Here is a 72,089-nt window from a genome sequence, read left to right as displayed (position 1 = left end):
CATGTATACAAGAGTTTACATGTTGTTATAGGACAAGATGGATTCCTTGACGAAATTACTAAGTAAGGCCTTGGACGGTTTAGCTTCAAAATGAACCAATCTTCATGATATCCATAAACAAATGGCAAAATCTATTACTATCATGAATTCACAAAAGGCCACCATCAAGGATGTAAAAGCCAAGTTAGTTGCCTCACAAGATACTAGCATTCCCATTACCAAAAGCAAGATCATGCCCTTGTAGGGATGGTTGGTTTATCCACCAAACTTGCTAATTGTGAGGGTGTGTTGCAACAAACTCAAGCCATAGTTGAGTCATAAGAAGACCATTGAGGAGTTACTGACACATGTGGCTAAGCTTTCCATTCCTCTTTTTGCTCATATGATTCCTTCTGGCATGTCTTTCTAGGATGATCTTGATCATCTACAACCACAAGCTAAAATGTATGATGCTTTTTCTACTAAGCTGGAGTGTTTATGTTACAAATTTGTCTCGCATTCTTTGCCTTAGCAGAAAAGAAGATAAAGTCAAGTTAGAATTCTACCCAATATCGTTTTTTGATCCCAAGGGGGGAGAGCAAATATGCAATGGAAAGGTTATGGCAACTAATCTTGCAATGTTTGGAAAAAAGTACCATCGTTTTTGTTCGTTGATCAAAAAACACCCTTAATGCTTTTACAATCAATTGATTGTTGGATTGTGGTTTGGATGATTATTCCAAGTGCTTGTGATTGATGGTAAATGCATGGCATGGGTCTATGATGACAAGTTGCCATTGGAGGGTCAGGTGGAGCTCTGGACACCCCTTGCCTAGTTCGACTAGAGTTGAAGACTACTGTGAGCCCAACATCTGTGGCATTGGAAGATCCTATTCTAGATAATGGATGGAAATTATGGTGCCATGTGATTTGGACCAAGTACTTCTACCGGGCAGAAGGGATATAATTTCTCCTATATGGGAAAGAAACAAAGATTAACTGAAAAAAATGTCCAAAGCACCTTAAATGCTAATGCTCCAACTGCCACAACATTGAACATATCCACGTCAATCATCCTAACAAGACTCAAAGAGAACTTGAACTTAAAAGGAATGAAATTGTACAAGCTCCAGTGATCCACAATATACCAGATACTTAGGAAAAACCTACAAGATATTCATGAGATGTAACTACAATAAACTTTTCTCTTGTAATCCAGACTCGAATATATCTAATACAATAACTAGTTGTCTTAAAAGATCGTATGCTTATAAGTGATCAGAGTGTCGCAACGAATGTGTGATAGGTCCTACCCCACAGGTTTCGGAACGAAATCCCCAATTATTTCGAGATGAGGACATCTCGATTTCTCTAAGGGGGAGAGGATGTAATATCCTATCCCGCCCCTTCGTATGGGAACCCCCTCCCTTAGTAATTAAAATAGTTCAAATTTTTTTATTTTCCCCCTGTCGTCGCCGAATAGGTGGCGAGGAGGGAGGAAGAAAAGACGACGTGATGATGCCAACAAAGGAGAGGCAGTGATGATGACGATGGAGGGGAGGAAGAACATGACAATGACCATGAGGAAGGCGACGAAGCCGATGCTAACGAAGACAATGATGCCACCCCCTGGGCATAACGCCCATGAACTCCCCGCTACTATGCCTGATGACAAATGGTGGGTGGAGAAGACACCACGACCACCACTCTACTCCCTCCCCATGATCTCTTTCCCACCCCTCTGTAAGGAAAAAGAGAGAAGGAAAGGCCTTGACGGGCTGGACATGCTAAATGAGAGGAAGGGGAAGGGCTTTGATGCTACATAGGTAAAGAGAGAGAGAGAGGGGGAGAAGAAAGAGAGAGAGAGAGAGAGAGAGAGAACCTTCCAAGAAGTTTCTTTTTCTCTTCCCCTCCTTAGAGGGTGGCCACACGCATTTTCTCTTTTCCTTTTCCTCAAGCTCATCCCCTAACCTGCAAGTCGATTTTCCCCAATTGCTCCTCTTCTTGAGCAAGTGGCTACCAAAGTCTTGTGTGAATCGCATCTAAAGGAGACAAAGATCGAGGATGGCCCCCAAGCGAAAATGGTCGTGCGCAGATGGCAATCCCTTAACAAGCAATGAAGCCTTGAGCGAGGGCATCACTACCAATCCAACTATGATACCAGTCGTAAGTAATGAATTTTCAAATTAATAAGATACTTGCTTTGATTCCCACGTGAGATACGTCAGACTCTGTACTATGCCATGCTAGAACAAGTCATTGAAAATAATAGATCACATCTCAAATAGTCGAAGATGAAATTTATGAAGTGCTTGTATCAAGGGAAGTTAATTACACCTAGTTGCTATGCGACAAATCCATGCATATCATAAGGAGCATATATAAGATTCTAAAGTATTAAGCATCAATAAGACTTCAATTAGTCTTTACTTGGAACAATATTGTTCAAGGTGCACAAGGTTACCTTAAGGGTTATGCACATAGATAGTACATGCACGGGAGAGATTAAACAAAACATACATCAATGGTACATGAAAGGATCTTGCATTAAAAGTCTTGCATCTGCCCTATGAAGATTTCGCATTGAATAACGATTAAAGAGTTTGCCTTGTGCTGCCAAACCATGAGTTGCTTGCAACTCGCACAATAATTCAGGGATTATTTTACATCGAAAGAAAGTCTAGCATCGTTACAAATTTGTCTCGCATTCTTTGCCTTAGCGAAAAGGAAGATAAAGTCAAGTTAAAATTCTACCTAGTATCGCTTTTTGATCCCAAGGGGGGAGAGCAAATATGTGATGGAAAGGTTATGGCAACTAATCTTGCAATGTTTGGAAAAGAGTACCATTGTTTTTGTTGTTTGATCGAAAAACACCCTAAATTCTTTTACAATCAGCTGATTGTTGGATTGTGGTTTGGATGATTGTTCCAAATGCTTGTGATTGATGGTAAATGCATGGCACGGGTATGTGATGACAAGTTGCCACGGGAATAAAGGAATATTTTCTTGGAAAATGATATTGGACTATAAATGCCTTGTTTGTGCTTGATTCTTAAATGAATTAATTAAGGAAAGAATATTTTGCACGGGTGGATCATCTCCAAGATTGCACCGCGGATTAACCCAAGAGGGCACTGCTCCATTCACGAGTCAAAGGTCGAGTGGTGAAAAGGCCAACCACGGAAATTGTGTTTCACTCCTAAGTGGCTTGTGGGTCAGGTGGAGCTCTAGACACCCCTTGCCTAATCTAGAAGAGAGTTGAAGACTACCGTGAGCCCAATGTATGTGGCATTGGAAGATCCTATTCTAGATAATGGATGGAAAGTATACTGCCATGTGATATGGACCAAGTACTTCTGCTAAGTAGAAGGGATATCTAATTTCTCTTGTATGGGCAAGAAACAAAGATTAACTGGAAAATAAGTTAAGGAACTTGTTTGTCAAAAGGATTGTGCTTTGTATTCATGTTTGTGCTGTAAATTATGCGAATCAAACCATGTTCCTTAAAAGGCTTAATTAAGGAAGCTAATTTTAAATGTCAAACATAAATGTGATAAGACCTAATTAGATAACTAAAGAATGCTTGCTGAGGGAAGTGGGTGGGCAGAACCCTCGACGGGTCTATCCTATGGCAAGGTGGTTCCAGAGAACTGGGAGGCTTCTCACAAGGTTTTGTCGTTGTTCAACCTTTAGGTATTGTTAGGTTAGAACCGATTCATGTTGTTTTAGGGGACCAAGTGTAGCATGGATCCTCTTTGGCTTGGGTATCTCCACGTAAAGTGGGATGACCAGGACCCGCACCGATGCTAGAATGTTGTCAGGAGACCTTGACCACTAGGGACCCAAGTTTCAGGTGATCCTAGTGGGTTCAACCGTGAACATTCCATTGCAAGGCAGACTCAAGAAACCCTAAGGGACAAACCATGTAACATTCCATGGGAGTGCTGGGTGGCATCGCTTGGAATCGTGTCTCGATGGACTACTAAAAACGTGTTTGGACAGCCAACACCTTACAGTTGGTATCAGAGAAAAACTTTGTAAAGATATATAATTGATTAAATGGTTTGTAGACATATTCTAAATAGAGTAACCTAAGTTATATGGCTTGATTGTTAGGCACCTTCTGCACCCACAAATACTGGCATGCAAGAGAAGAAATTCCTTCTCAAGCAAATTAAGGAGCCTGAGATTGGTGAAGAGGGGATAGATGTCGCAACGGAGGCAGAGATATGGATTGAGTCGATGAATGATTATGTCTCTGCCGTGGGAACTGCTTTTGCCAATCAAGCAATGATAGCCAAACTTAAGTTAGTTGGACAGGTTTGGATATGGTGGAAGCAATGGTGCAAGGATCAAGGTATTTCTGAAGCCGATGTCACTTGGGCTTAGTTGAAAGATGTTGTACTCGAATTATACCTTCAGCTAACCTACCAGACCTTGAGGATGAATGAATTCTTCAAGCTAGAGTAGCTGGAATTGACCTTGGAAGCCTATTACTCAAATTTTGTAACCCTACTAAAATACGCGCCACCTATGGATATTGTGCAGCAAGTATCCAAGTTTTACCATGGCCTGAACACTCCTTTGAACCACCGTCTTGAAGCAATGCGTCCAACAGACTTGCAAGATGCATTACTTCAAGAAAAGCCAATTGTCCAAGAACTTAAACTGGGCAATTGTGACAAAGATGATTCCCGAGATCAAGACAAGAGATGCACACGTGTGGAGAGATAGGCCATATCCATAGGAGATGTCCCTACTGTCAATGCTTCCGTTGCAATGAGCTAGGGCATGTCCAAGCAAACTGCCCTGACTTAAGTCATGGGAAGATATTGAGCCTCCAAGAAAACAAGGCTACACAGGTGCAGTCTTCATATATAGAGGAATCAGATGACGATGAAGACCTAGAACCTACTACACCTCTTCAGGATGATTTGAAATCCTAGAAATTTTATCGATATGTAATACAACTTGTATTGGAATAAACTATAGTTAACCCGAGTAATATGAGTTGCATCAATTTTTAGCTTAGAACTTACAAGTGATCAGAGATACTTTTGCAAGTATGACAGTTATAACTTACACTGAATTTCTCTTAAGTCGTTTCTTCTCAACTAATATAGATTGGGTCTTACCGGAATGTCAAATCTTGGAAGTATTCTTTAGTATTACAAGCAAAAGCAATTGTCCATGGAGCTCAATCCCAAACTAAGAAGAGGACAATCTGGGAACAGAGTTTTCGAGATAAAGAACCACTTCGATCCACTAAAAGGATCCTAGGGAAATTTGGTCTAAAGAAGAAAATCATGCCAAAGATAACCAAGAATCTTATGACCACAAGTGATAAAGCTCCACGTTGTTTTTATTGCAGTGAATTAGGTCATTTCAAAAGGGAATGTCCAAAGCACCCTAAACGTTGATGCTCCGAGTGCCACAACATTGGATATATCCATGTCAATCGTCCCAACATGACTCAAAGAGAGCTTGAAATATACCAGATACTTAGGAAAAACCTACAAGATATTCATGAGATGTAACTGCAATAAACTTTTCTCTTGTAATCTAGACTCGAATATATCTAATACAATAAATGGTTGTTTTAAAAGACCGTATGCTTATAAGTGATCAAAGTGTCGCAACGAATGAGTGATGGGTCCTACCCCATAGGTTCCCGAACGAAATCCCTAGTTCCTCCGAGATGAGGACATCTCGGGTTCTCTAAGGGGAAGAGGATGTAATATCCCATCCCGCCTCTTCTTATGGGAATCCCCCCCCTTAGTAATTAAAAATAGTTCAATTTTTTTATTTTCCCCCTGTCATCGCCAAATAGGTGCCAAGGGGGGAGGAAGAAAAGATGATGTGACGACGCCAACAAAGGAGAGGGAGTGATGATGACAATGGCAGGGAGGAAAAACGTGACGAAGACCATGAGGAAGGTGACGACGCGGATGCTAACGAAGACAATGATGCCACCCACATGGGCATAACACCCATGAACTCCCCGCCGCCATGCCTGATGACAATTGGTGGGTGGGGAAGACACCACCACCACCACTCTACTCCCTCCCCATGATCTCTTTCCCCCCCCCCCCCCACCCCCCTCCATAATAACACTCTTTTCCCTATTATAACCCCCCCCCTCCCCTTGTAAGGAAAAAAAAGAGAAGGAAAGGCCTTGACAGGCTGGACACCTTGACAGAGAGGAAGAGGAAGGGCCTCGATGCTACATAGGCAAAGAGAGAGAGAGAGAGGGTGAGAGAGAGAGAGAGAGAGAGAGAGAGAACCTTCCAAGAAGGTTCTTCTTCTCTTCCCCTCCTTAGAGGGTGACCACGCGAAAGGAGACAAAGATCGAGGATGGCCCCCAAGCAGAAATGGTCGCATGCAGATGGCAATCCCTCAACAAGCAACAAAGCCTTGGGCGAGGGCATCACTACCGATCCAACTACGATACTGGTCGTAAGTAACAAATTTTGAAATAAATAAAATGCTTGCTTTGATTCTTGTGTGAGATACGTTAGACTCCATACTATGCTGTGCTAGAATAGGTCATTGAAAAGGATAAATCACATCTCAAATATTCGAAGATTAAGTTTGTGAACTGCTTGTATCAAGGGAAGTTAATTGCACCTAGTTGTTGTGCGACAAATCCATGCACAGCATAAGCAGCATATAAGATTCTAAAGTATTAAGCATTGATAAGACTTCAGTTAATCTTTACTTAGGACAATATTGTTCAAGGTTCACAAGGTTATCTTAAGGTTTATGCACATAGATAGTACATGCACGAGAGAGATTAAACGAAACATACATCAATGGTACATGAAAGGATTGCATTAAAAGTCTTGCATCTGTCCTATGAAGGTTTCACATGAATAACGATTAAAGAGTTTACCTTGTGCTGCCAAACCATGAGTTGATTACAACTCGCACAATAATTCAGGGATTCTTTTACATCGAAAGAAAGTCTAGCATCGTCGTTACAAATTTGTCTCGCATTCTTTGCCTTAGCGAAAAGGAAGATAAAGTCAAGTTAAAATTCTACCTAGTATCACTTTTTGATCCCAAAGGGGGAGAGAAAATTTGTGATGGAAAGGTTATCGCAACTAATCTCGCAATGTTTGGAAAAGAGTACCATCATTTTTGTTGGTTGATTGAAAAACACCCTAAATGCTTTTACAATCAACTGATTGTTGGATTGTGGTTTGGATGATTATTCCAAGTGCTTGTGATTGATGGTAAATGCATGGCACGGGTATGTGATGACAAGTTGCCATGGGAATAAAGGAATGTTTTCTTGGAAAATGATATTGGACTATAAATGCCTTGTTTGTGCTTGATTCTTAAATGAATTAATTAAGGAAAGGATATTTTGCACGGGTGGATCATCTCCAAGATTGCACCATGGATTAACCCAAGAGGGCACTGCTCCATTCACGGGTCAAAGGTCGAGTGGTGAAAAGGCCAACCACAGAAATTGTGTTTCACTCCTAAGTGGCTTGTGGATCAGGTGAAGCTCTGGACACCTGTTGCCTAGTTCGGAATGGAGTTGAAAACTACTGTGAGCCCAACGTCTGTGTGGCATTGGAAGATCCTATTCTAGATAATGGATGGAAATTATGGTTCCATGTGATTTGGACTAGGTACTTCTGCTAGGCAAAATGGATATATAATTTCTCCTGTATGGGCAGTAAACAAAGATTAACTGGAAAATAAGTTAAGGAACTTGTTTGTCAAAAGGGTTGCTTGCTCTGTATTTGTGTTTGTGTCATAAATTATATGAACGAATCGTGTTCCTTAAAAGGCTTAATTAAGGAAGCTGATTTTAAATGTCACACATAAATGCGATAGGACCTAATTAGATAACTAAAGAATACCTATTGAGGGAAGTGGGTGGGCCGAACCCCCGACGGGTCTGTCCTATGGCAAGGTGGTCCCAGAGAATTGGGAGGCTTCTCACAAGGTTTTGTCGTTGTTCAACCTTTAGGTATTGTTAGGTTAGAACTGATTCATGCTGTTTAAGGGGACTGGAATGGGACTATGCCCTATGGGCAGAGAGGTTGAACGGTGCATCCCTCTCGTTTTCCATTCTCTTTGAACCAAGTGCGGCATGGATCTACTTTGGCTTGGGTATCTTTGTGTAAAGTAGGTTGTCTAGGACCCAATGCTGGAATGCTGTTAGGAGACCTTGACCATTGGGGATCCAAGTTTCATGTCGATCCTAGTGAGTGCAGTCGTGAATGTTACGTTGCAAGGCGGACTCAAGAAACCCTAGGCAACAAAGCTCGTAACATTCCATGGGAGTGTGGGGTGACATCACTTAAAATCGTCTCTTGATGGACCACTAAAAACGTGTCTGGACACCTTACAAAATAAGCTCAAATGATGAGGTACACAACACAAGCCAACAAAAGATGCACAACCATTTTTTTGAAATGATATTGTTTGCTTACAAATTGAAAAGCAAAGACTTTAATCCATTGAAAATCATCCAAAAATTAAGTTCACACGTAGATATTATTATTCATTCAGAATTGTTCACAAGATTAATGAAAATGCATTTTGATTAGGTATTCTTCTCACTGGAAAATATATAATTCTTCTCACCTAGATATTATGGTTCATTTAAAATTGTTCACAAGGTTAATGAGAATGCATTTTGATTAGGTATTATTTTCATTGGCAAATACATATTTATTTTTATATTAGTTTGTTAAAATCATTGAAGGGAATACCTCCAGTTACTCCTGTAGTTACAAACCTATCTTTGTGAGAGCCTAATACTGAAATTTTAGTTCCTAAAGTAGTTCTTAATCATGACCATAGTACTACCCAAATAAGAAATTAATACCATAGGTATTTGGTTTAGAATAGAAAACCTTCAGTGGAAGAATCAAAATGGATATAGAAATTAGCGCTAACTCCACAATCTGACAATCTAATTAATGCCTACTACTCACAATCACATAAAGTATCCCACGGGCACAAATTTGTCGCATAAGGCAATATTCCATGTAAAATCCATGGAATTTTATAGTACAAATTTGTTGCAGGAGTTAACACATATATCACAGGTAAAATCAAAATTATAAAATTTTCATCACATTTTACTGTAATTATTGTGAGCGTACGATCCATAACTTATTGCGCAAGGCATGCACGTGCGATACTAGTCACATTATGTCACCCGGCAAATAGATTGAACGATACTAATGTGCGTTGTGTTGTGGTAAGCAGATAATTAGATGGAGTAAGCATAATTATTATTTTTGGAGTGTGTAATTTTGTGCGTGAAATTTATGTGCTCTCTAGCATGGAAAAATATTACCAAAAGCATCATATTTTATATGTGCCTATTAGTGCAAGGACTTTGCATATGCACATGTGCAATCGATTTATTTTTTATGTATTTATTATAAAATAAAAATACGCTTTTTTAAACCTTTTAGAATAGAGTATGTTTTGATTTATTTGAACCAAAAGCAAGTCATGCAAAGTGAGAAAAAGTGAGGAACACAAAAATGATGCTTTTAATGTATTTTTGGATACAAAAGCTTACTTTAATATTATAAATATATGCATGGGGGAGGTGCTCACCCATGCATGGGGGAAGATTGTACCACATCTTGTTTCATGCAAGTTCTTAGTATTCTCTTCTCTCATGCAATTTATTCTCTCTTTATTTTATTCTCAATTATGTTCTACTCTATGGTGAAGGCAAGCAACATAGAGACTTTTGTGCGGAGTTAGAAAGGCTAGACAGACTTATGATTTCCAAGTCTTAACCAATTGCCCTTAATTTATGCAGGCACTTCATTTTAATTGGTCCAATCCAACTAAAACTAAATAGAAAGCTCATTTCCATAACCTCACATAGTTGTTGGTCTTTCTACCTATTCTGGGATACTTTACAATTTGCACAAGAGCAAGCTTGGCTCTTGGACTACATCATAATATGACTATATTAGTTGCATATTGAAAATAATAGTGACTAAATGAATACAGCATGACATGAAAGAAGTAATTTCTTCCAAAATAATTTTGGTGCATTACACTTCCATTATGCTTTCACTTGACTTACATCCTTCTTCATTGCTTGCACATAACAATGGGTAATATTGTACAGGCTCACTTTGTCATGCAATTAGTTATTTGCAAAGGTCTAGGTTATATTAGAGGGAGTTATAGGTGCCCAATATGTGTGGTGCATTGACTAGAAGTGAGATATAGATAATCATATCAAAGATCATGTCATCATGGCCTAATCTATGGGCCATGTATAGCTCCTCAATCACTATTTTATCAAGTAGGAAGTGCTACAAGAGATTGTTGTTTAAGGAAAAATTTCACATCATAACCAGCACCTTGAGAAAAATGGGTGTTATATATATTGGATCACACTTAGAAGTTTTGATAGCATCCCCTTTATTCAATATTCATCATCAATGGACTTCTAAGTTTGGTGACAGAAATGTAAATGGCATATTGTTCCCTTTTGAATGGGCTCCGTGCTGAGAAAGTCTTGGGTGAAATTTTCCTTAGTTGTCTCTTTTGAAATGAGTTACCAAAGTTCCTCACATATGTATTCTTGTTCTTTCCATGTCACACTTTTTGCTTCTTTGAAAGCATTTTGATGTCAACTTTCTTTAGACACAAAGAAGAATAAGCAAGGTCTTGTTCCATGAGGCATGTCACAATAGGTTTATTGTCATTTTGAGCCATATATTCTACCATTTTCATGAGTGATTGTCTGATTAGCTTAGGTTTTAGACTTAGTGGTGGTAATGGCCAAGAGTCTCACATGTCATGAACTTTTATATCGGAAAGATTAATTGTACTCTACAACTTAGTTAATGTCTCCTTAATGTATCTACTTTTGTGGAAGAGCTTGAGTCTAGTTCTTTGGTTGAGTGTGCTGAGTTAGTCATAGTCGAGGGCTAGAACTATTTGGGTTCCTCTTGGATCACTAGTCATACTTATCTATTGGTTGAGTGGATCTTGAGGTGTTGGTAGCCACGAGTGACCACTAACAATGTGGATCCTTGACTAGATTGTGTATTACTTTTAACATGTCAATATTCAACCCATTTATGTTTTTCTTTAGCCCAATTTGAAGTTCTGAAAGTGATTAGATATTTTAATATGCCTTTGGGCATGCAATGTGCAGGGTTTGAGCTCACACACCCCTGTAAATCAACGCACACCCAAACCACCACCCTACAACCCAATTGGCATCTCCATCTAAAGTTCTAATTTAGTTTTGTCACAATCATTACTTTTGTTGTGGATAGCTTCTGCCTATTGCTTGCTTTTGTTGAGGAAACGGATCAGTGCTTTTGACAACATTATAGTACAAAACTTTTGATAATATATATAAGCTACTTTGGATGTGACAATGTAATAATCACTTGCTTTGATAAGCTTACTATTTACAATGATGGCATTTTAACAACATTGCCTATGTTCTTGCTTTCCACAACATTTATAAGTTTTGTTTAACATTGTTTGTAGCTTACATGTCTAATGAATGCTCGTGGTGTTCCATGTATTACTATATGTATTGTGTATATTTCTTGTTATTGCTATGGGTTATGTGTTATGTTGTTTGCATGGTTGCAATGGATTATGGCTTTCATATCTCAATGTGTCCTCATTGCTCCCATCATCCAGCTTCCCTCCAACAACATGTTCTTAGTCCTTCACAAGCATCAACTTTCACAATAGTGATGCTATAGATCCTCGACTTGTTGCACAATGATTCCTTTTAAATCAACAACTCATGATTTGTCCTTTACTGACAATAGCTACCCCAACTAGAAAAAATCATGCCTTTTGCCTTCTTTTGGCTCATAGCCACATATATCACATCACATGGCACTCTTCCACCAAGTGATTTCTCTTCTCTCTAATTGAATCAGTAAATATGGTAGCTTGATGGAAACCCATGTACTAATACGCCTCAAGAAAGGTGCCCCCTCTTGAAATCAATAGCCGCCTCTAGTTACATAAAATCACAACCTCAACACCTTGCCATTTTATGAGGTTATGCATGGCTATTCCATGCTTGTATTAGTGCAACAGATGGAGGAGTAGCCACAAATGGATAAAGAAATGTAGAAGGTGTTGTTTTTTTGTAGGGGAGCAAATCAATGAGAAGGGTAGTTCTAGCTATGAGTGCTTCAAACCATTGCTTTATTCTCTATTTTTGCAAGGCTATATTTGGCTATTCTTGATGAGATCAAAGTGGCCAAAAATGCTCCATCAATACTTTTAATTCATTGATTAGTTGATCACTACTTTCGACATTCTCTCCTTTTGGGTTGAATGTGAATGGAGGTTATTGATCACTACATTTGAAGAGAACATATGTGAATTTTTTGAAGGTAAAGAGTATCATCATCATCTTTGGATGCACACATGCACAACTTGCCAACATTATAGCCAAATGAGAAATCATGACCTTCCCAAAGATGAAGAGCATCATCTTCATTGCAAGGAAACTATCAGCAAATTGGGCACCGAATTGGGTAGGCACTTTTGGTAACAATGTGGGTACCATGACCAATTGAGTATGTAGGCACAATAGGCAACAGGCCATACAACAAACAAACAAACTCCTTAGCAATGGATAGGAGCAAGGCAAGCAATCCAGTTGGAGTGCTATGAGGTAGGGCACCCCAACCTACTTAGTCATAGGCCAACTACATATTTTTTATATTTTTCGACATCCTATTTAGAGGCTTCATCTGTGTGGTCTTCAACACATTCTTTTATGCAGATTTGAGAGATACCATTGGCCAATACACTCATAGCTCATTGTACATACTGTACCTTTTGCATTCAACATTTAGCATATTCTAGTCTTCAACATTCTATTGTATCTTTCTCTCTCTCTTCTCTCTATGTTCAATGGTTCCTTTTAGTTCAGTCATATGCTTCTACATCAGAGCACTTTGGCATGGTATCAAAGTAGTGTTAAGGGGCCAATTGATCATGGACTAACCTTAAGATAAGATTTTGGCATGACACCAAGTTTTCCTTTTTTGTGTTTTAAGTGCAAGTGAGAGGGTTGTGCATCGACATAAGGCTAGAATGAGAGGAGAAGCATGCAGAATGAGGTTTGTTGTCATTTTTACATGCAAGAACAATTGTCAAAGGAGGAGAAAGGATATCTTTTGGGCTTTCTATAGTAGATTTGATGTTTAATTGCCTTTGGTGGTTACAATCATCATGAGATGAGCAAAGGAGAATCTTTGGAAATTGAAGACATCATGGACCATAAGGTCCCTATCCCATCAACTCTTCCACTGGATTGGAAGCTTGATGGAGAAAATTACATTTAGTGCATAATGAGAGAGGCCATTTGAGTCCTATGATTTTGTAGAGCTTGTGATTGAAGCAATTGCACATCCAAGGGTTAAAGGCTCGTCCGCACTTTGGAGAAGATCAAGGCACATTGGAACAACTTGAATGCCTACATTTTCCCATGCATGACAAGTGTGATTCAATTCTCAACAAAGCTTCTCAACTTGCTACTGAGCCCATGGAGATTGTTTCCATAAATTTGTGTGGACCTATTAGAAATGAGTCCCTTAAGGGAAGTCTTTATTTCATGCTAATTCTTTACGATGACTTGGGCTATTTTCTAGGGTTGAAGTAAAAAATCTTCTCTCATTTCCAAGACTACTGATATTTGAGGATAATCTTCTGGGTGGAAGCTAAAGATAGTGAGATCTGACAAAGGTGGAGAGTTTGCCTCCAATGAGATAGCTTATTTTTGTGCAAAGAGTGATGGATTAATCAAGAATTTGCTAACACTAACACTCCTCAAGAAAATGGTGTTTTGTACCAAACAAACGAGATGGTCTGGACAATGATGACTGGACAATGATGGAGCATTGGCAAGCACTACATTGTTTGTGGGCCAACGTAGCCATCCATATCTCAAATCAATCACCCTCCTTAATTATTCTAGGTATGAGTCCATTCAAGGCTTACTTTTCACTAAAGAATGATGTGACTTATTTTGAGTTTTTTGAATGTGATACTATGTTTTCATTATGAGAAACAAATGTGACAAGTTTGAGCCCCCAACTCCAAGAAATAGGTGTTCCTTAGCTATAGTTACCAATCACAAGCCAATCATAGGGGTACCATACCTATGATCCAATCTCCTAAGATGTTTATATGAGTCATGATGTTTAGTTTGTTGCATTTCCAACTAGAGAGGGGGGCGAGGAACACACTATTCTCAGTTATCTTGGTGATAGTTTGGCACTTGAGCCAATGCCTATGTATCCTACTTCTTCTAAGCTCCTACTATTGAGGAGATTTCTTCCCCACTAGATTCCCCATAGATGGATCTTCTAGAGACTTTAGCAAAGGTAGAGTGGCAAGAGCAGTGTCAGCCTCCTTCCTAGTTGGGCACTTCATATGCTCCATGATACAAAGATTGAAGGACTTATCAACGAGAGTGGTAGTGATGGTCCACAATGTTCTCAAAGAAACCAATTGCATTCAAGAGAGCTTGTGTGTGCTAATTACAAGCTGATCACCCATGCTATGCAAAATTAGGAAGCAACATTAATTGAAGAGGATTTATAGGCTAACCATTGGTGGAAGGCCATGGAGTAAGAGCTAGATGCTATTGAGTAGAATGGCACTTGGCAAATTGTGCCTTGGGTTGTTCATAGAAAGATGGTTGGAGTTAAATGGATCCTACTCCCCTCTCTCAATCGCTTGCACATATGTTATAACTACATCTTGATATTTTAGTACTTCAAGTGTGCATACATGAGTGAAACCACATACATTTACCCATCTCTCTCTCTCTCTCTCTCTCTCTCTCTCTCTCTCTCTCTCTCTCTCTCTCTCTCTCTCTCTCTCTCTCTCTCTCTCTCTCTCTCTCTCTCTCTCTCTCTCTCTCTCTCTCTCTCTCTCTCTCTCTCTCTCTCTCTCTCTCTCTCTCTCTCTCTCTCTCTCTCTCATGCTAGGCACCCACAACATGCACTCCTTCCCCTCAATAACACCCTTTCTCTCTCTGTCTTTGTCTCTTTCTCTTTTTCAACCCCAGCTATCTCATTTATCATCTCTCTCTCTCTCTAATAATGCACTAGTAGTTTTCTCTCATTAACTTCTTTACATCACTATATTAAGCTTGCGTACTCATTTTTTATAATATTATCACAATATTAGTGGTTTAATTGTGCATACACAAGCAATATAATACTCACATATACATTCACATCCCTCCCTCTCTCCCTTTTTTGCATGTATTTTATAATTATATCCTAATGTTTTAGTACTTCAATTATGCACACATGAGCGAACCCACATACAGTTACACATTCCTCTTTCTCTTTCTCTTGCTCCCTCTCTTCCTCATCTAATTAGGCTTACATATAAATTGAAGTTATGCATACATTTACAATAGACCCTTGCAAGCAATTACTTCACAATCCTTATAAAATGTACCTCTGTATTGCTTCATTATCTCCATTAGTTATTCCTTTCAAGAATTCTCCATTTTACACTCCAAACTTTAACAATTAAATATTTTAATACATTGATATATTTCACATTGTATTGCATGAACTTACTTTTAAAAAACATTAGATCCACAAATGCATTTGCAAGTTAGTAAATTGTTGTGTGTAAAGCAAATGAACATATTTATTACAAACATTAAATATCAATCCAGCTTCATTGCTAGAGGGTGAAAGGGGTGTTCTCTAACAAACTCCTAAACTCCCTTATGAAAATCTACTAGCTTAGCCAAATAGGGAAGCATGTGTTCCAAGAGGATGGTACCTATGGGATTTCCCTCAAATGTAGGTGGACATATAAAGGAGTTAGGTGGGTTGCATTGCATTTTCTCTATACTTTCATTCACAAATAGTGTCACTTTAGAGCTAAAGTGTGGCCAGTCAATATCATCAAAATATCTTAAAAATTGCACCTTTACCTAACTCCTTCTCCAAAAATGAGTTATCAGAATGGTCTTACATCTGCCTTAATCATACTAAAACATACGTTGTAGTGCTCGCATTTTTTGCTTTGTACAATCACTTCCAATTACTTAGAGTAGCTCACTCAAGTTCTCCTCCTTCATCAAGCTCCATATGAAAATATCAAACAATACAAGTATTTCTTCAAGAAATTTGGCGAGCCCTAATCACAAAATTACCCAATACCTGCCTATTTCTAAGGGCTTGACTGATATTGACCACTTTTGCCTTACACATTTGTGTAGAAGCACCCCATTCACATCAAACATAATAAGCTTCATGGGTTAAGGGCAGCTATAGATGGACATTAGGAAATTATGAGCAAGTGTATGTATTGCTATGAAAAGAGAGCTCTTTTAGAATTTCATATTGTAGAGGTTTAACTAAACATGTTACCTTCACTATTAAATATCTCCCCTCTTTTAGAATTTCATATTGTAGAGGTTTAACTAAACATGTTACCTTCACTATTAAATATCTCCCCTCTTTGGCAAAGCAATACAAGCATACAAGTTGTCTTTGAAAATCTAACGCTATTAATGCAAAGTCTCCACTCCCTATTTGGCAGTTTAAGGTATTGTCCCTTTCTCTTATGTTTTTTTGCGAAAATGACCTCTAAAAAGCCATACCACGTTGCATGACACCTGATAGTCATATCAAGGTATTGGAAGCTTACTGAAAGTCTTTAAAAAAAGCTTTCTATTAGTTTAACAATAATGGATCTCATACCAATCTTTCATTGGGACTCTTATTATATCTCACATCCACTTATTTGTACTTATAGCATTTGTCATGAATTCTAGAGGGATCATTACTCCAGAATTGACATCTATGCGCTTGTATGCTAAGATAAATATCATATATAGTTGTATTTTAATCACAAATTCTAATATTAGCTACCACAATCCATAAAAGGAGCCACACTCCCTTGTGTGCTTCCCACCATTGTTGCACCTCTTGGTACAACAATATACAAGGTAAGTGTCTCCAATGCAAGATTTGGAAAAACTTCCTTTGTCATTCTATTTATACTAATGATACAAATTACACCGATTTGTTGTTTTTCATTGCAATAATAAGACAATTTAAAACAAGTTTTAATATGAAACATCAAGAACATTTAACACATTTGAATCAATATGCAATGGATGAATTTTTTAAAATTTGAAACACTCTCTATACATGTGTTGCTCTCTTGCATGGTTTCTTGCACTAGTGGAATTATGATTTGCTCTTTTTTAGTCATAGAGCCTACAAAATTGTAGTCACAAGTTATGTTCGTAGAATATTTTCACTATAATACACGAAAAGTGTTGGCTACCAACTATAATATATCAAGCCTTTGGGGATTGAAAAAACCAAATGAATTAGTGACAATGAGGATCACGATCTCCACTCGACTTTTCTTGCTCAATAGTAGGAGTTTGCTTGCTTTTTCATTTCCCTTTTTCAACAACCACACTAGTCATATTAGTTTCCTATGAGATTACCACAATCTCTTCAAAAGGACACATAAAAGTGCAACATATTCTAAAGAATACATATGGAATTACTTACCAAGGCTCTAGTTCATTGTATCTCTTGCACTTGGTTTTTCTTTGAGTATTTTTTGTATGCCTTCCCATTGGAGGGGAATTCACATTCAGGTTAGTCAAGAAATAGGGAATCTCTAGTACACCTCCTCGTCCCATTGTTGCTCAATCTGGTGATTCTTATACATGCACTACTTCTCCTCCAAGTCCACCTAGTCTCGCATTTTCCTAGCAAAGTTTGTAGCACCCCCTTTTTTAGTTGCTCGTACATGAACCTACCATTCATAGTTCTATTACATACAAAGAACATGTCGATAAGAAACCATTGCAAATATGCTTCTATAGAAGAATATTAGTTTATGCCTATAAAGTCTTTATGTTGCTAACTTGTATGACTTTTGAGACTCAATATCATCATCTAGTTTGAAATCATTAAAAATGTTACGAAACATGCTAGCTCTATGTTTCCTCTTCATCTGCTATTTGAACTAGAAAAAAAAATCATTGTCCACTTGAATGCTATAGCAGTCTTCCCAAGTCGATAGTAATCTCTTTTTGCCTTCCTATAGCATGGGCAAGTAAGTCTCCTATCCAATCCAATTCCAAAATGGTGCATTTCCATTAGCTCAATCACATTTTTGTTATTTAATAATAATGTTCTTGGCTTTTACTATAATGCATCAAATTTAAATTAAAGAGGAATGTATATTCAGACATGCCCATCAATGCTTGAATTTTATTGTCAAACTCTCCATGATCCTCCATATCTTGACATAGTTTGGCTCATTCAACTTCGACAATGTCAATGTGTATATTCTCTCCTCATTTAGAATACCTCTTGCCTTTGATTCCCATTCCAAGCACAAGACCATTCTGCAATGGAAAGAAAATACTATTAATTAGTTATAATATTAAAATTAACTATTGCTTAATTAGATAGTTAATAGCTTATTATTTAATTTATTATTGAGTAGCTTATCATTTAATTTATTACATAGTTAATAGCATAATTACTAATTATTTTTAGTTAAATATTAAATAAAAATAGAGAAAGAGAGGGGGGAAGAGAGAGAGAAAGAGAGAGAGAGAGAGAGAGAGAGAGTGTGTGTGTGTGTGTGTGTGTGATCGCTCTCGCAAGCACACCACCAAGACCCACGGACCGCTTGTTGCTTCAAGCATTTCAAGCTGAGAACTATGGCTACCTCTCACATAGATGTGTGCACTCTCTCATACACAAATGAAGTGAGCTTACATTAGAATTCAATCGAGTTGCCTCCTCCCATGAATTTGTCAGTAGCTCCATGATCCAAGTGTTGGGGATAAAGGCACCTCTTCCTAGCTGCCTATGTATTACTACACTGATAGTACTCGTGCCTGCACACTGCAAGTGGTGAATGCCCATCACTGTCACTTCATTCTTTATTCTTTCAGTGACATTTGAATAAAGGGAAGGCCGATCACACATTGTGACTATTGGAGTTCCCACATTGTGTGTGTCTCTCTCTCTTGCTCTTGCCCCTTCCACCATAGCTCTTGCTCTCACTCGTGCCTCCACTTCAGGGCTCAGCTCCCTTCAACTGGTATCAGAGCCTTCTTCTTCACGAGCTCAAGCTTGGTCTAGCACACTCTCAACTTCTATTCGAATACCTACAGCAATCATCTCTTTGTTGGCAACCATAGCCACTCCGTTCGAGCTTCCTATTGGTTGCATTCTTCTTTGGCACTCTTTGAACCTTCTCGAGTAAGTTGGACCAACCCCCATAGCCATCACCTTGCTAGGGTAGCATCATGTTATGTGGAACATGCCCTTTTTTTAGCAGCAACTCACATTTTTCATCTCCTACAGCATATCTTCTTCGTTGGGTAGCTATACAAGCACTTATACACTTGGTTTTGATGCTTGGCATTGATTCTTCCACTCTTGGCTTAAGTTTTGGACTATTATAATAGTCCACAAACTATCATAAAATAGGGTAGCACTTATCTTTGATGTCTACACTCATTGCCATTGGTTGGATGATGCCCAGTTATGCCTAGTCGATGCTTATATATTCGAGGATGCTATGTCATTGCTTGGAGTTGATTTTGGACTAATTTAACCACTTCATTTACTCTATTTTGGTTGAGGTTTGCTAACTAGAAATACATGGCAACACTCTATTTTATGCTTCTATGTTCAGCTTTGTTAGTGTTACAATGCCCAATTATATTGAAGTGATGTCTACATGTATGAGAATGTTATGCCCATGTTATGGGTTGGATTTGGAGCTCACTTTGGTATTGAAATAGCTTCGTTTGACAATGTATTCACTGTTGTATACATCAGGGGAACCTCTTTTGATAGGGATTTTATGTGCTTATTGCTTTTGGCTATTATTTGGGTGTTCTATATGCACTCCTGATGTATACTATTGATGCTAGTACATTGGTATATCATATGCCCATGATTTGAGGTGGCTCTGAGCTTCATTTGAGGATTGATTTACTCAATTTTGACAGTGAATTTTTCGTTGTAATAACTAGGGCTGAAGCCTATTTGGTCAATGTATGCTCTACCTATTGGTCATGGGTGCTTCTTGGGTGGCTGATGACTATATGGATGTATACAGAGGTTGGCACATGTCTTGTATTGTCTCAAAAATGCCTTTTGAGCTTTGATCGAGCTCCATCTTGGTTGGCATTTGATTGACATTGGTCTACTGTGGCATGCTTTGTGACAATCATTATGCCTATGGTCTATGCTTGACCCTTCGGTACATTCTTTGATGGATGATATGCCAAAAATGCATGCTCCTTACATTGTTTGTGTTTGATTGCAACTTGGAGCTTTAGTTGGGTGCTCATTTGCATACTTTGGAGCTCTTGGATGCTTATTTGGGTTGTCAGAGATTTGATATTGACTACTACATGATGTACTAGATGTTATAGGTGATGCTTGACAGATCCCTTGCTTTGGATGCTCCGTTGGTATACAGTTTTGGCTCCATGATGCCTTATGCATTTACATGATATCTTTGAGCTCGGTTGCTCGATTTGATACTTATCTGCATTGGATGCTTTTGGGCTGATTTGGTCCATCTTCTCTTTGGGCTGATTTGATCCATCTTCTCTTTGAGCATACATCGACCTTTGTCAGGTATTTGGGTGTTTGGCCCATGGTTCTTGGTTGCTACAGTGTTTATTACATGCGCGCTTCATGTAGGATCTAACCTGGTAGTCATACTTAACTTTGGATCACTGTCAGCTTATTATTTGCTCTCTCTTTCTCACTGATGTGATTTATTACAACAAGCTATTTTATGCAGATTGTGATGTATTTACTAAGCTTAATCATGTCATTTTGGTGTACTTTTGGTATTGTTTGGTGGATAGCTAGTCATTTTAGTAGTTTCTCTTATGTTTAGCTTGTTTTGGTAGTGGCTTTGGCATGTTTACTACTAATTAAAACATGTTGTTTTATGCATAATCTACCTCTATTTGACTCATTATGGCTGGTCATCTCAAAGATACAGCTTTTTTTGACATTGCCAAGTTGGATGGCACCAACTATGGCTAGTGGAAGTCTCAAATATGCCAGGTTTTGGTGCAAATTTTGCATATTAAGCCACTAAAAAACAAAGGTATTAAACCCCATAACATGGATGATGATGACTAGGTTGATTTAAATGCACTCATTTTATCACTCTTTAAAGAGGTCCACAATAATGTTGTTAAAGATGAAGATCAGAATGCATGAAATCTATGAGAAAAGATTCAAGAACTTTATGCAAAGTAGAGCCCTACTTCGCAAATGTATTCTCTTAAATTTTTGATGGATCTCTGCATGAAGGAGGGGACCCCATTGTTTGCTCACTTTAGCCAATTTCATTCTATCATGAAGAATCTGCTTCAACAGGGTATTGAGTTTCATGATATTTTGCATCCTTTCTTTTTACTTGGCATCTTACATGAGTCTTGGGATGTATTTTGCACTGCGATATGTACCAACAAACTTGATGGGTTAAAATTAAAAGATGTAGAGAGTGCTCTTTTGACAGAAGAAATTAACAGGAAAAACAATGATGCTTCTCATAGTTCACATGCTTTATCCATTAGAGATGGCAGAAGTGGCAAGAAAGATAATGATCGTCATGGGAAGGACTCTTAGAAGTCCCGCTCTACGTCACATGGATGTAGCAAGTCCTATGGACATAAGTTTGATCTTACATGCCATTATTGTGGGAAAGCAAGACACATATAACCCCAGTGCCATAAGATGTGTGATGACAAGCGCAATGAAAAGGGAACAGAAAAAGTGAAAGATAAATCTAATGATCGCAACATTATACCTGCAAAGTCTAGCATAAAGATTGAGGAAATAAATGTCATGCAACCTAAGGAGTTCAATGGTGACTACATCTTAGCAGCCTCTTCATGTGATGCCTCTTAGCTGATCGAGGCTCAATCTATGCATACACAGTGTTGGCTCTTGGATTTAGGTGCAAATTTTCATGTGACCCCCTACTGTGAGTGGTTTTATACCTAGCGTAGTGTATCCGGTACTGTGTGCTTGGGTGATGATCAATATCTTGCTATTGTTGGCATTGGTGATGTCACTCTACAATTTCTCTCTAGTAGTACTTTTATTTTGCATAATGTATGTCATGTACCTACACTAACTAAAAGCCTTATTTCTGCTAGGCAGCTTCATGATGCAGGTTAACATATATGCTTTGATGATTCTGCATGGAAGATAACTCGTGGTAGGCTTGTTCTTGCAAGAGGTGTCAAGTTTGACAGACTCTACCCCTTGGTTGTATTTGGTACTATTGACTATGTTTTGTCAATGGGTTCTATCCCACATGTATCTATCTGGCATGCTCGTCTTGGGCATATGTCGCTTAAGGAAATGAAAATGCTTAGTGCTTTGTAGTATCTTTTGCCTTTTGACTACTCATATTTTGAGTTGTGTGATCATTATTTCTATGGAAGGCATACTAGAAATTCGCATAAAAAGTCTAGTATTCCATGCATGGGTGGGCCTTTGCCTCTTCTGCATTCAGATATATGTGGACCCATGCCATGTCAGTCACTAGGGGTGTGAATTACTTATTTAAAATCATTTTTCATTAACACTGCTCAAAATTCTTAATATTCCTTAATTATGACCTAAAAATATAGTTTTTAGCCTATTTTACATCATATTCTTATCATTTTAATCCATCCAATTAGAACTTGATATACCTGATTAATGAGAGAAAGGAAGATCTTCAATCATATTTGATGATGCCAGTGCTTGCTCCTCCTCTCCCTTCACACTCAACAATCTTCAAGCCTTCTAATTTCCCATGTTTTTCTCTAATATCCCCTAATTTTCTCTTAGTCTTGCTAAAAATTCTCTCTCCTTACACCCAAGAATGCTCTTCAAGAATGGAATGATGAGGAAGGAGATGAGAGAAGTGATTGTCTGCAACCAAATGATGCTGAAAATGAGGCCAAGTGCTACAGCAAAATCATAAACACACTGATGCAATATGGCACCATGTTTTTGTGTGTTTTTTCTCTCTTCTTGCTCAACACCCACTTCCCATGACATTGTCCTCCAACAAATAACCTCTTTTGAAATTATAAGGTTTTCCCACTCGAACCAGATCTTTCTTGCATCCTTCCACATCTCTAGACTTATTTTTGCCCCCGCCCGACGTGAATTCTATGTATGCATGCTAAATTATACCCATATTTCTTCCCATCTCTAAAATGCCTATGTTTTCCACTAAAAACCTTTCCCCCCATCCGATTTCTATCGCTTACTACTTCTTCACTCCCTAAAATTTCCCATCTAAAATATCCCAACTCTCTACTTTCTAACTTCACCTCAGCATGATCAAATACGACTTTATGATCTTATTTGTATTAAGTTTTTATGAAAAATATTACGTAATATAGAGTAGCCAAAGCCCTTCAATTTGCATAAAAATAGTGTAAAAATAGCTCAAAATAAGCAGTTATCAATTGGTTGGTTGCAATTGGGATTGACCAATAGTGGTCCAATGATCATATGTTAATATATTAGAGTCAGCTCCCTCATCAATTAGTGCATCAAAGGTGTATGCCTTTTGAGTGATCACTATTATATGCAAGTAGGTTGGTGCTCCTACTTCCTTATCCTTGTCCTCTAGTTCAATGATGGTTTGCAACTCTCATATTCATTGGCAGTTCTATCGGAGGTTCATGATGTTGGAGGGAAATACTTTTTGATGCGACTTCCATTGAAAAAGACTAAACCCTCCCCCTCTAGAGTTTTGAGTTTGATATTGCCTCTTCTACTAATATTACGAACCTTGAAAGGTCCCACTTCCTTGAATTTCATCTTTTTCTTGTGTCCCTCAACAGAGTATAACAAGATTAGGTCTCCTTACTTCAAGTCTCATTGTTTGATGTGCTTGTTAAACCAACTCTTGTGTCATGTCTTCTTATAGATTAGAGCATGGGTTACAATGAGACGAATTTTGATTAGGCATTCTAGCTCTACCAACCGATTTTTCCATGCTTCCTTGCCCCCCATCTCTCTTGGGCTGCTATTCTCAAGCTTGAAACAAAGAATTCTACTAGTAGAATCGCTTAAATTTCATAGGTCAATTTGAATTAGGTTTATGTATGTCCATAAAGCTGCCATGAGCTTGTTGTCCAGTCGTTGCATGAAGCAGAGACTACCTTTGTTAGGACATTCACCAAGATCTTGTTTATGGATTCTGCTTGACCATTAGCTTAAGGATAATATGGTGAGGACTTTTTGTGGATTATCAAGAAGGTGGATAAGAAGTGAGCAATCGCTTCATTGATGAAGTGTGTGCCTTGGTCGTCACCAACCAACTCTATGGGACAATCAAACCTTGAGATTACTTGCTCCCGAAGGAACTTAGCCATGGTCATAGCGTCATTTTTGTGAGTTGCTCGAGCTTCCACCCACTTAGTGAGATAGTCTGTGTGGCAACAATGATGTACTTGGCTTGTGAGTACTGTGTCGTAGGGCTGATTGGACCAATAAAGTCAATCCCCCATTTCTCAAATGGTTGGTGTGTGATCACTAGGATCAACTCCATTTTGTCCTTATGAATAAGGACTTTGGTTTGTTGGCACTCATCAAAGTGCTTCACAAACATAGTTGTATCGCAGAATAGCATGGGCCACCACAGTTGAGACTGGAGCACCTTACATACTATGGTGTCTCCATTGAAATGTCCTCTAGCAATCCCACCATGTGTTTTCATGAGCACATCATATATTTCTTATTCGTTGATACATCTCCTTAAGAGTCCATCCTGTCCCCTAGATTGGTCCATTGCCTTCCATGTGCACATTGATCCATCAAAGTTTGCTGTGTGGGGGCAGTGTTGTGCTAACCTTGTGAGTATAACCTTGATTATCTAGAGAGTTTTGCTAGTAGCAGACAACTCTGATACAGAAATGAACTATTCCACAATAGAGAGGGAAGGTTTAGCCACAGTGTTTGTGGTAAGGAAGCTTAGACACTATCTTCTAGCAACACCCTTTACCTTCTTTGTCAATCGTCATTAAGCATTGCTCTATCTTGTGCACAAACCCTACATAACATGAGGCATTGCTTGATGGTTACTTTTGCTTTTGGAATTCTACTTCTCTGTCGTAGCACACAAGGGCAAACAACACCATATGGTAAATCATATATCTTGTATACCCACAGGTGAAGCAACTGGATAGGGCATCATTGATGACCTATCGGATACACATCTTTTTAGATTGTCTAGCCAAATGAGACTTGTTTAGAGAAAATCCCATGCTGTATTAGGTAGATGATATCATCTACATCTTGGAGAATGGATTACCTGAATGACCCATAGAAAAAGCTCGGTTAAAAAAACTAATCTTGAATATCCAACCCTATCAATTGATTGTCGATCAATTATAGAAGCTAAAGTTAGAGTCTATTTAAGCCTTTCATAGGCTTGCTAACATTCTTTAGTCCACCCGAATACTATCAATAGCTTGTACGAAGGTCTAGCAATCAATGTATAGTTTAGTAAAAATCATCGATAGTACCCTGCGTAGCCTAAGAACCATTGAACTCCCTTGAAGTTGGTCAAAGGGGGAAGGTCTACAATAATTACCTTAACTTTCGAGGAGTATGTGGCTATCCCATTCCTCAACACAACATGCCATAAAATACAATCTGCTTCACCCAAAATTAGTACTTTAAGGGGGTTTAGTGAGAGAACGTATTGCTTATACCATTCAAAGACTATTCGTAGCTTTTTGAAGTGCTCTTTCCAGTTGGTGTGGACACACGAGTCATCGATGAATACCTCCAACCATTTTCTGAGCATTTCATTGAAGATGGCACACATGAGGCATTGGAAGGTAGCAGTGGCATTGATCAATCCAAATGGCATGACTATGTAGGCAAACACCCCCCCCCCCCCCCCCCCAATTCAGTGGCGAATGTTGTCTTGTGCCTATCATCCGGATGGACTTGCACTTGATTATAGCCGTAGAAGCCATCCATGAAACTATAGGCTACCTTTCTTGCCACTCTCTCTAGCATGTGCTTAGTGTATGGTAATGGGTAGTTGTCTCTCTTCTAGTTGCATTGACCTTTTTATAGTTTAGGTGCACTTCTCCAAAACCACTGCTAACTCAAGTGAAAGACAAGAGATACTGCCAAAGTAATGAGCTATCCACAACTAATAAGCAAAAGACTGTGTCAAGTCCAGGTGACTGCCCTTAAATAGAATACATAAAGTTGAAATGATAGGTTGCTATTATAAACTGTAGTAATATGCCAACAACCAAGAAGGAAGAAGCCATAAACAACTAGCATTAAAGACAATCACAATTGCAGTGTGTCAGAAACCATATATGCAATAAGCATAGATGCCATGCACATGGTAGGTCTCTAGGGTAAATGAAGAGAATTAGGGTAATTACATTCAATAAATATCAAGAGAGTATGTACATGAGTCACAATGAGTTCCACTGTCTCATTATAATAATCGCAAGCTCAATTGCATGAACCAAATGCTTTGTAGTATATCCAAGTGCCAATGTGGCTTAATACACAAAGCTGAATAGATCCCAATAAAGCAAAAGTCAAATGCTAAATGAGCAAGCAAAGCTCAAAACATAATGGCAATGGCATTTAGACATCCAAGATCCATCGAGCATACATCCAAAAGCATAAAACCCAATACGTGTTTCAAGCCCGTAATTACATAGCCCACTGAAGCAACCAAGGTATGCAACCATAGTCAAGATGAATGTTGCCCAACTCAAAATAGAAGCTCAGGAGCATCCAAAAGCATACTCGAGTGTATAAACCAATGCTAAGTATTAATACATTTGTATGAAGCACTCGAATGACATCAGGTATTTAGTGTTCCTTGAGAAAAGCTTGTTGTCCACTGTATTATAGTAGTGAACTCTTTGCTAAAACCGAGCCAATGCAAGCTCAATCAAAACCCAAAAGCATTCCAAGACATCTGTTGAGTATCCTCAAGTGTCAAACTAACATTTAGGCATCAATACCAAGCCCAAAAGCATCAAATGACAAGAGGCATATGCTTTTCCCATATAAATGATATTCAACCCTACCATTATAGCAATAAAATCTTTGAGAAATTGAGCAAATGTGTGCTCAAATCAGCCCAATAGCATCTCACATCAATGCCATATCATCCCTCAAGTATTTGGCATCAATATATGTGCATACATGCATCATGGGAAGCATGTACAAGCTCCAATGTATGAGAAAACTCTATTCAAACTTGCATAACAAACGGAGGTTAGGAGTTAGAAATAGCATCCTCAAGTGTCAAGCTAACATTTAGGCATCAATACCAAGCCTAAAAGCATCAAATGACAAGATGTATATGCTTTTCCCATATAAATTATATTCGGCCCTGCTATAACAGCAATGAAATCTTTGAGAAAACTAAGCCAAATGTGTGCTCAAATCACTCCAATAGCATCTCACATCAATGCCATATCATCCCCCAAGTATTCAACATCAATGTGTGTGTATACGGGCATCTTGGGAAGCATGCACAAGCTCCAATGCCTGAGAAAACTATGTTTAGACCTGCATCACAATAGGTCTATATGTGTGTATACAGGCGTCTTGGGAAGCATGTACAAGCTCCAATGTTTGAGAAAACTCTGTTTAGACCTACATCACAATAGCTCTACTATATATTTTAGCAAGGATCGAATGATAAGAGGTATATGCTTTTCCCATATAAATGATATTCAATAGAATCTCACATCAATTCCATATCATCCCCCAAGTATTCAACATCAATACATGAGCATACGGGAATCTTGGGAAGCATGTACAAGCTCCAAAGTTTAAGAAAACTCTATTCAAATGTGCATAACAACAGGTCTGCTATATATTTCAGCAAAGAATGGAGGTTGGGAGTTAGAAATTGGATGCCGGCCCTTATACCTCCTCTTTCCTGGGAGGTCACCCATCCTAGTATTGTTTGCGCTAGTGTGCAATGACCACACAAGAGACACCAAACTAATTAGGGAGTGGGCTAGATAGCCAGATGCAAATCACATTAGTTGGTCTGGTGTGGTTGTTGCTATGGCTGAGCTGAATGTTCATTGAAGTGGGCTCAAGGTAGGCCTAATGATGCCCTGAAGAAGTCTCAATAGGCCCTGGTAGGTGCTAGAGCAATGGGAGATCAAGACATATCTTGAAGGTTGAAGCTATGGCTGCCCATCACTTTGAACTATTGTAAGTATTCGAATGGAAATTGAAAGTAATGCCAGGTCGAGCTTGAAGCTATGGCTGCCTATGATTGTGAACTATTGTAAGTATTTGAATGGTAATTGAAGTAATGCCAAGTTGAGTTTGAGCTCATGGGGAAGATGGCTCTGATACCGATTGAAGGGAGTAATCGAGGAGTGGAAGTACGACGAGTGAAAGCAAGAGTTATGGTGGAATGAGAGAGAGAGAGAGAGAGAGAGAGAGAGAGAGAGAGAGAGAGAGAGAGAGAGAGAGAGAGAGAGAGAGAGAGAGAGAGAGAGAGAGAGAGAGAGAGAGAGAGAGAGAGAGTTATATTAACGTCTACAATAGGCCAAGTTGGCCTATGAGACCAAAATGTTGCATACAAATGTCTGGGAGATTTCAAAAGTCCCAGTGAAGCTAACATTTACGCTATGTTGAACTAAATTGAGTAGGTACAAAATGATATCTGGACTAGATACAATCTAGAGGTACTCCCAGTGCGGTGTGGAACTGCTCCTGGGGTGTTCATCCTAAGATGTCCCGCATGGGTCGGTCTAGCATGGAGAGGCTAAAGCGGCGAGGCAGGGCCCTCCGATGGCGGCATAGTACCCCTTGTATCTTCGACCAGTGTCTTCTGCGGGGATGGGGGCCGGCGGGGCGTGGGCGCTAGGCTTTACCTCTCGCTGTGGCTATTTCTAAGGTGGTCCCCGGGGGTCGGGAGGCCGGTTGGGCTGGTGGGGGCTCGGTGGTGGGGAGGGTAGCTGGTATTTGGTAGAAGTCGTTGAGTGTGCGTTGGTTGGTGGCTCCTTGTCTTTGCTCCGTGGTTCGTAGGAGGTGGTCTCTGTGGCGTCGTATTTCCAGTAGAAAGAGCCCCAGGCATCTTTGGTCTTTGAATTCCATCACCTTGGAGAGTGGTCCGAATCCTTCTTTGAATAGGCAGTGGAAGCGTCCCCGGATTTCGTAGTACATTGGGCATCTACAGATATAGTGTTCCTCTGTCTCTGGCTCGAGATGGCAAAGCTGACAGATTCGGTCTTCTGGGGGGAGGGGGTTGGCCCCGTATCTGCCCGTTTCGACCCGTAGTTGGTGTGAGGACGTGCGGATCTGTCCGATGGCACTTCTGACCCCGTGAGACAGGTGTGTCCTTGTAGCTTGGGCGGGTGATGAAGCCGTCCAGGGAGATATGCAGGAAGTGTTCTCGGTAGAAAGCCTTCTTGGTTCCTAGTTCCGACGTGGGGGTCACCCATGTCCTGGCGGTGTCTGTCTGGATGATATCCATTCTGGTGATGCGATTTACCTCCTCTCGGCTGAGCTCCAGGTGTGGGCAGTCTAGGCTGTATTGTAGTGGGGGGAGGCGGTCCATGTGCAGGCCATGTAGCCGTAGCTAGGTCTCTGTTCGGGCATACCAGCACTCAGTGTCCCCTTGTGTTGCTAGCTATTTGGATGACTTCAAGGCGAGTCTGGGGTACCGATGCCGGTGCAGGTCCCATATTCGGCGCAAGAAGGTCACGGTCTGGAAGAGGGCCTCAGCCACGAGGGGCGATGCCCCCAGCTCTGCGCGGATGATCTCGTGTGGTATGGAGGGCTTGCTTCGGATCATCCGTGAGATCATAAGTATTAAGGTTCTCTCCATCTGCTCCCATCCCTCATAGGTGGCCTCCTTCTTAGGCAATGGCTGATCCTGTGGGGCCCTCCGCGTGTGGTAGAGATTGGACCCCCATATGGGAGCCCCGTACAGGAGGGCTGGTGTGACCAAGGTGTCAAAAAGCCAGAGCTTTGTCCGGGGTTCCTGGAACTGTATGCGGGCACATTGGTTCTCCATTGACCCGAGGGCTGCATAGCCTCGGGTTAGTCTATCTTCCGCGGCTTTTCTCAGGGTAAATCTCGGTCCAGAGAATGTAATCCCTAGATAGATGTATCTTTGGACCACGTCCACGGTTTCTCCGCCGTATGTGAAGGGGGGTACCGACTGTCGGAGCCATTGGGTTGACGTGTTGAACACCATGACCTTGGTTTTCCCCACGTTCACAGTTAGGACTTTGTCTTGGCAGAAGGCCTGTAGTGCGTCCAGTTGGCGCTGTAGCCCTTCAGGTGTGCTGGAGATGAAGACTATGTCGTCCGCATGTAATAAGATAGGTATCAGTGTCCCTCCCAGGCTCGATCCCTCCTCACCCAATCTATCTATGTACTCTGAGATCTCATCAATGTAGAGGCCAAATAGGGTGGGCGAGAGTGGGCATCCCTGCTTGACTCCGATGGTGCTGGTGATCTCCTTTGACAGCCCTCCCGGTGCTCGAACTCGGCCCGTTACCGATTCGTATAGTGCCAGTATCCCCCATCGTATTTCGGTTGGTACCTCCAGTTCATGTAGTCTCTGCGTGAGCCTCGCTCGTGGGACTGTGTCAAAGGCCTTGTGGAAGTCCAGAAGCAGCAATACACCCGTCTTCCATGTGCTCTGCCCTCCTCTATGATGGCTCTCAGTGTGAGGATATGGTCAAGGGTGCAGAACCCCCTCCTAAACCCTGCTTGTCCTACTGCTCGGTGTTGGTGTTGCTCTGCCCACTTGCTCAGCTCGTGGTCCAGTATGGATCCATAGAGCTTGGCTAGTACATGGCCAACCATGACTGTTCGGTAGTTCGTGGGAACCATGGGGTCTCCGGCCTTCAGGATAGGTATTATGGTGTTGGCTGACCAACTGGCTGGGAAGCCTTCGCATAGGGCTCTGTTGAACATGTGTGCTAGGAGAGGTGCCAGTATGTCTCTAGCATGGGTCAAATGCTCTGCTACCAAGCCTTCGTGGTCTTGGGCACGGCCATTTTGGAGTCTATTAATGGCGTCCCGAACCCGCCCCGTGCTGAAGAATGTGGATGATCTGGGTCTGCTCCCTGGGGGCCGGGGTAGCTGGGGCTGCTTGGGTACTTGGTATAGTGAGGTTGCATATGCGTGCCAAGTGTCCGGGGAGGTGATGGGCATCTGGGCTCGGGGTTCCTGAAACGCCTTCCATGCCTCTTTGCTGTCCTGTCCTAAGAATAGCGGGTAGAATTCGTGTTCCACTTTGGAGAGGTAGGCTCGTTTCTTCCGTCGCACTAGGCGACGGAAGATCAAGCGTGCCTGTTTATGCGTGTATACTCCCCGTGCTTCGTCCTGTTGAAGACGGAGCCGGGTTTCCTTGCACTCTGCGTCGTACCAACTATTCTGTGGGACATTCTTGTTTGGAGGAGTGGGGTGGGGGGAGGGGGATGTGTGGGGGAAGTATTCGGCAGCCGTGAAAATGTGTCCTCACTTCAATGTATTGCACGACAGAAAGAAATAGCAATTCTTTTCTAGAATAATATATTTTCTTAAAGAAAAACTTGAAGTCATCTTAGGTTATAATGCTTTTCCCACTTTTGAGGTGTCACTTAAAAGGTTTTTAAAAAGTTTTTATCCATGTATTTTATTGAAGAGTATGCTTTGGGAATCATTATTTCCTTGCCATGCAGGCCAACTATAAATAAATAAATAAATAAATCAGTGCTTGTTTTTTAATTTAAAAGTAAATTCAATTTTAAGGTGCAGGTGTAAACATTGATCAGTAGTCTCTATGATCTGACATGCATTGCTCATTTCCTATGGAAGAAAAGGAGAAATAAACCTCCGCACAAGAAGAACGAGGCCTAATGAGGGTGTTGGTGCAGCGAGTAGATTCAGCCCGTGTAGAGGTGAAGAATCACCTGCGAGTCAATTAGGGTTAGAGCTGATGATCTTGGCCCCATTGAAACATTCAGTTGTGCTCGTCGTTGGTTGTTCTCCTCGTTCTTGTTGCAGGTTGATGATGAAATTGTTGCAGAGATTGGGCAGGGATTATTGGTGCTTGTTGGCTTCGCAAAATTCGACACCGAGGCTGACATTGAATACATGTAAGCAATTCATGTCAAAGATAAGCTTCATCAAAAGACAGATCAGAGTGTGTCGCAGGCAATGCTCTCTTTGGTTGCATCAGAATCCGATTTTGATTTGGAAGAGCGATTGCTTTACTCTAAATAAGGCTACTGAACTCGCATTTCACCATCAATTTTAGGAAGAAGCTGATAATCTGACGACATTTATAAAGTGTACTATAAATCCTTCTGATTTTGTCATAACATGCGACCTATAGAATCTGACTTCATTTTTAACTTTGATTACTTATAGATGCCAGGAGCTGTTGAACTTGCCGATGTTTGAAAGTGGGAATAACGAAGCCCATGGAAATCAGAATGTAAGTTGGTTCATTCAACTGAAAGATAGCTCTCCAGGCTGTCTTCATACTACTCAAAAGGAGTGTATTGCACGTGGTAGAATGTGTATTTCCAAGGTTTGAGCTCTTGGGTGATTGTTAATAAGAGGATGAGGGGCAGCTGCTTTGTGTTTTGGTATGATGAATTTGATGCTACCCTGTAGAGTGGCCAGCTTTGTACCATAGAAGGGAGTCTTCGTAGTCCTTTGGGAAATTTTAATCATAGAGGGATCTTTATAGAGAAAAGAAAGGGTCAGTTGGACTGTAGGTCACATTAATTAGACCATGGCATTTTCTGAGGTTCATCTCAAACAGGAGCTATCATGATTGTTGAAAAAGGCTTATCATAGTAGCTATTGACTGTCAGTTAATGCGCAGGAGTGTTGTTGAGCATCCACCTATTTATAACAGCATCCCAATCAACATGTGACAAGTGATCAACTGGTCCTTTGCTAACACCTCTTCAACATAAGATTTTCTCACAGTTTGTGGAGGAGCTACAGGTACCCCATTTGATGGGATATATTCCCATGCCACATCAAAAGGGGAAGACCCTCGTGTATGGGCCTTCAGAGGGATAAAGCTGCAAGCAGCAAGTGCTTGGTAAATGGAGAAGACACTCATGTGTATAGGCCTTCAGAGGGATAAAGCTGCAAGCAGCAACTGCATGGTGATTTGGTGATTTTGCAAGGACTTGGGGGCTTTAGTGAGTAGCTTGGTGTGCATGAACAAACCTCCTTTTCTTAACCATCCTCTCTTCTTTGTGCTAGTGAATACATTCATTTTAAATCTATAACCTTCTTCATGAAGCATTATAAATACAATGCATGCAATGGGAGTTGAAATCACAATTGGATGCACCAAAGTTTGGTCTTCTCAAACAATGCTTCACTCATGAACTTTTGTTGTGATCTCTTGGCCAAAGACTTTTGACAAGGAATCCTTGGTCACAAACAAGAGTTTTATTGCTTAGTAAGGAGCTTTTGATACAAACAAGAATCTCATTCTGCCACGAATCGAAGGGTTTGCCTTCCGCCAAGAGCTGCAAGAGCTTAGTCCCACTAACATGCTAATAAGCAAGGAGGAGAAGGAACGAGGGGAAGTTGTGAAGATGTGCTAAGGTTTGCACAGAGAAACCATAGAATGTATGAACATGGCCGAAAAAAAAGTAACTTAGATAGTAACGCAATAAATGCAAACCCTAAACACAAAATGGAAAATGTAAAAATGCAAACAGAGAAGAAAGAGAACTTTGAAGTGAATGAATCAATGCTGTAAATGAATGAGAGAATGTATTGAATGCTCAAGGGTAGAGTTGTCCAATAGCCGATGGCTCTCATAGGAGTGGGTTGAGGGAGGTATGGATGTGTATTGTCCACCGGAGATGGATCTCGAGTGAAGTGATCACCAATTGGAGCAGAGGCTGATGAAGAAAAAGTGTTGAAAACACAAAAATGATATGCTGTAGATGCAAAGCAAAATCAAGCTGATGCTGAAAATGGAAGGGCAACAAGTTGCAAACCAAAACACAACAATCTTTGGGGTTGGAATTAGTAAACACGACAGCGCAACCATAGTCACAAGTAATGGGCTGGACAGGCCCTTGGGATGCCAAGATGCTGTCCTCATGATGGTTGCATAACAGGACGTGTCACATTCAAAAGCGACAAATCAAAAAGTGATGTTACAATGTGATGGGACGGGGACACATTATGGGACGGGATATCTTGTTTGTGACGTGATGGGGATGGGATTTGGTCAAATTTGGTGCCAATAGTGACCTATGTAACATGCTTGAACTGCTTGTGTAATACATCTACGCAACTTGCCACATGTTTTAAGGTGCAAAGGACTCATCGTTGACCTAAACACAACCAACCTATAGGCTCCCTTTGGGAAGTATAATGTATTATAAATACCACCTTTGCGAATTGTTGCATTACAATGCATTCATTGCTCATTGTTCAGTGATCAATGTTCCTTTCACTGTTCATTGCTCTGTTTATAGGTGCCATTTGTGCCTCTCTTTTAATAACTGTTGAGAGACTTGGAAGACAAATTGCCCAAGCCAATCTAATTATTGACTAGTGAAATTAATTTCTGGGCAGCACTAGAAAATGATTAGAAGGTTGCCTCTTGGCAAAACTTGCCTATGTAAGTGGGAAAGACTTTTTTGAGGTGGGGAGAGAGAGAGGTTCATTCCAGCCAGAGAGAAGGTTGCCATAGCTAGTAGAATAGTTGATAGGCCATTTTCAGCCAGCAAGAGATCCTCCAAGAGTTGGTGACATGTCTTGAAGAGATTATACTAGTACGTGACCGTAGTTTGAGGGTTGTTTTAGCCAAACAACATTGTATCCAGTGTGTTCCAATAGTGGAGACAGCTTTCATGGCTGTCTAGGCATAGTAACAACAGATTTCTTCCATTTTCTCGCAATGAAAGTTTGAAATTTCTCTTTCTTTGACATTTTCTATCATCCTACAGTCATTTCTCAACTCCCCTCAGTTTTTTCCAGTAGTTTGACTAATCTGAGGAGGAGATATTGGAAAATCTTTGTTATAAACCCTAATTTACATAAAAAATTAGGGTTTGATACCTCGAGATACATGCTTAGAATTGAGGGTCTAGAACTTGAATTCCAAGAGCTGAAATTAAAGAATTTCGGGAGATTCAAGACGCTAGCTAACTAATATTAAATTTGGTGTTGAATTTGTTATTCAAGGAGCAAAGTGAAAGCTAATCCCTAGGCAAACCAAGGGGCAAATTAGTTTGGAGGCTTGTTGGCTAGTTTTGATAGTAAGAGGTACTTGGATTAGCGGAGGAGATAAAAGGATCTTAGTTGTACTCCATCCATTTGTAAAAAATGTTAAAGAAATATTGCAAGGGGTGCTAGTTTTTGGGCCAATAGTGGTAAATCAAGTTATTTACCACTATCCGAGAAGGAAGAGTTGTTTTATGTGTGTGTGTAAAGAGAGAGAGAGAGAGAGAGAGAGAGAGAGAGAGAGAGAGAGAGAGAGAGAGAAGTTAGGTGACAATTGTAGATCACATAGCAACAGCCGCTCGGGGTTGGACAGCTATTGGAAGAGGGTTGATGGCTGAAATCTGCAAGACAAGGATGGATTGAATGGTAGATAGCCTATCTATTTATAGATGTAGAAGATCCTCTTAAAATTAGGGTTTTGCTTATACGGGACACAAAAACTCTCTAGGATTGCGCATCATTTAATGAAAGTTTTGGTGATTTACATGTTTTGGGGTTGGTTTCAAGAGATAATTAGTTTGTAATGCAAATTTAGCTCAATATCCCCTCTCTGGCCCAAAATTAGAACCAAGAAGAAGGGATTGGAAGTAAAGCTCAAGCCCATTTTTATCCCAAGGCTTTCTATCTTAAAGCAACCAAGGCATTGAATAAAGGGTGTACGTTGGTTGTCCGATGGCTTACCAAGACTATAGAGATGATAGTAATTTTACCAAGGGAGCACAAAGTAGTCACCTCAAAGAGACTAAGGCATTGGACAAAGGTTGCTTGTTGGCTATTTAGTGGCCTACTAGGACTTGCAAAGGCAGATGGAACCACATTGAACTTTTTTTTTTTTGGGAGAAAATATGGTTTGTGGCCTATTAAGTAATTGTGTCCCTAGGGGAAAAATGAGAGGGATGGTTAGATCCAACACATCACAAAATGGACAAGCCATTCTAACTACCCGTGGGTGTTAGTAACGAAGGAAAAGGGTGAAAGGATAAAGTGGTGAAAGGGTCGCCGGTGGAGATAGCCCAAGATCCGGCTAGGGGTGCTCTGCATAATGAGATGCATAGAGTAATGCTACATGATGAGAATGCGCATGCAATAGGTGTCACTTGGATAGTGTTTCTCGTGCGAAAATTGTTCACTTGCCCAAGCGTTCTTTTACAAAGATGATGATGATCATGCAATGCAAAGAGAAGGGAGGTTGATGTTAAAGACAAATAACAAAACTTGTAGAATACCAATGAAGGGTAGGAATCCCCTCTTAACCATGGATGTTGATGCCAAAGGAGGAAGAGGAACTTGATGTCGATCTTTGTGTGGTGTCTAGAACCATGAAGAATCTGATGATGAAGGTAGACTTGATACCCCTTGTCTGGAATGGCCAAAGGAGAATCAACCATTTGGGTACACGAAACATGTCCATACTCGATCTTAAGAGAGCACTCCAATGCTGATCTAGTGGCGTAGACAAGCCCGAATCTCAACCTTGGAAGAGAGCTCCATTCTAGTTGAGAAGTGCCAAGAGAGTAATCCACTATGCAAATAGATCAGATGGATAAGAAGGAAGACTTGACCCTCCCCAACTAGAAGAGTGGGGGCAATTTTGCCACCAAGGTAATTGGGATGGGCCCATACTTGATATTGGGAGAGGGCTTCAATGTTGACTTAAGTGTCGTAGGCGTGCTTGAAACTTGACCTTGAGAGATGGCTCCAATGGTAGCTAAGAGGACAAACTCACAACCACCAAAATAGTAGTCCACTTGCCATGAAAAGTAAACTAGAAGTGTAGATAATGATGGCTAAATGATAAAAATACCTCCATCGAAAAGAAAAGAGACATGACTACGGAGAGAAGAAGTACGTCCACCAAAACCTAAACTTGGGAGAGAAGATACTATCTTTGTCTCCATCTTGATGGAGGCAATAGCCACCAGGGCAAGAATCAAAAAACCACCTACCTTCCACTCGGGTAGGACCTGCAATGTTAGTTCTAACTTAAATACAAAACCTAGCATGAAATAATCAAGAAAGAAACCTACATACCAGATATTTCATATTAAGATGCTTTGGATGTTATGAGAGTGAGATGCAACGGAAGTGAATGAAAGAAGAAAGTGTGCAATGAATGTGGGAGGAAAGGGCAAGAAATGTGAGGGTGAATGGGAAGCACCAAACTCATACTCAAATGAAATAGAGGATGAAGGATTATTGTGTGGAACATCTTTGAACACAGAGTTTTCTTCAAAACCATATTGGTACTAGTCTAGGTCTCCATGGTGACTTATAGATGGCTCTTGCATAACAAAAGGAGTAATATAGACAAAATCAGACTAACACAAAAATGGATTGTACGAAGTTGCCTCATTGGGCTTGTGATGCTAAAAATGCGTTATACTGACTTAAAGAGCCCCAAAACATGCTTAATTAATGAAGAAAACCTCTTACTTTAAAAAGAAACGCGATCCTAGAGAGTTACTGTGTCCCACATGCAAAACCCTAATTTGGGTGTCCTAAACTTTCTATAAATACACATGCAGCCCACCACTCTTTCTTAATCTCGTTTTTGCAGGTTTCAAGAGCCATAACTCTGCTGCCCAACCCCATTCGTGGATGAAATTGCGGTCAAAGCTTCCACTAGCCACTTGCTACCATCTGGCGCCTGAATCTAGCCTTCTTTATGTGTTTGCTGTTGTTTCTAGGTCCTAGGAGTTATCGCCTACAGTTGGGTGCTGTCGCCTACAGTTGGTTGCTGTCACCAGTAGTTGGCAGCTATCAGCTGGGTCTTTTCTCTTCTTTGAATGCTCCCTTTGCAATTTCTGGCTGCCGCCCTGACATTCTTTCACCTTTATTTGTTGCATTTGCACCTAATAATTGTTGCTCAGTTTTTCTTTCTCCTTAATTACCTGCGTTTTTAGTCTCTCTCTCTTGCATCGCCATCTGTATCAAATCTAGCCTTCCTTGGCTGCATTTGTTGGTGTTCTATACTTGGAGGCAACCTTTGCTGCGATTTGGGATTTGTTCGGAGTATCACATATTATATAGCTCATAATCTCTGCCTTGATCTCAGAGATACGAGAGTTCGAGGTTTAGTATTCACTGCATAGTGTATTTGCTGCATGAGCACCGTATATTCATTATTCATTCACTTTATTATTCATTGTGTTCACTATCTTTGCGTTACCCTAACTCTAACCCTAATTGTGTTCTAAGTCTATCAGTCTGTGCTTTGTTGTACGATTGATTTTATGCTTTTTCTGTTTAGAGCATTTTTTTCACATGGTATCAGAGCTAGGTACTCTTTGAGAAACCTTGGCCTTTGATTGGAAAGCTTATTCGCGGAAGTAGAAACAATAGAAGGGTCAGATGGCTTTGAACACATTCATAACACCGCTCCAATGTCCACAATCAAACATGGATAGAAATGATCAGGAATGGGTCTCCTAGCTTGTGATTGCTTGATTTGACATGGGTGGAGAATCATCGGGCTACCATGGAGTTCACAGATCATATCAAATTTCTGTCGCCGCTGAGTATGATCTCATCCTTATGCATAGGGCTCAACAGGAGGTTGAAGGTAAATCCGAGTTTTCTTCTTTACATTTGGTGCACAGAACTAATGATCTTACAGGACTTTCAGAATCTCCACTGTGGATCGGCTATTCGCAAGTAGAACTTGGCTCGGATTTCACATCACTTTCACAATACTTCTTTTCTCCAATGCCAGGTACGAACGCTATTATTTCAAATTCTATGCCAACTGATTCTGTATTTTTGTTAGATCAGAAGATGCTCATCAAGAAGGGGCTCTTCAAAACAAGCTTTGATTTGTGGGTAATGAGGAAGACATGTATTTCTTCATGAACTCAAAACTAGGTAAAAAGCTAAACGAAGACCTTGTAAGTATTTCTACCCTTTGTTGTCCTTCAAATGATTTTATTTCTCATGGTCAATATGGAGTAGGTGCATCTTCATCTAGTGTATTTAATGGACAAAAGAAACCTAAGATATTTCCCACAACAACATCTATCATAAATCCATTTGGGTTCCCACCCATCCCTGCCTCATCTTCTGTTGCACATTCCTTTTAGCCTTCATTAAGTGCACCTATGTTTCCATAACACTCCACACTAGGGAGTCCTTCATTAGGCATAGCCTTTAGGACTCCTTTCTCTTATTCGGGTTGTATCCCTGTGATGGAAGCTCATCCTCCCATACCTATACTTTCGAGTTTTCCCCCTCCAAGGCATTCTTCGAGTATGGATTGTTTGGTATCATAGTTTGCCTCTATGGCATTACCTAATGGACCATTCGATCATTCTGTAGTGCCCTAGCCGACATTTGGACAAGGCTATCGTATCCTAGTGCCTCCGTCTACACTTACGGTATTATATGGACCTATGTCCGTTTCGGTACCTTCGCAATAATCAACACTCATTGGACATCAACAACCTATTTCTGCCTGTCCATCTTCACCCCCTCCTACTTCTTATCCACCCCCACCACCACCACCTTATCCTCCACCTTATCCCATTTATCCATCTTCATAGACACCTCATGGTTCTAGCACCTCATTCTCCAAGCATGCATTTAATAACAAGACTTGTTTCAACGGGTCAAACTACACCACTTGGTCAAATTTAACGAGGCATGTCTTAGATTCTTAGAACCTATGGAATTTAGTGTAGGGGTTGGAACCCCAACTTGATCCCGACCTTGTTTCATATGAGGTTGTTTGCTCATGGAAGGCCTGTAATGCCTCCACTATTGTCGAGCTTATATAGGGCTTGTTGCTTGAGTTTCACTCTTAGCATTAGTATTTTGACTTAGCATTTGAGCGTTGGATACACTTGACTGACTGCTGTGCAGCTCGGGATAGGATTTGTTGCGTCAATTTGGATCATGAGCTCAAAAATTTCAAAATCATAGACAAGGATGACTTGAAAGTCAAGTTGGCTTAGTATCGACGTCTCCTCGGTAAGTTTTGTTCCTTAACAAGCTACTAAGAAAATATTTCCATTTTGTGTAGCAGGTGATTTCATAGCCTCAGATGCCCAAAATTTATGAGTTTGAGTGTCAATTATTGCATTATGTACGGTTCGATCAATTTCATAACAATCCTTGATAGAGGGGGCTCTTGTTGCATCTTCTTAGAGCGGGCAACAGGGCAAGGGCACACAAAACTCAAATCAAAATCAAAATCAAAATAGGGCTATGAATCCTAAGGGAACAATCAATCAACATGTAAATCAGGATGGCAGAATGTACCTAAAAAGAATAGTTAATGTTAACATTGTCAAAAGATTAGCCATTATGACGAGGAGTGTCGATTTAAGGCACAAGATATACAACCCAAATCCAAGAATTAGACCCCCGCACCCTAGTTAGGTGACCCCCAACAAGGGAAGCAGGGTGGTGGTAACCCTCAGCAGGGGCAGTGGAGAGGCCAAACCCACATTGCCACACCGGTTCGTCATCACAGTTGGTGAACTACTCAACTCTAGAGGGTTTGTTTGATTGATTTGCAGAGACTCAAATTATCTCCTTAGAGACACCAGATGCAAGTCTCTCTCACATCTGTGAGCTGTCCCTGATGAGATGCCTGTAGAGGTCCTCTTGTCTCAACCGAGCACATTAGTACTTGTTTGGCTTGTGGACATTGGAGCTACTGATCATGAATCCTAGAGTGGACATTTTCATTCCCTAGCCCTTGCAGACATAGGAAATAACTCCTCGATCACAATTCAGGCCTAGGGTCGCATCAGTTTCCCCAGAGACCTAGATCTAGATCTCACTTTGTTGGATGATGTCTATCATGTCCTTCAAGTTGGGGTGAACTTGTTCATTTAGCAGCTTTGCCTATTGGGGTGAGCAGTTTTCTTCATATTGACCACAGTCGAGATCCTAGACTCTCAGACTAGCTTAGTGATTGCTCGCGGCAAGGCATAGCCTAATGGCCATTACCACATGACCCACTTTCTTACTGAGTTGATTGCTAATGATTCGGAGTTCCATCGCTTCCAAGCTTTGGCCACTACACGGGAGCCCACCGACTTTGAGCGTCTATGGTTTATTCGCTTAGGGGCATCTTGGCTATGACTTCCTTTATGAGCTGTCGCGTTAGGGGATGGTTGAGGGCCTTTCACTCCTAAAACTATCTTGAGAGGTCTGTAAAGCATATCAGCTAGGTAAGCAATATCGTAGATCCTTTTCTCAGAAGTCTATTACTCGAGTTGTTGAACCCCTTAGGCTCATTCATGTAGATCTTTGTGGTCCCACATCCACTGCCAACTTAAATGGCGCACTATACTTCTTTTTGATAGTGGATGATTTCTCTAGAGACATGTGGGCGTATTTCCTCAAGCACAAGTCCGATGCCTTTACTTATTTCAGTGCTTGGGTGTTGCATGTCCATAACCGGACTGGTCGTCGTGTGGGTACTATGATGAGTGATTCTGGTGGTGAGTTTACGTTCCACGAGTTTTCTGGGTTTCTACAGGAGCATAGCATTGTAGGCCAGCTGACATCTACCAACTCCCCTGCACAGAATGGAGTCATAGAGTGTAGAAACCGGATTGTCCTAAACATGGCACGCTCTATGCTATTCGCAACAAAGCTCCATGAGTGCCTTTGGGTCGAGGCTGTTAACACTTCAGTATATATCCTCAACTGATCCACGACTATGGCGGTCCCTAAAAAGACTCCGTACGAGGCATTCTTTGGCTCTCGGTGTGTTATTTCTCACTTTAGAGTTTTCAGTAGTCGTCCTTATACGGTCATTCGTGATGATAAGATAGAAAAGCTCACCCCTCAAGCAAATCTCTTGATTTTTGTGGGCTATTCTTCTAAAGCGAAAGCTTATTGTTTGTTTGATCCTCGGACAAACAAGGTGATCATTAGGAGGGATGTCGTCTTTGATGGGAGGGACATAGTGCAGTCCTCTGCACTAGACTTTTCATCTTGCCCTCGCTTACATCATTGGAGACTGTGCCTATTGAGCCAAGTCTAGTGCCCACTCCTAACCTTCCTGCAGACACTTTAGCTCCCCGGCCTCCTCTATGAGATTCGTTACCTCGCCAGTACCAGCAGACCATGCAGGATTCAGGGATCCTTCCACTGGATCTCACTTCGGAGGGCCCTAAAATGTCTACTTGGCTCGTCCCTCATGCTGCATATGCATTGTTGTTTAGAACCAATTACATTGCACATTTTGAGGTGGACAGTTGGCAGAGCTTGGTTATGTTAGCTATACCAGTCTATTATCTCTTGGTTGTGAGCTCCTGCTAGAGTTTGATGGAGACATAGGAGCTTTGGCAGTTTAGGTGCGTTTTCTTTATTTGTTACAGTCTTGTATGCATTCCTAGGCTAGTTTATGCTTTCCATAGTTTGCCTATAGTTGTCGGACATTGTTATTGTCATTTGGGATTTTTCTAGGGTCTCCCCTATTTTTCTCGCATTTTTCTCTCTAGTGACTAGCATTTAATGTTGGTCGGCCAGCATTTATGGCCCCTGCAGGAGCATGTTGGCTAGTTTTTTGGTGATTTGGCTATTTATAGCCGCACCCTCCACTTGGTAGATACATACACTCTTCAGTCTCATCAGTCTTCCGTTTGCAAGTGCACACTTCGATACTTCGACTCTCTATGCTTGGTGCTCTCATTGTCATCAACTTGATCTGGTGCCCTCACTGATGCTTTGGGTTGCGTGCAATGACTGATCAATCCATCTTCATTGTATCAGTATTCTTCTTCAGTCAGTGCAATATTCTTCCTTCATCTTTTATCTCCTTGCTTTCTCTCTCTTTGTGTGTTCGTGTGTCTCTTCCGTTGCGCACTCACAGTTGTATCCTCTTCTTAGGAGGTGTATTGTTTTCCTCGATGATATCTTTGTCACAAGGATGTAAAATTTTAAGATGCTTTAATCTTGCCGATAACATTTGATTAAGTTACTAATCAAATGTGCAAGGTCACATGTGATGCACATGGCAGTTATTCATGGTAACAAGCCAAGGACCTCGAGGATGCAGTGGATATCAAAGGCAAAACTTGTGATAAGTTATGGTAGCTAGGCTTTGGGGGTCAGTTGGTGTCAATTTTGACCCTACGACAGTTGTTTGGCCAATAAGTGTCAATAGTGACACTAGGGATTGGCATTAATTAATTAATTAATGCTAGTCTAAAGGTCAACAGAGGTTCGGCACCACTCTAGGTTGCAAATGGCCTAGCCAATTTAATTATGGATGGGCACATTTAATTTTGGGTAGGGTTAGAAGGATTGAAATTAATTTTCAGGATTATTTAATGCTGAAAATTAATTATATGGTTCGATAATGCTGAAAAAGGTTGTCACTTGGCAAAAATGCCCATGCAAACTGAGAAAACGTTTTTGGGGGCTAGGTCTCGGCCATTTAGTTATTTATAACCATAGAGAGAGAGAGAGAGAGAGAGAGAGAGAGAGAGAGAGAGAGAGATGCGACGGAAGGTGATGGCGATCCCTGTCCGCTCATCGACGTTCGTGGTGCAGTCGCCTCCTGCGTTTTAGGTGTAACGTTCTTCTCGTCGTGTCTGTCTTGGGGGTGTGTAGACGGCGTCAACGCTGCTTGCCCGTCGTCTGTTCTGGGGGCGAGGGTCCCTGCTGTCGCCTTTAAGTCCCGTGGGCCCTCGTTTCGTCCTGGTCCTGAGTGCCGCCCTGCTTCGCCCAATCGCTCTGTCCTGCCCTGTCTTCTGCCCAATCGCGTTGTCCAATCGCCCTGTCTTCTGCCCAATCGCGTTGTCCAATCGCCCTGGCTTCTGCCCATTCGTCCTGCTGGTCCTTTTCTGCCGAGGCGCCCAGTTGCGGTAAACCCTAAGCCAAACAGTTGGCAGAGAGGCAGTGTCTCGGCCGGAGTGCCCACTGATCTGTACAAAGACAGAGAGCGAGAGAGAGTGTGAGCGCTAGTGAGAGAGCAAGAGAGTGAGAAACAGAGAGAGAGAGGACAGAAGTATGGCTGGGCTGGATATGGCTTCGACCAGACGACGGTGGCAGCCCTTGGTCCGGATTCTGATACAGAGGAGCCGGAGGATATGGTTCCTTGCACGGAGGAGATGCCTTTTGGTTCTGACCTGCCGCCTGCGGGCAAACGCTCCAAGCATACTTCTGACGAGACAATGGGTCCTCAGGAACGTTCCTATGCGCAGGTTGCCTCTGATTCTGTGGATTCGCAGGAGATTGACTGGGAGCATTTGCTGGAATTTGCAAATACTTTGCTTGGCGATTATGTCCAGCATAATCATGAAGCTTTTTCTGACTCGGGAACTGATGAAGTGCTGGAAGCCACGGTGGACCCGAAAACTGTCTTGCGATCTTTTTCGGTGTTTTATGACCGTGCGCTTATACTTTTCTTCACTGGCAGAATCCCAGTGCTTTCCCATATTCGTCAGTGGCTGCACCATTTATTACAAGGGGAGTGTGTTGAGGAGATCTTTCTTGGACCCTGCGGCTTTTATGAGGTGCTGCTGAAATTAGAGAAGCATCGGGCTGAGCTCCTGTCCAAATTGCCATTGTTCTTTGATTGCTGCTTGGTCCATGTTGTGCCATGGCGCCCTATGGGAGACTTTCAGCGCCTGCTTCAATGTGAATGCCCGGTGTGGGTTGAAGTGGAAAATTGTCCGGCGGTCTATTGGCCATTGTTAAAGGATGCGATGGCAGTTGTGGGAACGGTGCTGGTTCCCCCAAGCCTAAGGGCCATGAATCGAAACTGTTTATGTATGTTATGGGACACGGCCAGGAAAAGGCCTGCGTGGCTTCGCCTCAACTGCTCTGGCATGCATCCTTTGCACTTTTGCTTGAAATGGGGCAACTTTGCAAGACACTGCTTCTCGTGTGGAAAATTGGGGCATTTTATGGCTGAATGCCCAGAGCGGCAACCGTCTTTAGATGATGCGCATGTTGTGCTGCCTATGGATGACATGGTGCTTGATGCTCCGGCACAGGAGACCCCCCAGCCACCTAATGTTTTGGATAAAGGTAAACAATAGGTCTTGGGTTTGGATTCCCGTAGCAATGACTGGCTAGAGGCACGTCCCAAGAAAGGTAAAAAGTTGGATGCAGGCCTGGCGGATTCTGGGCCTAATGTTTCACAGGATTCCGTACTCACGTATATGCGCAGGAAAGAAATGTTCTCTTCACAGCATGCTGCGCGTACTATGCTTCCTTCTGCCCCCCGTAATCAGTCTACAAGGAAAGTATATACAGAAGGTCCAAAGGGCCCACCTGCTAAGCTGGCCTTTGATACTAGAGGTAATGTGATTACACCCTGGGATCGTCGTTATCCCTGTTCCACTTCCAAGGCAGTGGATATTTCCTCTACCTCTAAAGCGGGCCGCCAGAATTCTTTTGCAGTGTTAGTTGATTTTCTGGATGAAGGTGTCCTGGACATTCTCACGGAAAAGGTGAAATCGAGGCAACAGGTGCCTTGTTCCTGATTCTCTTTTTTGAAGATATATGAAGATAGCCACGTGGAATGTGCGAGGCATTTGTTCTTGTCATAAGCAACATGCCATGTGGACTGTCTTGCATGAGAACCAGTGGGATGTCTTGTGTGCAGTTGAGCACAAGAGTCACGGTGAAGCATGAAAAGTTGTGGATTGCCATGGGTTTCGCCTGTTTTATGCAGGGACACATGCTATGCACTATTCTGGCGTGCTTATGATTGTCCATGAGAAATACCAGCCTATTCTTATTAAAAATGATGTACAGGGCCGCTTTGTGGTATTTGAAGGAGAGATCTTATGGTTGCTGGGCCTCTATGCTCTGAATGACCCTGCATCCCGACGGGATCTTTGGAAGACTTTGCAGAGCTCCATGTCACTTGGCAGAAGGGGTTTTTTGATGGGGGATTTTAATATGTGTGTTGACTCTTCTCAGTCCACTTCAGGGCATTCGGTGATGGATGCTCCGGAAAGTCGGGTGTGGAATGCCTTTGCTCTTCATGTACTTAAGCAAGATCTCTGGTCTTGGCTCCACCCTTCTTCTTCAGGGTTTACTTTTCATTCCGCACAATATGCAACTACCTGGTCGCGGTTGGACCGAATGTATATCATGTAGGGGGATGATTTTCTTCCCGAGATGCTAGAAATGAAAGTCTTGCAGCAATATGCCTTGTCGGACCATTTCCCTCTCCAGCTTGAGATGCTTGCACAATCTATTGCACCTTTTATGCAGTTGCTGGATACACTCCCTTTACGTTTCAACTCGTCTTATTTGAAGCATCCAATCTTTCAGGGCTATATGCAGCAATTGATTGAGAGGTTTCTATTGGACTTCGCCTCTGAGGGCTTGGCTTCCTTTGCACGGCTGCTCTCTAATGTGCAGCGGGTTGCTCGGCAGTATGGGATCCATCATGCCTCTATTTGTCGGCGGCGTCGACACGCAGCGGAGGATTCACTGGCTTTGGTTCGTTCGCTGCTGGTGGACACCCCAAATGATGAATTTTTGCTATCACTGGTGATGTGTTTGGCTGATCTTATTCAAGTATTTTAGTTGGAATCTTATCAGCAGGCCAAAATGCACAACTTGACTGACACATTGCAAGATAGTGCTTGTCAGACTCATAAGTTCTTTCACGCCTTGCATGCTTCTCCTGCTCGAGAAAATATGACTAGATTCCAGGATTCAGAAGGTCGCATGGTCACTGATCCGCAGACCATTGTCAATATGTGCATGAATTATTTTCTGGATCTTCTTGGTTCTTCTCCATCGCCTTCTAACGAGGTTACGCATGCACGCTCAGTCTTCTATGATCTGGTCCGCTAGCAGGTTCCACTTGATATGCAAGCTACTTTGGAGGCAGATATTTGTGAGGAGGAGGTTATGGATGTTTTGTTACACCTGCCTAAGGATAAAAGCCTTGGTTAGGATGGTCTCACCAATGAATTCTTTGAGAGCTCGGCCACCCAACTGGTGAAGCCATTGGCGGCTATGTTTCAGCAGGTTTGGGAAACAGGGGTCATGCCTTCCTCATGGAAAGAAGGCCTTATCAAACTGCTTCCAAAGGTTCCTTCGCCGTCAATGTTGCAACACTGGAGACTAATTTCTTTGATGGGTTCGATGTATAAAATCTTTTCCAAAGTACTGGCGAATCGGCTTCACAAGCACCTTCCAGCTATTGTGCATCCTCTTCAATATGGTTTCATTAAGGGCCGCAACATTCTGCATAATATTTTAAATGTGCAAATGGCTATGGACTATGCGAGGCACTCCAGTCAGGAAGTGGTATTGATTCAATTGGATCTGGAAAAGGCTTTTGACTATTTGGACTGGTCTTTCATTGCAGAACTTATGTCTACTATGGGTTTTGGTACTCGGATGTCCCGATTGATCTACACCATTAGTGTTGCGGCTTCTTCGCGCGTTATGCTCAATGGTGGGGTTACAGAGCCATTTGTCCTTGCACGCTCGATGAGACAAGGTTGCCCTTTGAGTCCTCTCTTCTTTTCCCTGGCGACCCACCTGGTTCTTTCAATGCTATCTTCAATGGCAGCTTCTGCTCAGCTGGCCGGATTGTCTCTTCCTTTGGGACAGCACTTCATTAGCCAATCTCTGGCTGATGATAGCTTTATGATTTTGCGTGCGGACAAGGACAACATTCGCAAGGCATTAGATGTTTGGACGCTCTTTGGTCATGCTTCTGGTCTTCATATCAATGCCTTCATATCAGCCATTCTCAGTTGCACGGAGTCTGATTTACAGTCATTGGGCTGGCAGGGTCAAGTTGTTCCGCGTGGCTCCATTGTCAGGCATCTTGGATACCCATTGGGGGTTGATGTTCGGCCAAAGGAACTACTGGAGTGGATTTCACAGAAACTGGCAGCTAAGTTTATGTATTGGAAGTCGCGAGCGTGGCCATTCCATGTCCGCCTCAAAGTGGCTCAGACAATTATGCTGCCAATGCTCACATATTTCTTGCCATTGTTGCCGTGGACTCCTACTACTTTGAAGGCTCTCACTCGCCCCATTCGTTTCATGTTATGGAAGAAGGATTCATTGCACGCAGGTATTTCGTGGATTTCATGGTCACATACATGTATCCCCAAACGCCTGGGTGGTGGAGCTATTTTGGATACTGAAATTCATATGCTGGCTCTTCGTTGGTCTCTTTTTCGCGTTATGTGTGTGGATCATCACCCGTGGACCATTATAGCCCGTTATTTTCTTGAGGACAGTGGGCTTCGACATGGTAATACACGACTTCGGTGCTCCTGGTGGCATGTCCTTAATGCTGACTCTCGGTTTTCCAGTCCCTTCTCCTCTCTGTTACTACATTTGGTTGGCTCCTGGAAAGTGGTGCTCCAAAAGGCGCGTTGGCATCCAGTGGGAGATTGCTTGCATACTAACTCCTTTCAACTGGAATTGTTGGCAGTCTCGAGATTACTTTCATGGGAAGACAAACATGAGCTCAGACCAAGATTTAACCGCATGGCCCGTTTGGGTGTGACTTCAGTTGCGGATGCCACCCTTGCCAGTCGTAATGTCTTCGCATCGTTTCGTACTGCTAGGAGACCTTTCAGAATCCCGCGCGGATACCGTGATTTATGGGAACAGCTTTTGTCAGTGCTTCAGGGCAGGCAACCCTTTCCTGCCCTCGTCCTTGGCAGGACTGGGACCTTGCAGGCCGCTTGAGTTTGGAAAAGGCCTCTGCTAATCAGGTGTATCATCTTCTGATTAAAGATCATCAATGGCTGGGTGTGAAAGCTAATACTGTATGGGGATTGCGGAAATCTTAGTCATGGTGGAAGGCAACTGTGATGGAGGGCTGGTTGAATAAGACACCTTTCAAATGTAAGGTCTTTCTTTGGCGGGTGATGATTTGTGGTCTTCCTCTTGCCTCGGCCCTTTCCAAGCGTCGAATCTTGAACGGCAATTGTTTCTTCTGTACCACTACTGTGGAATCAGCCCGACAATCGATTTATTTCTTGCCCGCTCGCCAAGAATATCTGGTCGCTCTTGTCGCCGCTTTAGCGCGTAGTGGTGGGGTCCTCATTAACCCCTTTCGATTGGGTTTTTGTGCGCCCAAAATACCCCACAGCGCCACAGTTGCATATGAAGATCTTATTCCACTTTTTCAGATATTGGGGATGCTGGCACATTTGGACCACTCGGAATGCCTTTCTTTTTGATTCGGCCTCTAATGTACCGAGACACATTGCCCGGCTTAAAGGTCTCTTGCATTGGCAGATAGATCTCATTCGGCACTCGGACTTGCTCCCTCGGGAGGACTTGCTTCCCTGGCATATGGCAATTTCCTCTGAGTCTTTGCCATGACTTGTGTAACTTTTTCGTGGCCTAGTACTGGGATTTTACACATGTTGACTTAGGGCCCTCGTGTATCTTGTAATCATGTAAACTTGTACCTTTTTTTCGTAATTAATACAATTACCTTTTACGAAAAAAAAAGAGAGAGAGAGAGAGGGGAGTTGTTGGTCCATTTTCGATTAGAGTACCTTTAAGCTTTGCCAACCGAAGCCTTTGGGGTTTTGATTAGAGTACAACAATTTGCTACAGAAGACAGCCATCTGTGGGCCTCAACAGGTAGCGGACAGCAGGGAAACACCTTCCAAGGGTTGGCAACAGCATTGCTGATCAGGTGGCAGCATTTTGGAGGTGCCTGGCAGTAGTTGATTGCATTAAATGTAGACTAGAGTAGGCAGTAGGCAGATTTTAGGGTTTTCTCGCGAAGAAATCAGATCTCTCTTTCATCTTGGCTTTCTCTCACCTTCTCCAGTAATTTCTCAAAAGATCTCAGCAGTTCTTAGCCATTCTCAGTAGCTCTCAGCCAGATTTGGTGGACTGTCGAAGGATTTATGCTATACACCCTAAATTTATGTAGAAATTAGGGTTTGACAGCCACCTTAGGACCTGTGCCAATAGGAGAAGGCATCGTACACTGAAATCAACATCTGAAATTTGTGGAATTGATAGGGAGGCAATTGACCCAAATTGCCTGTGGATTGTGTGTAAAGCAAGGGGTTGTGGAATCTCAACTTGTACAGTGTCTATTAGCAATCGAAGTTAAAGAAATACCAAAAGGGGCAGAAGTTTTAGGGCCAATTGAGTGTTTATTGTCCAAGATTGTTAAGGTAATTTGTGCATTTTAGTTCATGCTCATTTATTAATTGTTGTAATTAAGTGCTTGATTAGGTTCTACCACCCTATCCAAAGAGGAAGGCAGGTTTCATTTTGGTCTTCTGTAAATCTCAAGAGTCTAATACCAACATGAAGAAGACAAATGTTAGAGATTGAAAGAATTTAAAAGGGACGAGAATTTATGGTAATTGCAATCCCAGAGATGTAAGGGATCAATAACTTTTACGAAAGCTGCATGGTTAATATCAAGCTAGATTGGGGGTTTTACAGTGGTACCGACCCATACTACCGACTCATACAATAGTTTGGACCTTGAGGATCCATAGCTACTACAAGAACTGCTTGGTTAATGTGGAGCTAATTTATAGGATAACATATCTATACAAATATAAATATATATATAAGAAGTGAATAAAACCAAAAACATGTCTTCAATAATTTGACCTAAGGGATCTATAGTTGTTACAAGAACCGCTTGGTTAATGTGAAGCTAGATTGCAGAGTTATTTTTGTAGATATGATCACTTCTAGAGGGTCTTGCAGTGTGGGAGAATCAGCATTTCTTGAATGAGAAGAAGTGTTAATTCTACATGATGTCGGTCTCTTACTTGGAGCACATAAATTCCGTAGAGGTGATTTCTATGGATCCTAAGAAGGTCAAGGCAATCATGGAGTGGCCTTGTTCTAAACATGTGTCAAAGATGTGCATGTTCTTGGGATTGGCAATGTTTTTGTTTTATCACAGGTTCATGGAGCACTATGCATAAGTGACATTGCCTCCTATGGATTCCATGACATGGATGTGGATGCAAGAGATGGACCAAGCTTTCAAGGTGTTGAAGGCTATGTAATCTTTAGACTGTGTATTGAGATTGCTGAATTTCAATGAACCTTCTGTGGTGATTTGTGATGCCATTGATTGTGGTGTTGCAGCAGTGTGGCCATCCAGTTGCTTATGAAAGTTGGAAACTCAAGGCAGCTGAGTTAAATTATTCCACCTATTATAAAGAACTCTTGGCCATTGTGCATGTCTTAAAGAAGTAATTTCTTGTTGTTCGTCCTTTTCCTTTTCAGTCGTTTCCACATATGAGTTGGTTGCAATTTCATGGTATCCAATTTCTCCATGAAAACTTGCATCTGCATTTAATGACAAACAGACAAGTTCACAAATTGGTTGATGATTGCAGATATCTTCCTGTTTTGGCACATGATGATGCCTCTCTAATTGACATGCATTCCTTTGTTCAGCTGCTCTGTTGCACAATTGGTCCTTATTGAAGGCCATGGAAGTGTGGGTCTCTTGTATGACTTATCCAATTGAGCCCGTCTTTTAGGAGAGTCCAGGACCACCTTTGCTACCATCATCTTGTACATATGCGAGCAACTTTTGCAATGTTTGCAATTGTGCAGCAACTCTTTAGGCTGGTTAAGTTTGTAGATTACTGGCATAACACTGTTCAAAACCTTGATATTTTGCATCAAGCTCTAGCTTTAGGCACTAATCTTCTTTAAGCACTCGTGTTGATTTCATTGGCATTCACATAGTGATGGCAATTATAAATTCGCAATCTATTACTAGAGTGCTAATGCTCTGTTGAGTTGAATTTTGTGCTAACAGTGTTACTTTGTATGTTTCCAGGTTATGCAAAAATGTTTTGAGCTTTTGATAGGTTGGTCTTCTTATTTTTTTTGGGGGTGGGGTGGGGGGGAGTTGGTGGGGGCGTGGCGGCTGTTCTTAGTGCATAATTTATTTTCAACAATGACATTCAAACTCATCTTACTGTATGTTTTCTGATGCAGTCAGCCAATTCTCATTGTATGGTGTCTTCAAAGGGAATCGAGCAGACTTTCATGATGCAATGCCATCTCATCTTGCCAAGCCATTGTATGCAGCTTTTATACAAAAGTTAGGTCAAGCATATGTCAAGGAAAACGTTAAAGGTAAGACTACTAGAACAATCACAATTCAGCTGTACGTACTTTGAAGGTAATTTGGTCATTTATCTACAACTGTATGAGCAGATCCAGACATGTGTGATTAATGTATATTTTCCTGGTTTCTCAATTTAGAATCAAGGTTGTAAGCAGTTTCAATGGACTTAGTTCAAGACATTTAATACTTTCTAGGATTGACTTTGTCAAGGTTTTCTTTTTTTTAATTTCCTTTAGTTTTTCTTATGAGCTTTGAAGTTTTGGTAGCTGCACACAAGTTGGCGTGAAGCATACATTAATCTGAGTTAACATTTGGACATATTATTTTAAGTACCAGCCCAAGTACTATGGCCAGATTATACCTCATCCAGCTATTAACATAAATCAATTGCATATGGTATTGATGATGCTTGTTCAATACTTGCATCCAGATCTTTGGAATCACTATGTTATGGTCTTGGGAATGGTTACTTGATAATAACCAACCTTCTAGGAAGCTACAACTAGTTGATGTGGCTAAGGACAACTTACAAAGTAACAACTTCAGACCATACTTCTGTTGATATAGGAGACTTTTCATTCTCCCCTTTCCTATTTCAGATGCAATAGGCGATTTGTCACTTCTATATGCTTTTACATTGAGAGTAGACTGCATGTAAAAACTATACATCAAGATGATCATTGCATGATACTGAGCCTATATCTCATGTTTGCATGTAAGTCCACTCAAGTTTAACATACCGACTGAATGACTCACCTTCAAAACAGTGTATTGAATTTAGAAACTGGTAAGTTCAAATATTGTGAGCTTCTTGGGTTTGCCTTGAAAATTCTACCTCAGAACACATTACACCTCTATGTGGTCTGAGGTACACTTAAGCATGTACAACACTTCTCCAATTGACTAGCAAAGGCAGGATTGACAATCCTTCTAGTAGAAGACCAATGAAGGGATGGGTGCTTTTGCAATCCTCTCTACAAATTTGTACTCACGTCTCTAATTGACTGATGAGGATGTATAAGCATCTGAAGATAGAGGACACACACTGCACGTACGCAAAGAGGGGTGCTGAACCATTCCCAAGAGAAGAATGAAAAGGATGACAAATACAAGACTTTTACAAAGACAGCTTGGAATGGTGGTCGAAACTTCAGAGTCTTTATTGGCATAAAGATTAGTTTCTTCACTCTCCTTTTCTAGTGGTACCTTGGGATCCTAGGTGGGACATCTTGTGCTTTTGCAGGATTGGCACCGACTCTTTGACTACTATACATCTTTGCTAGTTGAATAGGCTTTTGGACCTAGGTGCAGAAGTGATTGTTACTCTTAGAGCGGGTTGATGATGCTAATATATACTTTGGAGACTTGACCTTTGTCGTTGCTCTGAATAAGACCCCAATGGTCATTATGATCACATACAGATAGTATTTCCGACATGATCAGAGATGCAACATGGTGGGTAGTTGTCTGATTTAGGGGCAGTGTGCAGCCAGGTGGCTCTTATTTCTATTGCAGGTGAAGAGTGTGGTCATTGGTACAGTAAGGGGCATCTGCCCTTATGTCCATGTTGAATAGGACACCTGTACCTCCTGGGATAACTCTTTACAGTAAGATATAAAGTGAGTCAGGAACTTTGACTTTGGGCAACTGTGGAGCATGCATCAAAGGCATCGTACTGGATGAGCAAGAATGACCTCAATGGTAAAGCACAGATAAAGAACTTGTTGGGGAGGATTCGAGTGCAAATTATTTTGCTCAAGAAGGATGGCAGACGTATGGCCTCACTAGCAATATGACGAGTTCTCAGCCGAGCTACAGTGCTTCAGGGTTTGCGCAACCTTCTCCTTGTTGCTGATTTTCCAGTTGGTGTCAGGGTGTAGTAGGGTTTGCAGAGAGAACATGTAGCATATGGACATGTTTAACAAATGAACTCAGAAAAACACAAATGGAGAAATTAAAGAAATGAAAGCTGAAATGAACTCAATAAACAAACCAAGTATGCTATGTGATACAACGGATGCGCAAGGAGTTGAGGGTTGTCCAACAACCACTATCTCTCATGGGAGCAGGGTGAGGAATGCTGAAGGAGAGTGTTGTCCTTTCAAATGGATCTCGAATGTGGCAACCCATTGAAACTTGGTGTCAAATCTGATGTGCTGTCCTGGTTGCAATAGTGGTAGAAGAGGAGGCCAAACCGAGCTGTCCAGGCTGAAAAGTGTCAGTGAGTCTGAGGAGTTCAGCAGTGCAGCAAAGTGCAGGAGTCCTTTCATGGAAAAGCTGCCTGAAACAGCAATGCAGTGATCCAGATGCAGTCAACTAGTAGTGGAGTGTGAGGACAGCAAAGGGCAGCTATCAGGTCACCAACCAGCAAGAGATGACAAGGAGGGAGCAAGGGTGGCACTGATTATGGTGTCAAATCTGATGTGCTGTCCTGGTTGCAATAATGGTAGAAGAGGAGGCCAAACCAAGCTGTCCAGGCTGAAAAGTGTCAGTGAGTCTGAGGAGTGCAGCAGTGCAGCAAAGTGCAGGAGTCCTTTCATGGAAAAGCTGCCTGAAACAGCAATGCAGTGATCCAGATGCAGTCAACTAGTAGTGGAGTGTGAGGACAGCAAAGGGCAGCTATCAGGTCACCAACCAGCAAGAGATGACAAGGAGGGAGCAAGGGTGGCACTGATTATGGTGTCAAATCTGATGTGCTGTCCTGGTTGCAATAATGGTAGAAGAGGAGGCCAAACCAAGCTGTCCAGGCTGAAAAGTGTCAGTGAGTCTGAGGAGTGCAGCAGTGCAGCAAAGTGCAGGAGTCCTTTCATGGAAAAGCTGCCTGAAACAGCAATGCAGTGATCCAGATGCAGTCAACTAGTAGTGGAGTGTGAGGACAGCAAAGGGCAGCTATCAGGTCACCAACCAGCAAGAGATGACAAGGAGGGAGCAAGGGTGGCACTGATTATGGCTTGTTAGTTTTTCCCTCCCATCTGCAAACACACCTTACACGTTTGTATGTGTGTTAAAGATGTGAGCATCTTTTACACCTCCCAGCATGAAATAAGGGTCAAACAGTTTGGGGAAAACTGTAGGCCTATATAATGAGACCCTAGTTTTTGTACTTTTATGTCACTTATTATTATCAATCTCCCCAGCCATGGAGTTCCATCTGCCATACCCTGCTAGAACTCTTGAGCCATTTGTCCTACCAAAAAACTCTGGAGTTTCATACTTGCATAAATTTAATCTAGAATATGTTTTAGGGCCATATAAGAGCTGAGAAAAATTATTCAATATTATGAGATTAACTTTTAGGAAGTTTAATAGTCGGAGACACAGGGGACCATCTCAATAGCTAGGAGGAGGTATGGGCTAACCTGGCCAGCATCATCAGTTGGCAGATCTGGTGTGTCAGCTGCTGGACTAAGAGTGTTGGTAGGGATGCACTTCTAACACCATCCTTCCGTCCATATGGATTCACTTCAAGTATCTTTGATGGCTTCAATAGCTGTTTGTATGTAGTCTTACTATGTCTAACCATCATAGTTTTTCTAACGAAATTATATATTAATTTTTCTATTGGAGAAAAAGGACTAGTAGCCTTACCATAAGCAAGGAAACGATCATCATAGTTTCTCTAGTGTAGTTATACATTAGTTTTTTAATGTGAGAGAAAAGGACTAGTAGCCTTTTCATAAGCAAGGAAATAACCAAAGCTTATCAGCTGGAAGGGACAGAAAATACTGGAGCCTTATTGATAACTACAGTTTGGCTGAAAGCAGGCAATGAATTCAGACCTGCTATCATCATGCTGCGGATGTTATGAGGAGTTGGGGAATGCCCTCTATAGCAGAGATATTGGACAAGCAGAAGGGGATAGGGTAGGTTAGAGCTCTCGCATCCTGTGCAACTAAACACCAATAATGCCCCCTCTACTCTATCCACCAACCCTAAAGATCTGGAGGCCTACTGTTATTGCAAAGAACCCACTACACACCTGGGTGTTCTTGATGAAGAAGACAAAAGCTATGAAGGGTCAGAAGAACAACCAAAGCTGAAGCAAGCATGCAGATCAGTTCTGCACCTCTGGCACTAAGCACACGTACTTATCCCTGCATGCACCTGTACATGACATGGCAGATCAGATCCCTATCTACCTCTGCTGATCAACCTCAGATCCTTGATCAGATCCACTACTGCAACACCTCAGCTACATTTGCAATTCTGGTATTCTGAACTGATGAAAGTTCATTGAACTTTCAACTACTGACAAACATGGCAAGGGTCATTGGGCATATACTCGTATCATTTCTAGGGAGCTGAAAAAAGAGCTATACAGAGCTGCCTGTCAATGTGTTAAATCCTGCATGTACACAGCTACTTTGACCAGAGCAGACCAGGATGAACTATCTTGTCTTGATAACTCAGTCTGTAAGCTCAGATTGTGTGCACATTGTCTGTCTATCTCAATTCAATTTTGGGGGTATACAGGGATGAGAACCTTGAGATTGCATATGATGTACACAGAAATCATCCCAATTGTGAAGAAAAGAGGGGTTACCACTCTGATCAGGAACTATAACTGTATTGACTCGGCAAGATATGTGGTCTGTTTGCCAGCAATATTTAAACACTGTGTATACAAAAATGGAAGTCTGGAGATTTACTGACATAGATTCAACACTCATGAAGCGTATGGGGATAGAACTTCTTTTCTAAGTAAAAAGAAAATTTACTTGAACTCATAAAGAAGACAAGCAATCTGAAACAATATATCACTATGAGTACAAACACTACATATGACTGCTTGTAGAAAGGAGATGGCAACCTGAAATCTTCAAAGTCTGATCTTTCTTAGCCAATCCAATCATGAAGATCAATAGGCATTCAACTCTAAGCAAAAGTACAATCTGAATTCACCCAGACTTATGAGCAAACAGCCAGCGTGCAACTGCATAAACCATGTCTGTGTACAGAGAGAGATGTTTGCAATTTTTCACAAGTCTGATGTATGCTTCTCTCCAATCATGTAGATCCAATGATAAGAGAAGATGAAATGAAATGATTCAGACCGATAACGGACAGAAGGGTTTAATTCTGAAGTATGTAAGGATTATCTTTAGAAGTTTATCGTTCGAGGCCTGGACTACACAATGTTGCCTAGCTGCCCCAAAACATCACTGCATGAACTAGTGAAACAACAAGAGATATCACTAACAAACTGATTCAGAAGATGATAAATAGGGAAGGCATTGCTGCAACCATCAACAAAGGCTCAAAAGCTTTCAAGGAAGGGAGACCAACCTAACCTTCTACAAGCATGTTCTAACTCCTGGCAAGCACAAAACAAGTATCAAACTCCTCAAGCTCCAATTCTCACTGCTCATATGCAGGTCAGACAAGGCAACTCCTTTCTGTCTCCTCTCTCCAACCTTGTGGTATCCAGTCTCTAGATGATAGCATCTGTTTTGCTTTCAGCATGCAAACAACTTGCATGGTCATCCTCCTCCATCCATCCACCTAAGTCAATTGCTACTTCATGAATGGACTTAGGCACTTATTTTTCCTAAAGCCTGGGTATCCTAAGCTCTTTCAGTTTCCTAGGCATAGTCCTAACTCCCTTATCACTTTGGGCACTAATTTATAGCATCTATTCTAGTGTTTACCCTAAGTGGTCTGGGTCAGGCTTTATTTCCACGCATTTAGCCCCCTCAAATGGATGAAAGCCCTTCAGGAGTTTTATCTACTGCAAGCATCATTAAGCTATCCTGGATTATAAGGTCTATTGATACTCACCTAATTTGAAATAATAGTCTGTCAAGTCATGAACTCTTCTGTTCTCCTATCTGGATACGTGCGAAGTATCCAGATCAAATTTGATCTACTGCAAATCCTTCAAGATGCTCTTAGTCTTCTGACTGCCATACCATAATTCAGCTTCATTTGCAGATCTAAGGATATAATCGGTACCCTCAGGATCCTATGTGCATAGACCTCCTCTAAGCTTCATTAATATAGTAACCTTCAGTATTTCCAGCTCCTTGTGCATGGTAGGAGGAACAACCTGCTTGTCTATCTTCTCGACTCTCAGCCTTCAGCTCCTCATGAATAAATATGACATGGTGTTTCTGTTCCCCACTCCTCCAAATTTTGCCATTTCTGTTTCCCCATCTCCATCAACCATGGACTCAAATCCTTGATCAGGTCCACTAGTGCAATACCTCAGCCACTTTGCAATTCTGTAATTCTGGGCTGACGAAAGCATGTTGAAGTTTAAACCACTAACAAAGATGGCAAGTCTCATCACCCATGTAACACAAAATACGGTACTAAATGGTACCTTAAGATTTTATAAGGTACAATACGATATTAGTATGAAAAAAAAATGACTTGATTTTTTTGGACTAAAGATAATAGAGTAGAATGTGTAAAGTCTAAATATCAATGCTATTAGACTAAAGATAATAGAGTAGATGTTTAAAGTCTAAATATCAATGCTATTAGACTAAAGATAATAGAGTAGATGTTTAAAGTCTAAATATCAATGCTATTAGAGTATATAAGATGAATATTAAAGGGTAACATGCCAAAACCTCATGCTGCATGCGTAAGATGTGCTACTGTTACCTACAAGTTACAAGTACATAGATGGGAGTGGATGCGTCATACACGAAGGATCGTACAAATAAGAATAGGCTCGAGAGAGAGAGAGAGAGAGGCTTGAGGGAGCTGGAGAGGCTTGAGAGAAAGAGGGTGTCACAGAGAGAGAGAGAGAGAGAGAGAGAGAGAGAGAGAGAGATGGGCTTTAGGGGGAGAGAAAAAAGAAAGAAAGAAAGGAGAAAGAAATATGTAGGCTTGGGGGAGAGTGGCCAAAAAGGGCCAGTTCTTTCGTACTAAATCATATGAATACATACAATAAGGTACATAGATGGGAGTGGATATATCATACATCAAGGATCATACAAATTAGAGCTGGCTTGAGAGAGAGAGAGAGAGAGAGGGAGGGAGGGAGGGAGGGAGGGAGGGATAGGCTTCACGGAGAGAGAAAGAGGAAAGAAAGAAGAGAAAAAAAGAAAGGAGAAAGAAAGAAAGAAAGTTGTAGCCTTGGGGAAGAGTGGCAAAAAGTGCCAGTTTTTGGGTACTAAATTGTATGGATACGTGCGGTATGGTACCGTATGGATCGTACCATATGAATCAGTCCGTACTTCGTATGGAGACAACCCTAGAACTCTCAAACAGTGATATATGTCAAATTGTTCAACTATAAAGAACATGAACTGAATCACATTGTCTAGAGAAGACCAGGCTGAGCTATATTAGCTTGACAGTTCCGTCTGTCTGTTTGAATTCAATGCTGGGGGTACACAGAGATGACACCTAAAGATTGCATACAGTAGTACATAGAAATCATCCCAATGATGAACAAAAGAGGGAATACCACTCTGATCAGTAAGTATATGTGTATAAACTCAGCAAGTTATGCAGTCTGCTAGTTTAAACTCTGTGTTTACGAAATGGAAGTCTGGAGATTTGCTGACGTAGATTCAGCACTTTGATCATGAAGTATGTGGGGTAGAACTTCTGAGCAGAGAACACCTGCTTGGATTTATAAAGAAGACAAGCAATGCATGCCAACATTATGCCACTGCAAGTGTACACAGTGCATATCACTGCTTGTACACGAGATGGCAACTTGACATCTTCAAAGTCGGATGTCTCAGGCAATCCAATCACAAAGATAAATAAACATACAACCCTGACCACAAGAATAATCTGACTTCACCCAGCCTTTGAGCAGACAGCAGCATGCAACAGATAAACTGCTTTGTACAGAGAGAGATGTCTGCAATTTGTCACAACCCTGATGCGTGTTAATTTCTCCAATTATATAGACCCAGTGATCAGAGAGGATCAAATTAACTGATACAGACTGATAGCAAAGGGTTAGCCTGTAATGATGTTTCACTGCTCACAGCATCTCCAACAGATGGATAGAATGGTTCAATGCTGAAGTATATAAGAATTATCTGTAGAAGTTCATCTTGGGGCTGGGCTATACTATACAATTGTGATTAGCAAATTACAAAAGGAATTATTTCAGAAAGGAGAGCAAACTAGTTGCCCCAATTAGCGACAAACTAATGAGAAGATAATCAACAGGGAGGCATTTCAATTGTCTCAACTATCAACAAAAGGCTCAGAAGCTGTGTAGGGGAGGAAGACCAACACACCCACAGCATGTTCCAAGTCCTGGCAAGCAAAAAATAAGAATCCAAATCCTCAAGCTCCAAGTGTACTTCTTATACGCAGGCCAGAGAAAGTAGCCCCTTTGCTTTCTTCTCTTTCTCTTCAACTAAGTGGTACCCAACCTCCAGATGACAGGCTCTCTTCTGCTTTCAGCATGCAGATGACCTGCATGGTAATCCTTCTCCATCCAATCCACTTAAGTGAATTGCTCTAACTCCTTAGTACCTTTGGCAGTTATTTCTAGCAATTCTAGTGTCTGCCCTAGGTTATCTGGGTCAGGCTTTATATCCACACAGAGTCTTCTTATACGTAGTATCCAGATATGCTGTCTTTTCACTTAGATTACAGCCATCAGATATTTGTTCGAGTCCTTACACTGATGTAGCTTTAATCTGTAAAGCAGTCCTGTGTCTACATGCCCTTGCTGAAACGGCTGCATTCAAGCTCACTTGTGGTCTAACACCTGAATGACATGCCAGGTTCTCTCCCCCCTTCCCTTCTTCCCCAACAGAAAAGGAAAAGGAATCCATGGCCAGTCAGCCGTTTAAGCCAACTCTCAAATAGACTCTGCTTTTATGCAACTTACTGTGTTTGCAGCATACGTTCTGAATGTAAAGTCATTTTCAATTTCAAGAAGAACAGTGAGTGCTAGCCTTTCTATTTCCATGCCCTTAATCTTAAGCTTACCCTGTTTAAACTCTAGAAAAAAGTACACACGGTGATTCTTTAAGTCATTTCACAGGAAGTATAAGCATAGCGTGACAATCTTGTTTCTTGTGTCAATTGCAGAAGGTATCTTTGGAATCAAGAGGAAGGTAATTGAGCTCCTTTCTGTGTGTTTAGTTGGATCTCGGTCAAATTAGCAATAAGACATTCCATTCAAATGTGAGTTTCTCTTGAGTAGGTCCATTTAGTGAACAAGGGGCCTCTAGCAATTCAGCTAGATTCTCCCACGAGGTGATTTTTGTGGAGTCCTGTACAATCAAAGCAACCAGCAGTACTCTACTCTCTGGACTTTCATGTGATACTGTAAGTTTTAGTTAGGTGTTGATGCACATGCAATCTGCTTCTTATCTTCATCATCTGAAGGCTTTATTGGTCTAGACAAGCCAAGTATTGCTCATCTTCTACTCACATGGTTTATCGCTTCAATTGCAGAAGGTATCTTTGGAATGAGGAAGAAGGTGAGTGGGCTTATCTGGGTCAAATCAGCAATTGGATATTTGATTTCAATGCAAGGTTCTTTTGTATATGTAGATCCATTTAGTGAACGATGGCCCTCAGCAATATCTTTAAGAAATCAATATCTATATCTATACCTATATATATATACTTCTCTTGAATTTTCGAATCTACCAAGCCTAACACAGAACCTGACAAAAGTGCACCCAAACCCGTATGGCACTTATTCCATGAATCCTAGCCAAATGTAAATTGAAAAAAGTATTAAAAAGTCTTCACTTTAACTAAATATAAGGAGACCTTTTTCTCATTTTTCCACCACAAAGAGAATGACATTATTAATGATTTGCACATGAGTATTTTGAGTGCTCTCTCTCTCCCCCAAAAAAAACACACCCCTCCCCCCTCAGCACTATCTCCCATAGGGTCTTTAAGACATTAGGGATTGGGATCCACATGCAAGAATGTTGTCAATGGGATCAAACGATTCTACTAGTTGGAAAGTTAAATCCAACTATGCTTGTAAATCCTACTAGTTGGAAAGTGGGTTGACTGTTGGTTTTTTAAGGCCATGTGTTGCATGGGCCTCAACAAACTCGTCAGGTGGCGGCAAAGAATTGTGGGGTCCACATCCACATAAAATGGAACTGTGTGGACTTCCAAGTTTTTGGACGTGGATAGCCTAAGACCAAAGTAAACTCCGCATAAAATATAAACCTAGCCTATGATTGTAAACTAGACCAATTAAAATTCTAAAGGTCACCCAAAATTGTTATCACAAGAAATACTCTCGATATATTACCAATAGAACATCTTTGCACACAAGATGTGTTGAGCAAATGTTGGAATGAAGCTTTGAGGTCCTTGTTTGAGTCACACCCAATCTATTAAAGTGTGAGTCTTCACAATTCAGTAGTTATGGCTTTCACATCAAGGTGCATTTCTCTCTCTCTCTCTCTCTCTCTCTCTCTTATGTTTTCAATATATGCATTGTGACATTGTCATGATGTTTTGGTGATATATGCTTGTACAATCAATGGATATAGACTATAGGAAGTGATATTGAGATTGAGAATTTTGACATGAATACAGAATTGTCAAATGAATCATCAAGTGTTGAGGCTAAGATGCATGAATACTTTGCCGAAGATAATGGTACTTCACAAGAATGTAGTGGCATTATACCAAGCCCACACAATTTTACCTCATGAACGTACTTCTCTCTTGATAGAGAGTGCTATAGCTTGATGCTAAGTGATTTGAACATTAAAAAAGCCATTACATTGGAGGTACTTAAACAACACAATCGAAGAGAGTTGTTGGACTTGAAAAAGTGAAGAAGGATCAAAACAAATCTTTGCACTTATAGAAATGATGTTGTGGCCTTGAAATCAGAACCATCATTGTATATTACATGTTTGGAGGATTAAGAAAGCATTGTCATTACAAACCACAAACAAGATTACAAGTTCTCATGAAGGTGTCAATGTGACAATTGACTCTACCAAATCCAAGTGGTGCATTAATATGAGGAAGTATGAAATTCCTCTTTATGTAAAGGAGCTCATCAAATTCTTGTACTTGCATGGTGTCTATAAAGTCTTGTGAATCTAATGGTTCGTGTTTATTTTTTAGTAAAGGGGTGGAAAGAAAAACCCCTATCTTGAAGCTTATGTCATATGTATCTCTTGTGGAGCACAAGCTTCAATAGATGATGGTTAAACACAAAGTTAGATTGGACATGTTTCACTCCATGAAAAAGTATGGTCCATCCAAGACGATAGTGAAATATGCATGTCATCATAGCGGTAGCATAGCTCGAAAGAGACTCTCAAATACGTAGATAGAGAACCTTTCAAAAAAAGTGATTGTCCATTTAAGGTGCAGATTGAGTACAAAGATGATCACCAAGAAGTTATTATATGAATACATATTGTACATGAGAGGCATATACTAGGTTCTTGTGTTGATTTGTATCATTTACTGATGCATCCATGTGCTATTGATTGTTGCAAGGATGATTTGTTTGACGTTGGAATGTGTTGCCACATTGCCAATATAAGCCTAACAAAAGAATAATTTCATTCGAAAAGTGTCTCTCCATTTGATTGTGCCACCTTTAGATTCTCCATGATCCCAAAAGTGCAAACATTGTTTTATCAAATATGAAATGGAGACATGTTCTCTTCTTTTAGCTAATAGCTTTATCATCTAAGAGTGCTTTGAACATCAATGCTATTGCCACGTTGTACGTAAAATTTTCAAGGATGATTAGGTAGTGATGTACTTGGAAGGTATTTGTCATAATATTTTTTATATTTATGTGTTATAGATATTATTACATTTATGTGATAAAGCGTTCTCGATTCCTATAGCTGTTGTATTTCCAACTATATAATTCTCATGCAAAAGAGAATAAGGATAGACCATTTACATTAGTTATTCAAGATTAGTAGATATGAGCAAGAAGTTCTCCAAGAATAATGCTTGGGTGATTGACATTACATTTAAGATCAATGTGTTTGGTCTTTCACTTTATGCATCTATTTTGCCGAACTAGCATGGAATGGACATCTCTATGTGGTTTATGTTGTGTATAAGTAGCAATGATTTTGACCAAGAGATTGTGACATTGCAAATCACAATGAAGATAGTGCTCCCTAGAATGAGTGAAGTGTGTCCCACCATTTCTATGATTAGCAAGTGTCAATAAGAGCTAAAGACACTCTTCAAGGTAGTTGCAAATGATTCTCATTATTGGACCATTAACTATCTTAGTGATGGTAGATGTTATATTGTATGCCATGTTAGTTTATGTTGGTTCCATGCAAAAAAAACTTGGCTTGAGACTCTTCTACCGTAGGTACACAATGCTATATTATTTTTAGCTTTAAGTATTACTTTATATGTGTCTAGAATGATTTTGGTAGAGTGATTAGTTTCCATCTTCTCTTCAATCAAGGTCTCTTCAAATAAGCATGAATATGTATACACATTCTTGTCCAATCTTATAGACTGTCTAACAGAGTACCAATTTGATGAGATATTTCAGCAAATGGTAGAATGCTATTATTTCCATCCAAATGTGGTGTGTTATGTCACTAATGGATGGTGTGCGCACACTTGTAATTGACGTAGAAAATGGCGAAAGCTTGGTCACATGTTTTCGTATGGTAGTATTGATACAACTAATCTCATTGAGAGATTATGGCAACATATTAAGTATATTATTCTTGATGCTCGGATCAATGAAAGGTAAAGTAGGAGTGGAAATACACAAGCGGAAGTAAGAACAAAGCAAGAGCTATGGTGGATGGAGCAAGAGAGTAAGAGAGAGAGACACACCATATGTGAGAACTCCAATAGTCACAATGTGTGACTTGCATTTTCTTATTTAATTATCATTGAAAGAATAAAAAATAAAGTGACAGTGATGGATACTTGCTACATGTAGCATACATATATGTGGTCATGGTGTGTGAAGTAAATACAGGGCAACATAGGCATAGGCGTCTCTACCCCTAACAATGTCCCACTTAAAGACTAATGTGTCCCTAGTGAGAAGAGAACAAGAAAAAGTGACAAAGTAAAAATGCACATGAAGTACAATAGGATGAGGAATAGATGTTATCTCATCATACATCCAACATCTTTCTAAGAAAGGCAAGGTGTTTTGTTGGGAGACTTTTAGTGAGTAAATTTATAGGATTCTCGTTAGTCGATCTTGACAAGGTTAACAGCTTGTCCTCTCCCACTTTTCTAATGAAGTGCTAGTGCACCTCAATGTTCTTTGTCTTTGCATGGATGATCGGATTTTTGACCAACTGAATAGCACTTATAGAATCCAAATGTAGTGTAGGAGTAACAATAATATCAAGGTCTATTAGCAAACGACCTAATCATAGGGTCGCCTTACAAGCTTGAATGGCTGCAACATACTTTGCCTTAGTGGTAGATAAGGCCATGCATTTTTGCACCCTGGATATCCAATAAATAGTATCTACCATAGAAGTGAAGAAATACCCCTCACATATCCAAAGATGGACTTTCTACTCTCTGCATGTCTTGCATAGTTGAAGTCAATGTAACCCATGACTGTAGTATCCTAACCACCATAGCAAGTGCTCATATTTTTAGTGCCTTTCATATACATCGTGATACCCTTCATGGCATCTCAATATTGCTAGCGAGGTATATCCATATAGTGTGCCATAACTCCCATTGTAAATGCTATGTTAGGGTGAGTGGCTATTATGTAATAGATCAAACTACCCACGATGGATGTATAAGGGATCTTGGCCATCTCAACCTTCTACTCATTCGAATGAGGACAATATGCATGACTGTCCTCCACATGAAAAGGTAAAAGATAACCAATAGGCTTATGGTCTTGCATATGAAAGCACTTAAGCTCCTTATATATATACTCCTATCATAAGTAAAGGAGCCCTTGAGAGTAATCATGTGTGATGTGTATCCCAAGAATATGTGAGGCATGCACCATATACTTTATCTCAAAGCTCTTCTTGAGCTCAGTTTTCAAAGCATCTAGCTTATTGTGAGCTCTCCCAACAATCAATCCATCATCCACATAAAGTACCAAGATAATAAGATAACCATCACGAGCCTTCTTCAAGTAGAGACATGGATCCATATCACTATGGTAGTAAGATTGTGACTGCATAAATGTATCAAACTTATGATACCGTTCCCTAGGTGCCTACTTAAAACCATAAAGGATCTTTCTCCACTTGCATATTAGGCGTTTCTTGCCCTTTTCCTTAGGTTGATGCATATAAATCTCATCATACAAGTCCCCATGTAAGAAAGCCATCTTAACATCTATCTGATAGAGATCGAGATCTAACTAAGCAACCAAGGCCAATACTAAGTAACATGAGGCTCCTCTTGAAATATCATTCTATGTACCTCAACTACTTGCTTGGGTTGTTTATACATTTTCTTCTTATGGAAAACAACATCATGGCTATTAATGACCTTCCTAGCTTGTGGATCCCATACATGATAGCCCATCTCACATGTATTCCCATAACTAACAAAGATGCATTTTCACTAATTTGGGATTCAACTCATTGCGTTTTTCCTTGAGAATATGGCCAAAAGACTCACATCCAAAGATATGAAAATGATATAACCTCACAACCAATAGCAATGCATGGAGATTTGTTTATCTAGCGTATATGACAATAGTAATTGTCTCAGCCCAAAAATGTTGTGGTAAGCCTACCTAGCTAAGCATACTACGGACTCTCTCTTGAATCATCCCATTCATGCACTCTACAACACCATTGTGAGATGGGGTATAAGGGGTAGTCAACTAATGCTTAATACCCTGCTCATCACAAAATTATTCAAATGCTTTAGAGACATATTCATCCCCATTATTTGACCTTAGGCATTTTAGCCTATACTTAGACTAGTTCTTAACAAGAGCAAGCCAATATTGAAAGGTAGCCAATACATCCTATTTTTGCTCTATGGGATATGCCTGAGACCTTGTGTAAGTAATCATTAATGAAATTCACAAAGTACTTTGTGCCACCTAGTGTTTGACATGGCATGGGACCACATATATTAAAATGAACAAGAGCCACAATCTCACATATGCATGTAATGCTAGAATTTTTATGAGAAGTGTATGTTCGCTTGCCATAAAGAAAATCATTACATAAATAAAAAAATTTGTAGTCGGGCAGAAGATATTGTAAACGATAAAGCATTTTTGTTATTTTTAAGGAAATCTGCCCAAGGCGAGAATGCCATAAAGATACATGTCGTATGTCAGTCATAGCCAAAACATGGTGAATAGACCCAAATACAAGCAATGGATAGAGGCTGCTGGCCTTGGCACCTTGAGCAAAGACAAGATTTCCACCGGTAATCTTCCACATGAAATTAACAAAAGATACATGATATCGTGTAGAGAGTAGGCTTTTGGCAAAGTTAGAATATGGTGTACATTATGTAAAATAAAAATGCTGCTTGAAGTAAATTATTATCTGACATCACCAATGACAATAATATCTAATGACAAAACATTTTCTAGTATGTTACATAAGCTATAATGTAGTGATAGGAATAAAACCAATCCCTATGTGGGGTAACATGAAAAGAAGCCCTTGAATCAAACAACCAACACTCAAAAAAGTGGACAAGGTATCAACCAACTGACTAGCATTAAGAGAACAAGCTACAAAGATGTAATCATCATGTGACTTAGTCTACACTACATTTATCTCTTCAATCTTTACACTTGAGTTAGTAAGGATATGCTACGATGATCAAAATGATCTTATAATTTGCCCTCTCCTTTCCCTTTGCACTTATCATCGTGCATCTTATGGCACTAAGGCTAAATATGATCCTATTTCCCACAATAATGACATGTAAGAGAGACCTTATGACCACGAGACTTATTGTGAGAACCGAGGTTGATATCCCTATGAGTCTCTACCATGGCTGTCATTACTGCTCTTATCATTATGTCTACAACTACCAGTCAATGTATGAAAAGTATGGGTTACATCCACATTCTTTCTATTTATCTCCTTTCTGAGTAAGGAACCCTCAACACCCTCGAGTTTCAAACCATCCTTAGGTATATTAATACACATAGCAATATAAAAAGTGTCTCGTGACTTGAAAAGTGTTACAAACAAGAACAAGGGAGGGAGATTATCCTTAAACTCAATGCCCTATGAATTCAAGTGGCTGAAAATAGAATGAAATTCATTCAAATATGCATACACACTAGTCTCTTTATGCAAAGGTCCATGAGATGTTTCAACCAATACATCTATGAAGCAAGACTTTGCTTGCCATAAATATTCCATATCGTTTTCCGTAATTGCCAAGCATTATCTTGAGGTGCTGCAACATTGAAATAAACCTATTCATCCCAAATATACTGATAAATGTCTTTAGGCTTTACACTCTTGGTTTTCAAAGGCCTAACATGCTTCTTTTGAACAAGTACCTTCCATATCTTCCTCTTTCAATAGGTGAAATTGGTGCCATCAAGCCTTTTAATATTAAAAATAGCATTATCATTCAAAAAGCTAGTCATAATGACAGTATACCAATGTAAAATCCAAGAGAATGGACAGTTGTAAATGACAGTAAATCAACCCCCAAAAAATCAACCAAAATAAGGGCAAAACAAGAGGGAATACCAAACTATAGAGCTATCCAACAACTGCAAGCAATAGTTTGCCAAAGTACAATGTTTGCTCTCCAAAAGAATATTGAACACTGTAATTACAACAATATGAAATAAAGACAACAATATATATCAATCCAATTGTGGGCAAATAGCCAAGAAAGCAAGCTCCCACTACTGCCATAGATATCCAAGCAACAACTGGGATACAAAGAATGCAACTAGCATAGACAACTAACCATAGACCGTTGGTGCCAAAGACTGTCACAAACTTAAAGTATCAATAAAGCATACATCCCATAAGCATATACATTACTAACAAAATGCCGATAGAGGTAAGTGCCAATGTCCAAAGCATACTGAATCAAATTATCCCACAATTGGAGGTAGTTGCATCCAATAGCATACAAGAGGACATATACATGAACAAAGATTTTCACTGTCTTAGAGTATCAAGCTCAATTGCATAAATAATCCAAATCTCTAATGCCAATAGCAAGTAGCTCCTAATGAAGCAAATCCAAATGCCAAACAAGCAATACAAACTTAAGACATCAAGTACATGACCATTCAGAATCCAAGATACATCCAGGAGGAGTATGAAACCCAAGTAAGTTTTTAAACCCATAATGTCAATGACTAAAGTAATTGAAGCATAAAGCCAAATCTACAAAGCATCCAATGTAGCTCAAATCTGAGTGGTAAATCCATTCATAATCATATTCGGGCCCAAGTATCAATGCTAGATATCAATGCATGTAAGTACCATACTCGAATAGCATCAAACCTCAATAGACATATAGTTATTGTTAATAGCTTGTTGCCCAAACCATTATTACAACAATGAACTTTTGTAAAATTGAGTAATCAAGCGTACTAACCAATCCAAGTAGCTTCTCATAGCATAACCATAGCATCTGGGCATCAAAATAACACCACTGAGGCATTAAACATGCACAATGGAGCTCATTGTTTGCTATCCAAATCAGATTTTTTTTGTTCTATGTGAAATAGAGAATTGAAAGCTACACATAATTAACTCTATGAGTGCTTAGATCTATAGTTCTCATTGCACTCTTTGTTTCTAGCTATAGAACACACAAATTCGATATCATATATAAAAGTTATCACCAATATACCAAAGTGCAATCAAGCTTTCATATCTATCCACAACTTTTGAAGCATGCTTTGTGTCCACTCAAAATGGATAGGGTGGCTACTTTTCAACTCAATAAGCACTCAATAAGACTCAAATAACCCTTGGGAAACTCTCAACAAGTCAGGAGCAAGTTGGAACAAGCCAAGAGAAGGAAAGTCTCAATGCATACCTTGGGAGGAAGAAACAATGGTTGCTATGAAACCTCGAACTGAAGCTTTGAATATTGACTTTAACAAAGGATGAAGAAGCTCCTTGAATACCCATTCTGATACTAGTTAAAAGGTAGAGCCTAAGTGGAAGCACACAAGTAGAAGCAAGAGCAAAGCATGAGCTATGGTGGATGGAGCAAGAGAGCAAGGGAAAGAGACACCATATGTAGAAACCTCAATAGTCACAATGTGTGACCAACCTTCCCTTATTCAATAGTCACTGAAAGAATAAAGAATAAAGTGATAGTGATGGCATTTGACACCTACAATTCCATCCCTAGCATGCTGTAGACGTCCCTCTTAGGTTGCCTCTTAACCTTGTTGACTAGGCCCAACACTTTTTCCACCACTTCTTCTGGGATCAATTCCACCTCGACCCTGTGGGGTTCTTCTCCTTGTCACACTGTTACAATGCCATGGTTCCTATTAGCATCAAAGGTCCATATAGGAACTTTGTGTACATGCTATAGTCTACATCTACCTTCATCACGTACTTTCCCACGTTGCACTAGTCGACAAGTGCGTATGTGTGTGGTTATGGTATGTGAAGTAAATGCAAGGCAGTGTAGGTACATGTGCCTTTACCCCCAACAATCAATAGATCTATACTTGATCTACTAAACAAGATACATGATATTATGTGAGCATGTAATCAAATTATTGTGATTGTGCTAATTAGGTTGACAATCTAAGCATTTGTATGGCTTGAGGCTTATCTTAAATATTCATTTTCCTCACCTTCATTAAGTTTTAGCCATCATTAATAATATATAGTCTTTAAGTAGCACATTATCTACTCGTGATATTGAGAACCTAGTTTTGGAGAAGCCATGTTCTGAGGAGGGTGTGGAGATTAGTAATCTTGTGGCTTCTGTAGAAAATTTTCGAAGACTCCTTAAGTGGATCAAGAATGAGATTTCCTTGTACAACTCAATATAAAGGGAGGCTTGCATGGGACAATTGAAAAGTGCCAAAGACTCTATTGTTCACTTATTTACTTTGCAGAAGATTGATATGCCTATGAAATGTGGGATTTATAAAATCCAAACAAATGTTACATAGATATGGTTGGGGTATGGTAAGAAATCTCACCCTTTTTCAAACAAGAAAATAGGGTCTTCCTTGCAGACCAAGAACCCTTGTAACATGTGTGCTGAGACATAAGCATCTGTGTGAGGAAGGAGCTGTGTGAGGTTCAATCCAAAACCTCAGATATATCGTCTTTGTGTTGCAGCAAAACATTCTTAGTGGACTTTATGGTAGTGTTTTCCTACCATACTTGCCATGCATTCCTTCCCCTTGCCCTAAGGTATGCTTCATATCTATCTTGATTGGCAGAATGGTGCAATTCTATGATGAAAGTTACAATGGCACTTATACTATTTCTAATTGTACCTATACTAACGAGAATGAGGACCGACAATTTTCTCTTATATTCTCCAATGGATAGGTTGTTACGTATGTATTTGGATCTAGAGTCAAGATGTTGATGTTGTATACTTGATTTTGGATCTTTAGATATGATATTAAACTATATGTCGGAATACGAAATATTTTCATATTGGCTTCACCAAAAGAAAAGGTTTTACATGTATCCAAAAATTGTACATGTCTTGTTGTGCTATTGAAGATTTGTAACAATTAGATGAAAATTCTTCTCAACAATAGAAAACTTCATATCAAAGTTGCTAAATTTCTTGAATTTAAAAACTCAATCTGACTAGCTTATGCGAATAAACCATAATATAAAAAATACATAAGACAAGAAAAATGTAGTTTCTTGTGGATTTGAATGCATTCAAGTTACTTA

The 72,089-nt window shown here is 40.6% G+C and overlaps 1 protein-coding gene across 2 annotated transcripts; it reads left to right on the top strand.

Moving 5' to 3' along the window:
- Window positions 1-31,828: 31,828 nt before the first annotated feature.
- LOC148013282 (uncharacterized) lies at window positions 31,829-62,061 on the top strand. Of its 2 annotated transcripts, XM_087667700.1 has the most exons (8): window positions 31,829-31,963; window positions 32,070-32,161; window positions 32,436-32,502; window positions 52,027-52,057; window positions 52,188-52,328; window positions 61,339-61,364; window positions 61,454-61,578; window positions 61,708-62,061. In XM_087667700.1, exons 1-7 carry the CDS (start codon window positions 31,922-31,924, stop codon window positions 61,508-61,510), a joined length of 456 nt encoding a protein of 151 aa, XP_087523826.1. In that variant the 5' UTR covers window positions 31,829-31,921; the 3' UTR covers window positions 61,511-61,578; window positions 61,708-62,061. The 2 variants fall into 2 exon arrangements, with proteins under 2 accessions (XP_087523826.1, XP_087523827.1); XM_087667701.1 differs by lacking the exons at window positions 61,454-61,578; window positions 61,708-62,061 and having other exon boundaries at window positions 61,292-61,364.
- Window positions 62,062-72,089: the final 10,028 nt, after the last annotated feature.

This window comes from Lygodium microphyllum, chromosome 26, assembly GCF_053477565.2.
Source record: "Lygodium microphyllum isolate KBCC chromosome 26, Lygodium_microphyllum_v1.1.10, whole genome shotgun sequence".
In the NCBI taxonomy this organism is placed as follows: domain Eukaryota; kingdom Viridiplantae; phylum Streptophyta; class Polypodiopsida; order Schizaeales; family Lygodiaceae; genus Lygodium; species Lygodium microphyllum.
The sequence above is the reverse complement of the archived record's forward strand: the minus strand, read 5'-3'. Positions and strand labels throughout refer to the sequence as shown.

What these genes read in the sequence shown, in the direction of transcription:
- LOC148013282 (XM_087667700.1), top strand. Translation starts at nt 31,922, where the DNA reads ATGAGGGTGTTGGTGCAGCGAGTAGATTCAGCCCGTGTAGAG. An exon ending in AAGCCCATGGAAATCAGAAT is followed by an intron (nt 32,503 to 52,026) that starts GTAAGTTGGTTC and finishes GTATGTTTCCAG; the next exon opens with GTTATGCAAAAATGTTTTGA. An exon ending in ATGTTTTGAGCTTTTGATAG is followed by an intron (nt 52,058 to 52,187) that starts GTTGGTCTTCTT and finishes TTTCTGATGCAG; the next exon opens with TCAGCCAATTCTCATTGTAT.